The 70,586-nt window shown below is 43.1% G+C and overlaps 5 protein-coding genes across 5 annotated transcripts in view; 1 reads left to right on the forward strand and 4 right to left on the reverse strand.

The window, feature by feature from the left end:
* Positions 1 to 500: 500 nt before the first annotated feature.
* On the reverse strand, positions 501 to 9,198 carry senp1 (SUMO specific peptidase 1). The gene is made up of 18 exons (XM_080469919.1): positions 8,575 to 9,198; positions 8,342 to 8,400; positions 8,078 to 8,259; positions 7,913 to 7,988; positions 6,899 to 7,091; positions 6,638 to 6,782; positions 6,418 to 6,536; positions 5,963 to 6,237; positions 5,789 to 5,852; positions 5,585 to 5,623; positions 5,417 to 5,501; positions 5,188 to 5,328; positions 3,424 to 3,555; positions 3,136 to 3,339; positions 2,982 to 3,061; positions 2,813 to 2,897; positions 1,831 to 1,926; positions 501 to 1,747 (listed from the first exon to the last, which is right to left on the reverse strand). The coding sequence occupies exons 1-18, from the start codon at positions 8,703 to 8,705 to the stop codon at positions 1,685 to 1,687; spliced, it is 2,169 nt and encodes a 722-aa protein (XP_080326045.1). The 5' UTR covers positions 8,706 to 9,198; the 3' UTR covers positions 501 to 1,684.
* Positions 9,199 to 11,024: 1,826 nt separating this feature from the next.
* On the reverse strand, positions 11,025 to 17,567 carry LOC308113154 (protein lifeguard 2-like). Its single transcript, XM_080469178.1, has 12 exons — positions 17,155 to 17,567; positions 15,424 to 15,514; positions 15,068 to 15,156; positions 14,894 to 14,958; positions 14,759 to 14,812; positions 14,624 to 14,674; positions 14,489 to 14,528; positions 14,270 to 14,307; positions 13,876 to 13,963; positions 13,648 to 13,743; positions 12,468 to 12,521; positions 11,025 to 12,383 (listed from the first exon to the last, which is right to left on the reverse strand). Exons 1-12 carry the CDS (start codon positions 17,167 to 17,169, stop codon positions 12,234 to 12,236), a joined length of 831 nt encoding a protein of 276 aa, XP_080325304.1. The 5' UTR covers positions 17,170 to 17,567; the 3' UTR covers positions 11,025 to 12,233.
* Positions 17,568 to 19,102: 1,535 nt separating this feature from the next.
* mfsd5 (major facilitator superfamily domain containing 5) lies at positions 19,103 to 21,741 on the reverse strand. The gene is made up of 2 exons (XM_080469711.1): positions 21,627 to 21,741; positions 19,103 to 21,266 (listed from the first exon to the last, which is right to left on the reverse strand). Exon 2 carries the CDS (start codon positions 21,182 to 21,184, stop codon positions 19,736 to 19,738), a length of 1,449 nt encoding a protein of 482 aa, XP_080325837.1. The 5' UTR covers positions 21,185 to 21,266; positions 21,627 to 21,741; the 3' UTR covers positions 19,103 to 19,735.
* Positions 21,742 to 23,384: 1,643 nt separating this feature from the next.
* On the reverse strand, positions 23,385 to 35,369 carry nr1d4a (nuclear receptor subfamily 1, group D, member 4a). Its single transcript, XM_080469857.1, has 8 exons — positions 34,790 to 35,369; positions 29,103 to 29,396; positions 28,923 to 29,011; positions 28,676 to 28,820; positions 25,620 to 26,197; positions 25,328 to 25,513; positions 25,011 to 25,221; positions 23,385 to 24,904 (listed from the first exon to the last, which is right to left on the reverse strand). Exons 1-8 carry the CDS (start codon positions 34,809 to 34,811, stop codon positions 24,708 to 24,710), a joined length of 1,722 nt encoding a protein of 573 aa, XP_080325983.1. The 5' UTR covers positions 34,812 to 35,369; the 3' UTR covers positions 23,385 to 24,707.
* Positions 35,370 to 44,228: 8,859 nt separating this feature from the next.
* The window catches only part of rarga (retinoic acid receptor gamma a), a 37,166-nt gene continuing 10,808 nt past the window's right edge, over positions 44,229 to 70,586 (forward strand). The window contains 2 exon segments of the mRNA XM_080469858.1: positions 44,229 to 44,370; positions 51,566 to 51,902. Coding sequence (XP_080325984.1) covers positions 51,734 to 51,902 — 169 coding nt within the window. The 5' untranslated portion in view covers positions 44,229 to 44,370; positions 51,566 to 51,733.

Raw genomic sequence — 70,586 nt, forward strand, 5'->3', positions numbered from 1 at the left:
CTCTCTTGTGAAACGCTCCTCGGTTGAACTTGACCTCCGACTGGAGTCGTTCCGTCAAAATACTCTGAACGCACGTTTCTGAAGACAAGAAAATGCTCAGACTTTTAATCCCCACCTGTCTCGTGTTCCATTGTCATTGTGTGACTCCAAACTACCGAAGACGAATGGTTCTGTTCTCTCTAAATAATGTATGCTGCTAATGATTTCCAAACCTTTCAGCTGAAGGTCATTAAGTCATAAATTTGACATTTGTTTCATGCGTCAAACATCGTCTCCTCACAAAGTGTTTGTGCCATGGTCTTTTGTTTCCTTCACAGCCGAAAGAAAGAAGAAGAAAAAACAAACAACCCCCACAGCTATTACCTTTTCATTTTCAACTTGCCTTTTTTTTTTTTTTTTTAAATAAATGTTTTTTTCCACTGTGTAGTCTTTTTTTTTTTTTTTTTAATTAGCACGAGTTTTTATCTTCTAATCGATGTATTCAAAATAAGACCAAGACTCATTGATTCTCATGTTTTATCAAGATATCAAACGTGACAGTTTCATATCAAACGGATGTCGAGGTAAAACAAACACATTTCACAATACATGAGAATTTATTTCTAAAATTGACTTGGATCTAGACAAAATATAGGGAAAAAAATTTTTTTGCTTACAAAAACAAAAGTATATTACAATGTTGGTTGTATATGTTTCATATGTACAAAGTTTAAAATATACTGAATATGCCCCCCAAAAGTACTGCTGAACAAAAAAAAAACAATTCTGAAATACATAAAATAGACTTTCACCCTTTAATTTACAATCTTACCAATATTAATGGATAAGACCTGCAAAACGCTTTAACCCTGTTCGGTTTAAGACTACATTCTGTTTTTATTTATAAATCATACTCTGAGGCACATGTGAAGGCTTTTGAGTATTTTAATAACATTTTGGAAAATAATTATTTTTGAAAAACGTTCTATCTCACAACAAAGCTGTAAAATTGTAAAACCGATCAAAGAAAAAAAAAAAAAAAAAAGGAGCAGCACTTTTAGACTTTGTTCCTTTAACCAAGGAAATACAAACTCTTCATTTATTTTTTCATTCATAAAGCCTGTTGTGCAACTCAATTTGTTACAAAATTGTAGATAAGACCTCAAATTAACTTTTGATTAAGACTTGTTTAAATATTAAACTTAAATATAGCTGAAGATTAACTGGTCATGTTGGAACACAGTTGTGACCCCTCACTGCAGCCCTTTGCAGACGACAAATAGCTTTGTGTCCATTTATAAAGAGATTTCAGACTGGATGTCAGATTGCAAGTTTTGCATATGTAACAGATCCCAAACCCTCCGGGTGAGATCAGAACGTGTTGGTTTGACAGAGAGAAAAACAAAACAAAACAAACAAACCAAAAAAAATGCCACTAATGCAAACAAAAAGCCATGAAACACACAGAGCACCTCAGAGTGCGACTTATAAGCGAGTACAAATGAGATTTCGAAGAAGTTTTTTGGCTGGGCGATAGAAAAAAAAACCCCGAAGGAAACGGTTGGAGAAGTCGGGGAGGCAGTGAGTGCTGCTCCAACAACATCCTGAACGATGTTGGCGGATGGAGGCGGGCAGAGCTGGTCCCTGACTGCTGAGGTCAAAGTCTTTCCCGCACGGAGGACTCCTGGGAAACTTTACAGTCTCATCACAACAGCACGTGATTCACAAGCTCCCAAACCATCCTTTTCCTGAAGTAGGGCATGTTTCTCTGTCACAAAGAGAAGAGGACATTTAGAAAACAAAAATTCCCAGGGTGGCTCTCGGGTTTCCGTGTTGAGGTTCTCTGAATACCTGTGTGAAGGTGATCTGCTTGTCTCTGGTGATGTAGTCGGCGTACTTGCAGGTGAACATGCCGCAGTCGCTGCCGTTCATCTGCTGAGGGATTTCCTAAAAGGAGGAGCGCAGCTGTTATTAGAAGTTAAGGGCCGTGAAAAGATGGACACAAGGCATCAGAGTGATTATTATTGACAGCTCAAACAGGACATTCTGATCAATAATGTCATTCACTCAATTTATCTACTGCGCAGACTTCAAACTTGACTCTCTATTCTATTAAATCAATCGATTCATCAATTCTTTGTAACTAATCAACTTATACGTTTGTTATTGTGCCTTCCATGAGACACAAAAATACCATAAATATTCTAACTAAACGTTTGTGAAGTCTTTAAACACCAGGTTATGATCACAGGTTTTCTTAACCGAATGAATTGACAAATGGCGCTTTCCCACTCGCTCCCACTCCGCCTTCCTCGACACCGGTTCAGAGGCCTCCTGATGCTCGTAGCGGGTCGCTCTGTCTTGCTCCCTCTGAATCCTCTGGTCGGCCACCAGACAAAAGGAACGCCTGCGTATCGTGGCTGCTTCACGGGGTTTATTTCCGTGCGTCGATCTCTGCTTGAGCGTTTTTGTTGTGATCGGGTTTAAAAAAAAACAAACAAAAAAAGACACGCTGGCCAATTAGCGGCCGGCCGTCTGCCGATGTGACATTTTCTACTCGGCTTAGCTCACTTGGAAACCTCGGTCGAGTGGATACCACAAAAGTAGCTGGGAGCGAGGACTAACACATATGGGAAAAGCGTCTATAGGGAGTAGAGTCAAGTCCAGTCGGGCTGAGGAGGAACGAGTGGAAAAGCACCAAAAGTGGAAAAGCTGACAAGGATGAAGAACTACAAGCTCCAAGAGTCTGAATGTTTAAAATCCTGAACACAGCGAGCTCAACAACTCAGAAAAACCATACAACCATCCACTCGAAGCTCTGTGCTGAACTTACACTGCGTGTTTTGCTGTGCAGACTCCAGCCTGAGATGTTGAGGTCTTTGCCCTTTTTGTCCTTGCTCTCCTGTTCCAAGTAATCACTGGAAACACAAACACAAACAAAGTTAGTAAATCAGACTCATGTAGATCTGTTTCAAGGAGGCTGGTAGAATACAGACACTTACAGCAATACGTTGCACGCCTCGTCGTTATTATTCCCCATCGAGTCAAAGTACATGACGGCCTTTTTACGGAAATCCACCACCTGAGAGGAAGAGCTGCGGTTAGAAGACAAACGAGAAGACCGTTTCCTCCACAAGCAGCATCAGAGGAACTTACAGCGAGACACCAGTGAACCCCCAGGTGGACGGGGATCAGCAGGATGTCTTTCGCAAAGATGTCCATCTTCTTTGTCCAGCGGCGGACTGCAGAGTAGCCGCTGCTCCGCAGCTTGGGGTAGAAGAATGTGTTGAAGGTGTTGACCGACGGCCGGCTGGGCTCTTTGCTGCGCTCCACAAGCAGGTTCATGTAAAAGTTGATCACCTGTGAAGTTCAGTGACGACGGTGAACCAACTGCTTGCGAATGTGACGGCGTGGCCGCCGAGAACTCGGAGAGATCCGACTCACCTCGTCGTTGAGCCAGTTGAGGTTGCTGAGGGTCTGCAGGTCTTTACGAGTGAGGCTGAGGCCAAAACCTTCACTCAGCACTTCGTGTGGATTTCCGCCTCGCAGCACTGAGTTCACTTCAAACTCCATCTCCTACAGAGAGACAGCGTCAGACATGAAGCTCCGTCTACACATGTGGTCTCTGTTTTTCATGTGTCCTTCAGTGTCCAGGAAGTTTTTTGATGGACGTGGAGCAAATTCAAAGACTTAATGAGAGGAACTGACTGATTCAGGAATCGGATTGGATTTTGGTCTGTGATTGAAAATAACAGAGCAGCGAAACGAATCCCTTCACATGTTGTCCACTTTACAATCAATTTGAGTTTATTTTAATCCGATCAAACCAGTAAGAACGAAATCTCCACTTCTACAGAACATAGTGACAACGAGCAGGTGTCCATATTAACATGACCCTGTCACGTAACAACCCTGCCGCCTCCATCATTTCAGTAGAAACACACACACACTTTGATAAATAGCATTATTATTATTAGCTTGTTTTCTTTTCAGCACAATGTGACTGGTGTGTTTTTTCGATCTCTAAAGACTAAATTCAAGTTACAGTAGAGTGTGGAGATAGTAAAGCACGATGGTGGAAGCATCATGATATGGGGACGTTTCTCTTATTATTTATCACAAAGCAAGAATCATAGATCAGTTCTCATGAATGTAAATAATTGAAGAGGTCATGTTGCCTTATGCTGAAGACGAAACGTCCTTGAAATGCGTGTTTTAACAAGACAACGACCACAAACACCAGGCAGCACTTTGGTTCCAGGCCGAGGAAATTCAACTTTGGGAGGAAATCAAAAATGCAGTTTGATGGGTAAAAACAAAAAATGAAGAGGAATTGTGGCAATGTGGTCAGATTATCCTGGGCTGGAATATCTGTTCACAGGTCGACTCCACACAACACTGATGTGAAACAGTTCTCAGCTAAACGTTCAGTGATTCATCAGTTCATAAAGGGTTTTGTTTTCAACAGCCCAATATTCACTTTCCATTTTCTGTAAAGTAATTTAAAGAAAATTATCCATTTTTCCAGTTTTATCCAGTTTTCTTTTGATTCAGAATGAAATGTGCATTGCTCGCCATTAAAAACTACCTTAAAGGGTTTTGGGGTTTACTCACGTTTTTAAACACACACTGTGAGTGCAACTGTATGTGGCCAGAAACCAGAAGGAATGGTCCTCCCTCAATTAACTTGTTGTACCGGTGTCATAGTAAGTGTGAAGCCAGATGAAAGGAACTACAATCTGCGATCAGAATCAATTCTCAAACCTTTTGGAAATGAACAAATGACAGCCATTGGGGATATTTGAATCCTGGTTAAATTAAGTATCAGCACACAATCACTTGATTAGTTTAGATCATCCAGCACCACCTACTGTGAAATGATGGTATGGCGTTGTTTAGACAACATGGAATAAAAAAACTTCATGTTTCAGGATTCAAGATAAACTTCATCATATTAACTAACTTTATTATACTCTTATTAAAGACAATAGAATTTGAATTTTTTTTTCAATTTAAGTGCAACCACTGTTAGAACAATTACTGGTAAACCTTTGTTTTTTTATGTTTTGACACTTCACCTAACAAGGTGTTTACATTTTTTAAACACAATTTAATCCCTTTCCCTAACAATTTTGCAGATTTGTTAGATAAATGTCTTATGAGGCACAAACAAATTAAAGAAGAACAATTATGTATTCAAGGCCACACCTCTGTGAGTGTTGGGAATTCTGGTTTCTCATCTGAAGGCTTCGGTTCTTCAACCACCGGAGTCAAAGGAACCTCCTTTTCCAAAGGAACTCGGATGTGGACCTCCACGTCCGGACTACGTTGCTCCTCTTCCGACAGACGCTGGGAACCAGAAATGATTTTAAAATCATTGGATGATAAAACTACCAGAAAAAGGTGAGGGGGGTGTTTCGGTAGGAGGGACACTCACCTGTCGTAGCAGCTGTGCAGCCAAAACTTCCTGCTCTTCTATTTGTCTCCGTCGTTCTCTCGCACGAGAGTCATACATACTAGTCCTATAAAGACCCAAAACAATTACACACGTCACATTGGTGAAACCAGATCAATTATGGCCTTTGATGGTTTAAATAATACTTACAATTCTTTAATCCATAGCTCTGCACGGAAACATGGCACACTGATGACAGAGAAGTACACGTGAGAAAAATACAACCGAGAGTAATTAACTCAGTCATTGTCTTGTACTATTTATATTTTCTGGTCTTTCACACTTACTATACTTGGGAAAGGTTTAATCACATTACTTTTATAACAAAGCAATTGTACACGTGAAAACACTGACCTGGAGGCGTCCAGTTCTTTAGCTTTCTGCTCATTTACAATAATTACAGAGTCGCCATCATGGGCTGCAAGAAAACAAACGATTACAACCCAGGAAGAAATATGGGAAAATACCAATATTGTGTGATTTCACACTGTCTAAATCTCCCATGGAGTTCATGTGAAGGTATTCCACCTGATGAATGCGTGTCCTGAGATGAGTTATCCTGCAGAGGGGAAGGAGCCGACATGTGAGCGGCTGCTTTGCTGGAGCTGAGCTCCAAGTCCAGAGACCACGTCTGGATCCCGGGTTTGCTGGGCGCCCACACTGGGCTGGGAAGGTTGCTGGAGCTCTGACTAGAAACCCCTCTGGGGCTTGTGGGGCTGCTGGGTTCCTCTGAAGTGCCTCCTACCGAAGCAGTCGGAGAAGGTAACTGCAGCAGTCGACGGCTGGTGGTGAAGAAACTGGTGCTGACGAGAAAACGATAGGGGAGTTGAAGTTATTGCGACAGTTTGATAAATACAAACCATCAAATCACATGAACGACGCTGTGACTCGTTGCTCCCATGTCTATTAAATAGCATTGATACTGCTATTTTAAATTACAATTATGAAAAAAGAAAAGAGTTTGCCATGTTCTAAATACTTACAAATCTCTGTGTGACCTCATGATGCTGTGTGAGCTGCCATTGTGAAGAAAAGACGACTGACCAGCAGAAACCATGGTCAGAAGCTGCCTGTAGACCTCTTTCTCCTCTTCACGGACAGACTGAGACACAAAAAAAGGAGAACAGCGATATTATCACACAAAGATGTCCGTCAAATGACTCTGCGTTCGCTACATGGTGCTGTGACGTCCCGGTGTCTGACCTCCTCTGCTGTGCAGCGGGACCTGGTCCTGTGTGGGCGTCCCGACGAAGTGCTGTGTGTCGGGCTCTGCACCACTTTGATGGGAAAGGTCTTCTCATACATGCTGGTACAGGAGCTGCTAGTTGTGCCCGTCCCACCGAACAAACTGTAAACACAGGGTGATATTCAAAAACAATCCACTGGCCGCAGCTTCCACAACACAACGATAAAACTTTGACAGAAGCCATTTTTCTGGGGTGAAAACCAAGAGGCGAAAGATACCTTAGAGCTCCATGTGATCGGAAGTTGAGTGGCCTGCCGAGCCGCGGAGAGGGATGCAGTTTGGGAGTGATGGAGGATGGCAAGTTGACTGAGTGACCATTTGTCTTTGGCACCTCGCGATGTGCAGGACTCATGCACACTTGTCGCCTGCAGACTTTCGATCCCAGAAAAGACTTCTCGTTACGTAGCCACTCTTGAATTGCAAAGAAAAGAAAAGGAACATAAGTCAGACATTTATTTTCAACCACAGATGTAAGTGTTTATACTAAAACAACATGTAATCATAAAAAACGTGTCACTCATGTAACAACGCTAAGAAATTAGGAAAAGATTATTTTTTTCTGATATTCTGCTCCAAATCTGTGCCAACATGACTGCAATAGCACAAGAAGTGCATCTATATGAGACATTGTTACAATAATATCATGGCCCTGAACTGTATTTCATGAAAACAGATAAAACAATGACGAACCAGAGGATTAATAGAAAATTACTTCTTGAGCTATTCTTTTATATTGCAAGTCTGAAGCACTGGAACTTAAAATAAGAATGCTGTATACAAAATAAATAATGAATTGTGCTACTACAACTCTGGTGTGGGTTGGTTTTAATGTGCAACTGTGTTTAATTAATTTATCAGGCCAGTATTTCTTTATCAGCTAAAAAAAGAAGTTAGCAACAGCATGAGAAATCTACAGGCACTATACAAAACACATAAGAAATCCAAAAGCAAGACATAAGTGAGTCAGGAAGCATTGCAATTTATCTGCGTGAATGTTTAACTTCAACGAAACAGCACCAAAAAAAAGATCTGCTTTCTAAAACACTTTTAGCATGTATGGTTTACACCAGCATTCAGGTGACAGCATTCACAAATAAGCCACAGAAACACAGTTACCAGTCCGACTAATTTAACAATTTGACAACTTCAATCGTAGACGAACACAGATACGATTGCAACTCAAGGTGTATATTAGTGTTTAACCAGTGGGATGCTTTAGATAATTATGGTACCTGATTTGGATGTTTTCCACTCAAGAGTTGTCGAGGGAGCGGCAAATGTCTCATTCAGGGAGTTTCTGGTGACAATCTATCACAGGATATACATGAGCAATATAAATAAAAGTATAAAGTTATGAAAAGATTAACAGTTACGCGCTCTAAAAACACATGTCTTACCGGGCTTCCTCTCCAGACCGATGCTGATGTTGATGGTTGAGGATCTCCAGGTGGAGAATCAGAGGACGGAGGCAGAATATTCCTTAAAGTCGGGCTCACGTTGTTCCTCATCCATGTGGCCACACTGGAACTGTGACTTTTGACCCCTTCAGCTGCACATTTGACTGTGTCAATGAGATCTCCTGCAGAAACTCAAACCATCAATAAGAGCAACATCAAGTCAACTACAAGGACAAAATAATAGAGGTAAACATTTGCTCTTACCCATTCGTGATTTCTTGATGGCCATGCCATCCTGGACGGTGTCATGTCCATCTTCCAAACTTAAAAGGACAAAAAGAGGGTTTGGTTGTATCTGTTTAAGTGTCATCTGAGATCAACCTCAAACGACGAGTCAAACTGCACATGTTGTGACCACTGACTTAACAAACATGAAGTCACAACAAGTCCGCGTCTTTTTATAATCATCCCTGGATTAAAATAATCCCAGCTCGTACCATCCAATCGATCTTTTCCTCCTCTGGCCGTCTATAGGTGGCCGGTGTGCTGGTGGCTGCTCCTCCGCCGGTGCCTCGTTGCGAAGGTTTGCAAAGCTCGTCTCTAACCATTCGTAGATTTTATTCAACATGGCTATAAAGTTCCTGAAGTAACGGCCGCCTGGATTAGAGATAAATCGGAACGGCTGCTTTTAATCTAGTCAACCCAAACCACGACTCGTGTGCTTCATTCGACTGAGGTAGGTCAGCTCGGACCGTTTTAAAAGCTAACACTCCTCACATTTAGTCATTCTTTACTCCTCCACAAACACAGCAAACCGTTAACTAGTTAGCGCCGAGTTAACTAGCAGCCTAGCTGGCACGCCAGGCTAACTACCCAGCTAGCACTAGCTGTTAGCCGCGTGGCTAATTTGTGGAAGTATGTTTAAATTCCTGCAGGAATGCGATAAGTCGCAACCAACGCGGTCGGAAAATTGGATATCATGTTGAGTCTCACCCCAACTCGTTTATATTTAGTCAACGTTCCTCTAAATGGCAAATAAACTCGTTGAAGAATAACATCTCCCGCTTCTTCCTCATTCAAAACCACAACATGGCTGAACCGGACTTCGATCCATGGCGCTCTGTGATTGGATGAAAGGACGCTGTGGATTCAAGTAAGACCTCCGCTCATTGGTTGATGTCAGAGCGGAGAAAAGTGTTTAACTTAACCCCTGTAAAGAAACTTAGATTGTTTATTAATTTCTCTATAGTCTACTTTTGATTCAAAATCAAATCTCTATCACATTTGAACGGGTGTCAAAGTGTCAGTAGTCATACCAGCCCCGTATATTGAATTGTGGTAACATGTTATTATAGACTATAAACACAAGCGTAAAGGCAAAAGTTTGAGAGTTGCGGGTCGGCATTTTGTTGTATTGTTTGCTATTATTGATGAAGTTATAATTTTTTTTGTCTTCGTTTTGTATTGTCTCTGTTTTGTTTTGTTTGTTTTTTGTGTGATGTTCTGTCGTTGTTCACTTTGTGGTGTTGTATTATGAAATAAAACAAAAACAAATATTGATGCAAAAAAATCGAATCTTTTTAATTAAGAAAAGTACATTATAAAGACCACATGTGACGTTTAAATAAAAATTATGAAAAGATAGATCTGTTTTTAACTTTAATGAAAAGTGAAAACCTGATGAAAAAAGAGACACAAACACAATTTCACCTGGCAGTGTTTGTTTACTCAACAAGGCAAAACTTGTAGATTGTGACTCAAGAGGAGGGAAGGAACACAGGTCTCTATAAAAGACAATTTACAGCACAAGCTGTTAAATAACTTATTTTTCTCCAAATAAATTGGTTCACGTTAATCTCGAAACAAGGTCTTTTTTTCCAGTTTGAGACTGCACGATTGCTGATGCAATCTAATTTGATCCGTGCAACGTGTATGACAAGATCAGTTTTCTACTGATAGTAATGTTATTATTTCCTCTGGAAATGTATCCTCACACAGTATTAAAATCTTCTGTTCATATAGACGAACAAGTCAATAAAATGAAAATAATTCAGTCAAGTAAAGGTTTACCAATAGACTAACAGATCAGATTCTAGCAATATGAGATATTGAATAGAAATAAAGTTGACTTTTGCAAATTGTCCATAAAAATGACATTTATACATCTATATTAATCAACACATTTTATATCACAAGTATCATAAATGGTGTCATCATTACAGTCAAACATGCCAATTCCAATCTGCTGTGACAAACCTGGAAGGAGCAGTCACTAACATTTGGAGAAGGGCATCTTCAAATACAGGTGAAGAATTTCACTCATTTAAAATCATGTAGGAAGTCTTTGAAACCCAACTGGAAAATGTTGGATTGGAAACTCGCTCTATCTTGGTGGGTTTAAAAAGTCACTCCGTGTCAAATTGTTTGACACACAGACCATATTACCTTCTCAACCTTTGTTGGTAGCTAAACTTTGGTTTGAAATTTGTATTTCAGTTGTTGTTGTAAAAATAAGGATTTAAATATTTGTACAAATATTCATCGATTTAAAAAAAATAATGTACAGATGCAGAAAACCTTATCATGTACTTGACATTTAAGCTGGATGTTAATAAATTGTTTTTGACCTTTTTAACTTGTGCTGCTTGTTTGTTTTTTTCTATAATCAATGTGTTGATGGTATATGATACTGAAAATCAGCCATATGTGATATCAGACCATCTCTTTGAAAATTTTCAAGTAAGGAGCAGACGAACATACAAAATCAGAATATTAAATTATTATTATTATTATTATTATTATTATTATTAATAAAATTAAATCTTGCCCCACCAAGTATTTACATATAGAAACGCCACCGAGAAGGTGGATGAATGGCTAACATGAATTACAGACAGTGAATGAGGTGCTAGTGCAGAGATAGCAGAAGCATTAAGACGCAGAAATCCTGTGAGTGCACTCATACACATTCACTCTTTATTCAGTTGATACACGAACAGCAATTCAACAATGAAATGAATGGAGCTCTTAAAACAACACAGTGCAATAGATTTCAATCAAACAAATCCAAGGCCACTTAAGAAGACTGATGAAGTTCAAGCATTAAACTCTCCTTTTTATATCGCATACTTTCTGAAATATATCGTTCTCTTGTAAAAAAATAAACTTGAAATGTCAGGAAATATAGCATTTTTAACCCTATTTGTAAATGCAGCTTTTATCAAAATACTACAATAAATCCAGGACTCTATGGCACTTTTATATATTTCCTATTTATCACCAAACTGACTGGATAAATATATTTAGTCATCAAATCAAACAGTACAAATGCCAAAAGTCAATGACTGGTTAAAATAAATACTGACTGCATTCATGACCGCAATCAGGTACAACACGTTTATGTCCAAGTGTGACATACTCACAGTAAACACAGTCATATCCTAGTGACTTTATGTAATACAGTGGATATGCATCATTATTTCACACTAGAAAACTCAGATTGAATAAATAATATTTTCAGATTGTCATTGGATATCGAGAAAAACGTCACTCTCAAACTTTTTAACACATCAGAGGAGTTTTTTTTGTAATTCACAGGAGCAAGACAACATTGAACATGTAGTGTAAACACACACGGGGGTAAAATGCTATTTTAAAGTTACATTTGTGCTATCCGTCTCTAAAACACAATACACAGCGAAAGTCCCAAGATGGAATGACTGCATTGGCATAGACTTTTTTTTTTTTTTTTTAATAATTCATGCTTAAGGTGTTGTAGATCATCTACCTCCTGAAGAGCAGGGCTGTTTGTGGGAGATATGTGAATGTATATGTAGGCATGGACTTTACAAATCCACACGGCATGTTGTGGACAAAATGTGTCATCTGCAGTAACAGAACGAAGATCACAGAGAATTTTCTGCCCGGTAAAGTTTGATATTCATGCAAGAGGGAAGGAAACGGTTTCAGATATCTTAAAGTGTGACTACTGACAAGTGTTCACAGACATGTACTTGTAGGTGTATTCATGGCGTCATCAGTTTCAGGTGAAAGAAATGGGTGTGTTGTTACTGGAAGCACTCTCACCACAATCGGCAACAGTTAAAGACGCTCACGCCTGCCTAAATTCCTATAATTGTGTAGCAACCAATCAGTTTTACTCCTGTTTCGTGCCAAAGATTTGTAGGAAGAAGGAGAAGATGTAGATGACGTCCAGGTAGATGTTGAGAGTGGCAAAGACGTATTCCTCTGGACTCATAGCGTATTCCTTGTTCCCCATGAGCAGCTGGGTGTCAAACGCCAAAAACTGCACAAGACGACGAAACACAAACATTTAGGTTTATATTCTTGATTATCTTCTGCACATCATTGGCTGAGTCTGTGCTCTTACCATAGTGAACAGTATGGCGCCCAACACTGCATATGTGGCATCCAACCAGGGCACCTGAGTAGAAAAAGCCTTTTTTTAAAAATCAAAAGTGGTTCTCGTTTGTGGATCAATACATGAGGGTTTGTGTACAGATGTGGAAGTAACAAATAGTCACATCACTGTATAGGGGTATTTGTTTCCAAGTACGTAATTTTACTCATAAATAATTAGAATTTACATCTTTTTATTACTTTTAAAAGTTGAAGTTGCAACATAATACACCCACAGATTGAATGTTTGTTTAAACCTTTTGATCTGCACTTTTGTTGCCACAAAGTAAATTTTTTAAAGGACGAATTCTTGCGTCATATTCACAATCATTTACAAAACATGTTACCCTTCTTTGATTTTCATACATTGTTTGAAAAATGTGCTTTAAATGTAGATATTTAATTGCAGACATTGGCAATGCATTTAAATGTTGTAAAGAAGAAACTCATATTTGTTCTTTTACCTGTAATTGTGTACAATTAAAAGCATTTTAACAGTAGTTTTACTTGAATCAAAATTTTCACTGCAGGTTCCACATCTGAAATTCTCACAATTCAACAGGAAAACTAAATATATAAATAATAATAAATAATATAACAAGTTAAAAAGCCGAGTTTGTGCCTGTCCCCTGTGACACATTTGTTACTTTATGAGTTAATTAAATATGATTTACAATATAAGTAAGTATGAATCTGAATTCAGTCGCCACTTTATTCAAGTTTATCTGAAATTGTACTTTTATGGAGCTAATGAAAAAATATTTTGGGAATAGATTATACAAACTAAGAATAACTTTGCACATGTTACTTGTGTTCTAGCTTCATTCAACTATCGTTAGAATTCCAAACTGCTTAACTATATAAAATGAATGGGCAGTTATAGGTCCAGATGAAAGTATGTCACAATATTAAAGAAAAAAATGCTTTAATCGTTTGTGGTTACCTGCATTTTCCTGTGTATCTATTTCAGGTGACTGACATATTTGAAGTTGTTGTAAAATCTATTGGTTATGACTTAAAAAATTCAATACTAATTAAATTGAATTGAATGAGTTGCTATGTGGGATAGTAGTTTTAATCCCCATGTAGCTTAAAATCCTAATGGACCTGAGATATAAACAGTAAAATTAAGGTCCACTGATGGCACTTACGTATTGAAATGGCAGAACAAAAGCCAGCATCAGTCCAGAGATGAGCATCACCATGCAGAAGACGAAGAGCACACCTTGACACGAGGTCACATCCACCTGGATGGAGACACGGCATCCAGTTAAACATTTGTACTTTAAAGAGATTAAAAACATTTTTAACCACCCGATCATGCAGTGTATGTAACATCTGAACAAGGCGCAGGATGATAATGCTTCCATTTTACTGACCTTGGTTTGAAAGCTGAAGATGGTGACCAGGAGACAGACTGCTGCTGTGATGCCCAGACACATCACCACTGACTTGGTGTTATAGTAGCTAGTAGAACAGAAATAATAATGAAAAGTGATACTGGCCACACATATGCTGGAACACAAGGACAGACTATGAAAAGACAAAATCTACACAGTTTTAAGTAAAAACTCTCTCTCTGCAGTGGTGGACTTGGTAACAAATCTGCAACCGCTATTTGATTTGTTTATCTGTAATTGAGTGGTTCAACAAGCTGCTATTGATATCTTATAGAATATAAATTCAAACAAGTAGGATGTAACTAAAATATGGCTGGTATCTTATCCTGCTATCCAAATAAAGTTTATAAAACAGTTTGTGCATGAAAAGTACCTGGACAACATCCCGGTCATGTAGGAGAGTGAAAGGGTCTGAAAAAGATCATAGTGCAGTTATTTATTGAAGTAAAGGACTATAGGGATAAAATGTGGTTAATATGTGGATTTTTTTTCATCATTATTTAAAGATTTATTGGAAAATACTTCTCATTTATATCAGAAAATCTCCACCTGAGCAGCACAGTCATATTTCATGTCTGTGTATTACACTTACAAAGACGCCGAGCAGAATCAGATTCCACGGAAACTGCCTCCTGGACAAACAAGCAAAAAGAATTTCATGAGGATTTTTCACTTTTATTCACTTCTTGTTGTCTTCATTAGTTTTTTTTATAAATGTTGAGCTCACCTCGGTGCGGAGCAGCAGGATAGGACCAGGTAAGTGACAAAGAACACCGCACTGTAAAACAAAAGAAATATGAGCTGAGGCCAGCGTGACATCCATCAGAGTTGCCGTGAGTTTGTGGTTAAACTTGTGGCTTACTATGAGGCCCAGTACCAACCGGGGTTAGACTGGATGTAGTCCTTCACAGGGTCACTGAAAAACACAGTAAGTAGTTAGAATACTCTATTACTAATGTTACAGTTCAAAAATGTAAAACGTTGCTGTTACACTCACCAGAAAGTGAACAGAGCCACAATAGAAAGAGTGACCAAAAGCTGGACCATCAAGATGGTGTACACCTGAAAGAAAGTTGGGTTGAATAAGTTGACTGTGACATACGGAATACTGCTTCTTTCAAGTCATTCACACATCAATCATTCACAACGTGGTCGATAAAGTGATCAATACCTTCCGGATGAAGACCCGCCGGATGTTACGGTCATCCCAGGTGAACTCCGTGAGCATCTCAGCATCGTCGTAGCAAGGAGCACTGACAGCTGGAGGACACATTCATATGAGATATTTTCACTGGGGTTGTGAAATTGGGAGTCTTCCTAATTTGCTATAGGATTTAATCTGTCCCTCTGCAAAGGGTCAGGACAACAAAGGACATGTCAACTGTAATGTTACACTGAAGAACAGCAAGTGACGTCTCCCATGAGCTGTGTGAGACCTGCATGTTTGTTACACCTGACGTGGGTCATTTCAACACTTGAACAGAGGCCCAACACACTCCAATACATACGAATGAAGCATAATAATACCTGAAGTAGCTTCTTCATAGCTGGGAGGAGCTGGTGACACCAAAGCCTCACCACTGGTGGAATCACTTGTGCTCTTGTTTGTAACCGACAGCTGAACAGACAAAAATAAATGAAAAATTAATTTATCATCCTTTTGTTTGTGGTTGAATAAAAGGTACAGATTTTTTTTTTTTCATGCATTCCAGGTTTTTAAGGGGAAAGACAGTAGTGCTTTGGGCCCACGGGCCTTATGTTTGACTCCCTTGTGTCAACAAAGTTATCAAAAATAGAACAGGTGACAACAGAGACCATCATAACATTTAAATAATGCATATTTCTTAGAATTATTTCAGGTGATTTGTAATGTGCAGTGTGTACTGCACTTTACAACACTGATTTGAGCAACTTTTAAGAATTCTGGGAACGGTACTTTCAGTTTGGTGACATTATAAATGTCCATATTTATTGCTTGAAATGTCATCTGGTGCTACAGCTGCTTGAAAACTTCCCAACTACTTCAAAGCATGAAAATAAGTGAGCACTGAGCTTTTATTGCTCTCGATCCTGATTTTCTTGCTGGTCTTTGCCAGTTTGAGGCTGTGAACCAGCATGTTCTCTGTGCTTGTCACCAGCAGCAGCACCAATACACAAAGCTGGTATGACTAGTATAATGCATGCACTTCACAACAGCTGTGTTTTGGTGCTGGTATGCTGGTGGCACAGCAGCGAATCAGTCATTGCACGAGCAAGGAACTGATAACGTAAAACCTGAATACTTTCTGCCAATGTTTATTCGAACTGAATATCATTAATTCTTAAAAAAAAAAAAAAAAAAAGACCCCAAGACAAACAGTATCCTCTCTTAGTCTTCATCAAAAAATTTTACTGTTTGCATGTATTCATGTAAAAATATTGAGTAGCCTACATGAGTCATGTTGTTACCTCATTATACACAATTTGCAGTGGGTTTAGTGTACATTTAGTGTAACTTTAAAATACCTGCGTTTGACAGTTTCCAGTGTTTGTAACTGTAACTTCAGCTGGTGGCAGTGATGACGCCACACTGCTTTTAATAATTTACAAATTCAGCTGCTATCTTCTTTCAAAACACACAAATATTTAATTTCTTACACTTGCAGTATTTGAAACAGACAGCATTCATACATGAAATCCAGTTGGTCCAAATGATTTAGACCTATTTTCATCAATATTTTATGTCTAAAAATCAGATCGTAAAGACTCCCGTTTTCTTATTAAATTCCCAGGCACAAATTCATGCTCTGGGATGGTGGTAACCTACAGCCTCGTTGAGGTGATTGGGGGCTTTTTGCGGGCTTTAACAGCGCTGACATGACGTGATGACGCAACAGAGTGACGCAGTTCATTCACAGAAATGTTGTAGACGTGTTTGGAAGTACATCGACCCAGAATAAAAAAAAACACGGGGGGGTTAACATACCACCATTGAATAATGATTAATACAGAAATCTTGAGATATTACACACACCTACATTATTTTAATGCAATCTATGAAAATGACTAAACTTGGTGGCGTTCTTAAAAGTCCCCATTGCCACTAATTGATTGACAAAGTAACGGGACTGAGGGGGGTGCGCACTTACATTGATCGTTATGTAATCATGCAGGAAACGCACGTGACTTCAATACACTGGATTAATATTCTCCTAATTAATGGTAAACATGCAGATAGACGTGGAGCACAGTGAATATTGGAATTAAAAATCATCATACCTTGCCCTGCGTCATTGTGCCTGGTTGTCCTGTTCAGTCTATCAAACGATCAGAGGGTCTCAGATGTCTCCTGGACTGATGGATGTGTCTTCCTGCAGTCTAGATTCGGAGTCACCGTGCATAGACAAGTCCACGAAGCTGTAACGTTCGTCTCTCCACCTCAGACTGACGGTGTGGTGATGTAAACCGCGAAACAACGCAGTTCAGACGCGCACACCCCCTCCCTCACCCACGGTGGGATGTTCTGGTAGCTTCCAGGTGAAGCTGCGCCGTAGAGAACAACTAGGACTGTACCACACAGCAAGGGGCAGCGGGGAGGTGCAGATGTCCGCATTCGGCCTTGTGAGCTCAGAAATCCAGAGACATTTGGAAATCGAGTCTGCAGCAGCACCGAGGAGGAGATCTGCAGAGTCAAATAGTCTAATTCATAGAATCTTAACAGAAATAGATCAAAATGCTCTTATGTAACCAGCTCATGCTTCTTTCTCTTTACTATCCTGTTGTACCACTGCAAATTTCTCCACATGCGAGATAAATAAAGGGATATCTTATCTTATTTTATGGATTACGAGGTTTGGTCATTTTGAAATGGTCCAGGAGCCATGTGAAAACACATTTTAACTTTAATCCTGTTTTATATCCTCATTTTACTTTTCACTGATAATTTAACCAAACATTAGTTCATATTTCGCCTCCGTAACATTTCATTTGTTTACTATGGGTAGCTACATAAATTATAAGCATTAAAAATAAGGAGACTTATGCTGGATGGATTACTTTCATTGCCATGCCTGTTTGAACGGTGTCACAGTTTTCCAAATCTTCTGTTGTTTTGGCACACAGCTCGTCTTTGGTCATTTTGAAATGACGCTCAGGAACCAAACACAAACTAGCTTCTTCTTAAATTCCGTTTTATATACTCGTTTCATTTTTTTTTTACCTACAAATGAACTAAACATTTAATTTCACATTTCTCCCCCTAACGTTTCATTCATTTACTGTTGGGAGCTGCATTAGATATTGACTCTATAAGTATGGACTTACGTCGGATAGATAACTTTCTTAAAGAAAAAACGATTCTTGGAAATATAGTCTGTTTGAATGCCACACCGCTTTTCTTTGCTCTCTTTTGTTGTTTGTTGGATTGGCTGATGTAAATTAATTTTTTTTTTTTTTAAATTTACCAGTTAATTTGGAGTCCCGGTAGTGTGGAAGAACCAAACGCTGCCACAACATCCTCCTCTTCATATTGTCACACACACACACACAGCTTTGGATAACATCCTTTTATCAGATTTGGATGCTCATTCCACAAATGCAATTTCTTTACCGACATGGCATCATTTTAAAATAAAATCTACAGGCTATCTAATGATATAAGAATATTAAAGAAACATTTACACAAGTGAAAGTCTCAGCAAAACTTTCCAACCTTCATGTGCAGTTCATATCTTTTTTTTCTAAATAATTATACATTGTTCTCTCACTGTTTTTATAATTACTCATCTTTCATTTTTGTCTCCGCATTTGCTCAGTGTATTGATTTAATGCCTGTGTGTGTTCTATACATAAAGATCAAATGTGTGTATTGAATTCTGCTATTAGATATAAACCACAACCATGAATTAAGAGTTAAAGCTGAAAACTGAATGTTGGTCATGTGTGTGTAAATCTGAAAGTGTTACTCTGCATGTGCACACATATATGTAACACGATTGTATGAAAGTATTTGATTTTAGTATTTTTCTCAATGTCTACAGTAAATGAATTTACATATAATAAATAAAAAATGCTCAAGAAATAATTAATTGATGAATTGACCTTGTCAGAGTCGGTTCTGTGTGGAGTTTCCATGTTATCCCTGTGTGGGCGCACGGATCTTAAATTAATAAAACAATATATTTCCTAACCCTCAATAGAAATCCTATTCATAGTAAACAATAACATGAACAGTGTGGAGATTTATTTAAAAGTGTAAAGAACAGAAACATGTTCAAAACTCTTAGACAAAACATCCCATAAACAAAGCTGAACTGCCTTAAAACAAAGCTGCCCTACAGTAGCTCACCCTCTTCAATAGAAATACAAACTGGAAACCCAAGTGGAAGAAACTGACCCTCTGATCTACATGCTACAGAAGAATTCTTTCTTTTTTTTAGGTGTTGATTCAGCTTTTTGTGAAGTCAAAAATGTTCACGTTCATTTTTATTCCGTGTGGCTTCAAACTGAGTAAAATATGTATATTGTGTCAAAGGCAATCTCACAATAAATGATGGAATGATACAAGCTTTGGACGTTGACTAAAATCCCAGCAAATTACTTGGCAAATTAAGTCAAAAATTCCCCGCCCCCCAAACGCCACATCCACCCCCACCCCCACAGAATCCTTCAGATAAATGGTATCAACAAACAACAAAGCAGTAGAGTAAGAGAAATATTTAAATAAACATGTTTTTCAGGATATGGACATTCTTCACTGATGCGTTTGGCAAAATAAAGACTTTTACAGACTGCTCTGGTCAAACGTGAGGTCTCCATGTTGAGAATCAGACAATCACAAATAGACATGCGCTCCATCTTCTCAGTACATCTCTCCCTCCCCTCGGTTTCCCTCCAGTCTCAGATCCGAGTCGTTTCTGCCCAGCGTGAAAAGACTGACGACGGCCATCAGAGCCGCCAGCATCATGACGGCACATCCTCCGAACATGTGTCTCGTGCCGCTCCCGCCCTCTCCCCCTCCCGTCCCCGATACCTCTCCGTGGAGAGCCAGCAGGCCGAGGCAGGCCAGCAGGTGCAGAGGCAACCGGAACCAGGTCATTACACTGGCCCGCTTCTCCTCTGGGATCACCCGGCCCTGCAGGAAGCTGACTGCGGGAAAGTAGAGACCACAGGCCAGTTCCAGCAGCAGAAAGGCCAAAAAAGACTCGTGAGGTCTTGGCTGTCCCGGCGCAGTGGAAAAGGTGAGCATGAAAAAAGAGAAGAAGGCCATCAGTACAGCCAGGCAGAGCACGTGGCCCGGCTGGAGGCAGTAGCGCGTGGAGGTAGCCAAGCGGTACAGCAAAGAGCCGACCATACTGGCAGCCATCAGGCAAGAGAACACGATTCCTAAAGGAGGCCCATGGGGGTCCAGTACTGGCGTCCACAGGAAAACAAAAATGTATAGAACACTTTCAAATAGAGCCTGAACTCCACCCAAGACCATGACTCTCCTGTCTGACAGCAGGCAGCGTAGTCCATCATGGCAGCTGCGCGAGAAGCGTGCTTTGGCAGACAGCCGGGCCACACCTCCAATTGGAGTACTGAGGAGCTGAGTCTGTTGTCCTCCGTCGAGATCTCCTTCAGCCTCTTCCTTTCCCCAGTCTGTTAACACGACCCAGGCGCAGCAGCCCAGGCAGGGGACAGCCAGGAGGAAGGGAGCCACGGGTCCGAGGTGGAGCCACTCAGCCAGCAGGTTCGCCGCCAGCCCCGCGCCCACAGCAAGGCCGTGGTTCCAGGTAGCAACTTTGGTGAACGTGCTCGGGATCCACTCTTTGGGGAAGTCGTGGACTTCGACATGCCGGTGCACATACCAGGCTTCAAACGTGGTGGCGAGGAGGGATGTGGACAGACCACCCAGTATTCGACCCACAATCAAAACAAAGTAGTCTCTGGAGAGCTTGGTGAGACAGCAGGCAGAGTAGGAAAGACAGAAGAGAAGACACGTCTGTCTGCGGCCCAAAGCCTGAGGGAGCCAGCCTGAAAAGGGAGCAAACAGGACACAGGAGGCCAGGCCACACACATACAGGATGGCTATTTGGGACTCCAGGAAGCTGTAGTGGCGGTAGAGTTTATAGAGGTAAGGACCCTGGAGCCAGTCTGCCCACAGAGCCAGCAGGTATGCCCGAAGGAAGACGCTCTGGAAGCGGCGGAAAGCTGGGTTGGCTACAGCAGTGGGTGTAGACTGAGGTGGTGTGAGGCGGCGTGCTGTGAGCTCCAGACAAACACAGAGGGCCAGCAGGGACAGGATGGCCAGATATGCTGTCACCAACATGGCGTCACAAACTGCACCTGCCTGATGGTCACTGAGAATGGCTTGAGGTGCTTCCAGCTCCTGTAATCCCGTTATCTAGCACCTGTGGGGACAGAAAAGTTACCAAAGGACAAGTTTAGAGACATCATGACCACTGAATATCATCTAAAAGTTAATAAAGTATCGCATTTCGCCTACAAGTTAACTGACAATACAAATACAACAGCCCTGATCAGATATAGTCGTTTTATTTACCTTAATCAGTCCTTGTAACGCTGATCACCGACAGTTCAGTAATTTTATTCACAGATATTTTATTCACAGATGCACCTTCATGCTGTTATTATGAAGCTAACATTAGCCTCGAAGCTATCACGCTTCCAAGGCAGGAATCCTTTAAACTCCCGCAAACAGAAACTAATTTGTTTTATGTCACAGTGTCACATCGTGGCCTGTGTCTTACCGTATCGTTTGACCGTGGTCCCATATTAATAAACCACCACAGATAGTGATGACAGACGACAACAGACACACAAACAAGCATGCACTTAAACACATATCAACACTTCCGGGTCCGGAGTGACGCTCTCTCACCACGAGGTGGCGTCATTGCGTCATGTTGTCAGTCTTCAAGAGAGGAGAAGGCTGCTCATCTATTCACACTCAACGAAAACATAAACGCAACACTTTTGTTTTTGCTCCCATTTCTAATGAGCTGAACTCAGACATCTAATACATTTTATATGCACACAAAAAGCCAATTTCTCTCATATTCAATATATTATTCACAAACTTTCACTTCTCCTTTGCTGAGAGAATCCATGCACCTCACAGGTGTGGCATATGAAGATGTTGCAGCATGATTATTGCACAAGTGTAACTTGGGCTGGCCACAATTAAAAGGCCACTCCAAAATGTGCACCCTCAGCCTGCTGGCCCAACTTTTTAAATCATCCATAAAATCTATCCTGCTAAAACTTATATAAAAGACATTGTCTGTAAAATGTAGCTTTTATAATGCTCTGAAACAATTATTCATTTGACGGTAAAACCTTTTTAAGCAGGAATTGAATGATTTCATTCATATTCATGTTGAAAGTCATTTTTAGCTTTTTGTGGGGGAATGTGTTGTTTGGACGATTTGGTGAGAATATGCTGAAAAGCAATACTTTATACTGATAAAGCTTGTATTCCTGATGTCAAAATATTAAATTGATGGCTGCAAATTGTCTCGGAAAAAAACCAGTTTTATTCCACTTCATAAGAAGTTCAAACAATTAAACCCTCTGACAAACCAAAGGTGATTAAAATAGTAGGAATATGTACTTTATTTATTTTTATTCTCTTGATGTTATTCTTGTACTGTTGTACTTGTACTGATAATGTAATATTTGTTATTGTTCACTGAATGCAATTAGTTATTAGTAATAAGCAATTAGTTTTACAAAAAAGCTAATGGCCATAGTATACCCATCCATATTCTCAACAGCCACACCGTCACACAGGGGTCCTGAGCCCAGACTCGAACCAGGAGACTTCTAATTCTGAGGCCCAGTGCTAACCACTACACACACTGCAACAGTATCACAGTTAAGAAGTAAACTTTTGTTATTTGGAAGAGTACTTTTGACTTTTATTTGGGTATTGTTTTAACGTTTTTCTTCTAATTGAGGACAATTTAAGAGACACAGCAGTTCTTTTGAATACAAGTTTTCATTAGTCTTTCCATCTTGCACAAATAGGAAGAAGACATTCCGGTTCACATAAAATTAATTTTGTGACACTGAGTTCATATTGTATTTCTGTTGGGGGGGGTTTATGTTTCGCTACAAATGTTTGCGTATTTCTATGCAGTCTCTTTCTGCCCCTCTTTTGTCTGTATTGCGGCTATGTTTGTCAGTTTGTCTTCCTTTATTGTAATCTTGGGGCACTTTGTGGTCGTTTTGCAACTCTTGAGGTTTTTTTGTGCGTGTAATAGTTTTGTGACAGAGTTGGATCGTGGTTAGTCTCTTTGTAGTTTTTTAGTCATTTTATGTAATTGTGCAGTGCTTTTGCAGTTTTTGTGTGTCTCTTGATTTATGTGTTGTTCCCCTATGTGGTTATTAAATGTATTACTTTTGGGTATTTTTGCATTGTGTGTTTTTTTTATAGTTATCTGATAAATTGTGCAAACACATTTTATGGACGCAAACGATCAAAAGAAAAGACACAGAAGCAGAGTAATACATAATTTGAACTTTATATCATTGATTCTATTTAGGAAGAAAATGTACAAAATATACAACATGTGCTCAATCAGCCATAATCAAACAAGCTTACAGTGAGAGGACCAATGAAATTAGATCTCTCATCCAAAAATATCTCTTGTGTTTGTATGACAAACATTGGGGGTAGAGGAAGGGTGCATGTGGAGTGAGTGCTGGTGATTTCACAGATTATGCTGGTTGGTTATATCATCTAATAGCAGGAAGTGCATCTAAAGTCGTCTGAGAATCCTGAATACACCTTCTCCTGTGCAAAGCCCCCTTTGGCAAAGCCAGACCTCTACCTTATTTAGGAAGGTCCATACATTCTTCTTTACACCAAACTCATATGTCCAATCCATCATATCAGTTCAGTAATTGATACATACAATGGACAAATAAAATATTTACAGTAAGAAAAAAAAAAATACAAAAAACCCCCAAAGAAACTACACAACTTCATGTGCATGGAGCTTCTCCATCGGTCCAAATTTGATACGGTACAGTAACACAGATGTAATGTTTTTGTGAAATAATGATGACATATGCATTTGGCATAATTAGACCCGAGAAGTTCTAAATGTTTTCTAGAATATTAGTCAAAAAGATACTAAATGCATCCTATTGTGTATAAGTGAGACAATAAAACGGTGGAAAGGGTGGTCTCCTTTCAGTACTGATGCCAATGGTACGTTTGTGAAATAGTGATACATAACTGTCTTAATAGTTCAGATTCTACTATGTATTATATACAGGTTCCCTTTTTCTTAAACACAAACTGACACGTAGTCAATGATCATCAATGGTCCCTAAGTAATAACTGTCTCAATCTATAATATCCTTCAGCTGCTGCTTAGTAACGGCCCGTTGACTCTTACAGAAAATAAAAAAAATAAAAAAAACGGTTGTGAACTGGCTTTTACTCTTAAACTGGATATATTAAGCAAGTGTACAAAATATTTGTTTTAAAACTGTAATATTAACTCTACACAAGTATGTTTTCTTACTCGAACAAAGTCTTTATTGAGGTGCTGAGGTTTGTTTGTGTGAACACTTTTATGCATTTCCTCTAACACACATTGCATGAAGATCATAAGTGAGTCAAACTAAGTTGACTGTTTTCTCACAAAAGAACAACAAAAAAAACTATTCAAATTGCACAATTCCTTGTTCCTCGTCGCTGAAGGAAGTCCTGCTCTTGGAAGATAAAATCTGTGTGTGGGTGGTGGTGTTTGTGCATTGTTTTTGTTTTTCTTTGTAAAACAGTTTGTGCCTTAGTGATTGCTGAATCTGTTTCCCGCTTAAGGGTCGATGCGAAAGGCCAAGAGTTTGTCGGAGTGCAAATTGTTGAGGGTGCGGAGGTCCGGCAGGCGCAGGAGGAGCTTGGAGAAGAGTGTGATGTCATCGGGGCGCCGGCGAGTGATCAGCGATCGGAGGGCGCGGATCAGACCCTCCTGGAGCTGCTCCACAGCACGCATGTCCGAGATGCCAGAACAATCTGAAGAACACACACAATGCCAGAGTTAGGTTGTTGACAAGGTTAGAAGTTACAGGTAAGAAACTGCCACAGCTCTATAGCATTCATAGCTATGTCTCTCTCTCACCTGCAGAGACCAGCACCACAGCCATGAAGAGCGCCATCTCATCAGGCTCAAGTCCCAGAGAACCCAACTTCTCACTGAACTCAAACATCGCATCGAGCAAGGAGCCCATGCCCAGAGCCCTCAGGGTGGAGAGGGGGTATGTTTGGCCATTGAGGAAAGTCACGGTGCGCTCCTCAGCATTGAACAAGGTGCAGAACCTCACCATGAGAACCTAAACATGTGAGACAAACAACAAACTTAGGGCAAATTCTTTTGGGCACAGACAGGAAATATCTCAAACTTTACATTTGTGACGAGAAAACAAATGATGCCATTACCTGGAAGGTGCCTGACTTTAGCAGCATGACCTGGTCTTGCTGGCTGAGCTCTTGGAATCCTGGGATGCCCTTGGCAAACTCTACCACCTCCTTGACAGCAGGAGTGAAACACTGAGAGAAGGACTCCCATATCTCCTGACTTGAGCGGTCAGCCCCGGAAACAGGACACGCATTGAGAGGACAGGCCTGCCAGACAGATGAAAAAAAAACAGGCAAACATAAATATTGTGGCCTAACGAGGATTATATCACACCGTTTTCTTCATTTAATCAGTTAAACTCAATGAACTTACCAGCACTTTGGATCCAGGTGGCAGTTTCCAGGGGCAAGAGGGCTGATTGTGGGCATTTTCTGCATTGTGAAAACTATTGTGGTTGGAAGAGCCTCCCCTCTGCGGTGCATTCGACTGGTTATGATTTTGATTTGTTGAGAACAAGTATGTATAGCGATTATTGTCCATGTTGTGAAATGCGGACTGGTTGTCATTTGAGGCGACCGGGCAGCGAGCAGCGGGGGCAAAAGGGCAGGGCTGGTAGCGCTGAGCTGGAACGAGGTGAGATGGAGCCTGTGGAAAACTGCCATCCTGAGCGAAGTGAGGCGAGCTGTTGTCGTTGTTGTTGTTAGCAGTGATGCTGGCCCCCTTGGAAGGTTTCTCTTGGTTGCTGCTGTTGCTGGAGAAGATATTGCGATAGGCTCTGGAAATGGCTCCAATGGCCTCTTTTGAGTTGTTGTCATCTGTGCTGGTGGGATTTTCCTGCACTGAAGTCTCCATGTCCATGGCAGCTGACTCATTGAGGCTGTTCATGTAGCTCTGCATCTCATCCAGAAGGCGCTGCTTCTCTCTCTTGGGGATACGGCCAAAACGCACCGCTACAGAAGATACAAGAAGCGGGAGAAAAGTCAGCTTTTGGTCTCCGACACAACACAGACATTTACAGTGGATATTCAGTTTAAATGTCAACCTATTTAACATCAAGTCTCTCCAGTAACAAGCAGGACAAATTAATTTCTATAATGGATTTAAATGGAAAGGGGATTTTATTCATACAGAGCATTTAACCTCTCGAGCCGTCTTAAAACGATTCACATGATCCATCACATTCACCCGTTCGCTCACACAAACACACACACATTCGCACACTAATAAGGCCTTACAAGTTGCTGCACACTGTTTGGAGAAACTTGTGGCGAGATGGAAGATGACCTAATCTACCAACTGTGGTGCAGCTGCCCACAAAAAGGTTTCTGAATGTCACGACGCATGTGAATTCAATAGTGGCACTTTCTTTGGGCCATAGGTCAAAGCCACTGTAATTGTAAACTGTGTCACCTCTGTATACACAGTGACGGAGGATTTCAAGGAGAATCACAAGTTTGGAGAGGAAAACTTCCTTTTTTCTCACTTGCACTTGCATCCCTACCCTCCTCCTCACAGCAACCATCAGCTGGAGAGGCTATTTATAGACCCCCTGCTGCCATCTGCCTCATCCTCTCCTCTGTGCACCCCTGTCTCCTTCCTCTGCTGTTCCCTCCCTCTGTTTGTAAGTAGGGCAGTGGGGCAACGTGAGCGTGATGTCACTGGTGTCGGGATGGTGAGAGGAAGAACGATGAGAGAGATAGGTGGGCTTGAAGTGCTCAAATGAGTCGAGGAGACAGAAGTGGGAACATGAAAGGGAGCTGATGTGAGAGCAGATGACACATGCGAAGTGAGAACATGTGTGTATTGGTATTGCTCCCGTTGCAGGGACATAAATGTGTTAAGACTTTGCTCCTTTAAGTCTTGATTATGTAAAACTGTTTATATTTGAAACTCTTGTGTGCAACTAAATTCAATCTATGGGTCTTAACATGTTATCTTTGGGTAAATATACCTGAAAGGTCTAATCATTGTATATCTGTTTTATTTTATCAGAAGGGGGAGATATTGTGCATTCCATCAGTAATAATATTATTGAGTTATTGTAATGTAATAAACAACAACATAGCTGTTGACTCAAGTGAGGTACTTTAAGGTAAGTGTTGCTATATGAGTCAAACATAAAGAAATCTTTTCTTTGCATGCAGATCGCCTTGATGAAGAAACAGGCCATAACATAGCGGGACAATAATCTCTTTCATCATGAGTAAAATGAAGCGAATGCACGTTAATGAGCGAGTGCTCTAAAAAAAACAAAAAACGATGAGGTTAGATGAGGAAAACTGTGCCACCATGCCAGCGTCCTTAGATATTTGCCTATACTGCAGAGCCAAAAGTCACACAGCTGCCTGGTGCGAAATCAGCGTGTACTATCTATTGTGGGCTGCAGAGAGTAGCATGTGGTTTTCCTGTTTTCGTAATGGTTGAATTAAAAAGAGGTTTCTAGGTTGTGGTCCTTCACATTTTGAAAAATTCTCCCCTCAGAGTCCCGGCCTGACTGTTTATTCTCTTACTGAGTTGCTTTTTGCCACCCTATTTTCACTATGCTCCAGAAGTGACAAGCACATGCAGAAATAACACTAACCTCTTTACTAGATTAGGCAATGCAGAGTACTGGAGGGTGGAGATAAGCAGAAACCATACGGAGAGGAAGAAGACAAGAAAACTACACCAACTAGGTCATGATGTTTGAGTACACTATGGACCCAATTCTGTATTGTTTTTCTAGGTCAACCCAACTGTTTTTAATCTGCTATGAGAGGTGATCAATCAATCTTGGGCTATTATAGCTAAAACGGGTGCGATGGGAGTGTCATGCCTGATGTTTTCTGCATCCCTTGCTTAATTGTTGCCCTGCCTCTCAATAGTTGTGGGGAGATATTCTGTGGGCATACACAAAGTAATCAAGTTGACCCTGCTCCAATTTCCTAAAATAATTCCTGTGTTTGCTGCAGTTTTCGAGATGATAGATAGCTTCAGGGACTTCAAGGCTCCTCCTCACATAAATCATTGTCTGAAGGGGAGATGTAAGAGCGCTATGGGAACATAGTGGGAACAAGGAGGGGGAGGGACTGTACTGCACAAGAGCACAAAGGTAACAGTAGTGTGGGAGGATGCTGCAGAGGGTGGCGGAAAGACACTAAAAAACTTAAGAGGGGGATAAAGAAGCAGCTGGTAATCACTGGCAGTGCAGTGAGGGAGTATAAGTGCGAGACAGGTGCAGGTCTTCTGGCGGTGTGAGTGACTGAGCTACTGGCATGATGACCTCAAAAGTCTTACTGCATTTCATTTTTCACCCAGACCTACATACTGGTACTGTGCCGCTTTCCGGCTGCCTATTTCCCTCCTGCTTTTGCTAATCAGAGCGCCGTGGCGCTCCGGCACAGATGCGTGAGGGACTTTTTCAGTTAAAATATGTCACAATGTCTCACCATCTCTTGACATGCCGACGGAGAGGCATTTCTTGAAACGGCAGTGCTGGCAGCGATTTCGGTTCATGCGCATGATCAGGCAGTTCTCGTTCTTCACACACATCTTGTAGTTGATGTTCTGCTGGATGCTACGACGGAAGAAGCCCTGATACAAAAAAAAAACAAAAAACAGGCATCGTATGAGATTGGTGCACCAAAATTTTGACATTCACAAAAATTTCCACAGGATTTTTCTTCACGGGCTTACCTTGCAACCCTCGCATGCATGCACGCCGTAGTGGAAACCAGATGCAATGTCCCCACAGACTTTGCAGAGCAGGACCATTCCACCTGTCTCTGAACATGGAAAAAGAAGCAGGCGGTTAGATAAGCCCATATAGTTGTATTTGAAGAAATATTCATGTTTATGTATGGAGGAAGCGCTTACTGGTAAAAGTTCCATGAAACCCGCATGGCCTTTTTCCTGCAATGGGGTGGGAATAGGTTTGCTGTGGAGTAGCTGGTGCTGAGGGGGCATTGTAGACATCTGGGAACTGGAACACCAGTTTGGAAGATGGAGTGTTGCACCCAGCTGATCTCTGGGGCCCGATGTCTGAGAATGTAACTTCTTCTGGAGATGAGGGTTGGGAGTGTGAAGACGGTGACTGCGTCTGGTACCCGCTGGACGGGCTGCCGGGACTGGGGCTGGAACTGCCAGAAGATCCTGCATACAGGATGACTCCTGCACAGAAATAACAGAGAAGGAAATTTGAGTTGCTGAACTACAGAAGGGATTCCAAAATAAGAGTGTATAAGAAACCAAATCTCTAATGCCGCAAAACCAGTTTAAGCCACTTCATGATCACGAAAATGGTTTGCCAGAAATGTGTGGTGGATTTTAAATATTTAGATTTCAGCATTCCTACTTGAAGTGTTTTGTTTTTTTTAATGACAGATACTGATAGTGAAAGTTCATTTCTCAATTCTTCAATAAGTGTTTTTGTTTCCTAAAAACGTTCATGCCAAAATTCAATGGGGTTACATTATTTTAAAGGGCACGTAATACATCTATATTTTATTATTTTCTCGTGAAGTGGCACTATTTCCACGCTCTATGCACGCATCATTCTATTTACAAGCCGAATGAATTTATTAGTATATAACAAATGTATGTGGTCCTTCCATATTTCCTTAGAAACCGTCCAGCTGGTGTTCTTCGCTGGATGGGCTGTAATGTAATGTTGCACAACTTCTGGGCAGCAGTGAATATCTCTGAGAATTTGCAGCGTCGTAGCCTCATCCTGCGCGTAATCGGCGTAATGGTGCGCTCAAGCGGATAAAGTGAGCGCTAAAAATACTACTGGTAGCTCAGCAACAACGCAGAAAGGTTTCCTCTGGATGTACCAACGAAGTGCTACTCTTTCTTTCTTTCCTCTTTTTTTTGGGTGGGGGTGGAAGTGGGGGGTAGATAAACGCTGCATCATGGGAGTGCGCTGTTCATACGCAAAAACATGAAAGTATTTTTTTGCGCCTTTTGACTGTTGGTGGAAGTTGTGCGTCTCTCTCGCTCTCGCTCTCGCTCCCTCCCTCCCTCCCTCCTCGTCAGGCGTACTGTGGATGAGCTGAGGCACGACCTCACGTGTCTGCGGGGTCTGCTGCCTCCTCCGCTCCAATAATAGCCTCGCTCCCCTGGCACTGCGCCCAGCGCCAGCGAACAGCACGACACCTGACCGCCGCCTCACATGTATGGACTCCTGACACGGTTACTGGCCGAACCAAATCCGCAGTCTCGTGTTGGCATATAGAACAATCTGAAGTCAGATCTGTGTTTATGAACACACGCCAACTGGGAAGCTCCTCGAGCGAGCGCGAGGCGGCGGAGAGTGCTGCGCCACCCAGCAGTGGAAGCGCGTGAGTCACGTTTTTTGCAGACGAAGGGAATCAACTGTGTGGACTTTGTGGCTGCAGCATCAACTATCATTCTGAAAGTCACTGTGATGAACTCTACTGTACTCAAATAACATGCAAATGATCTGTTCAAAGTCTTCTCAACAAATACAAAACTTTACTTGTACAGGCAACTGACACATTCCTCTCATCTGAAAGTTTACTGAATAAACTGACAGCCGAATTTTGAAAATTGTGCTTATTGTGCAGCAGGACCCCTGCTGTGTTGCTGTGCTGCCCTTTGCTGCACAAGGTATTTGTTTAGCTCAAATGTTTTTGATAATCCCTCCAGCAGCACGTGTTGGTGGATTTGTTGACTCATGCCAGAGCCATAGACAGATCCAGCAGACTGCAAGCCTGTGCCTCACCTCTCCCTGAGCTTACACGCAGACAATTCATATACCCAGCCCCCACACCACTCAAACACATTGCAAGTCCACCTGAAGACTCACATGTGCTGTTCATGAATGACCCTTCAGAGGCATAAACACTGCCAATTAATAATTCTTTCAACCTGCTGAGTGATGTGGGAACGACACAACTCCTGACTGCAAAATATGTATTCATTATTGTTTTGACTTTCAATATTATTAGAGTTCCAATCTGTTGGACCACAAGGTGCTCTTACATATGTAAAATCAGACAGAGCAGTGTACCTGTCCTAAAAGGCAGATTATTGGATGCACACCAAACCTTTGCAGGCTGTATGGGATTCCAAATCCAGGCATGAGCATTGCAGTGCACTCTGACACAGTCTCAACATTATACTACAAATTAGGTCACTGCAGACAGCAATAATTGAGGAGTCAGTCAGTCTCTGCTGCCCATTTTAGGCTTAGTTTACCCGTGCAGGCACTAATCTGCCCGAGACTGGAAGCAGGCAAAGAAACGTGAGCAGTGAATGCTTCACAGGCAGCTTCTCCCTCCTCTGCTTCCCTCTTGTCCTCTATCTCTCACTTTCACTGATCTGCTTCATATTGTGCTTTGAGACCAAAATTTTACTTTGCCCTTTGGCTGTAGAATGTATAAACATAGCTTCTGGGTCCCTGAAAGTTTAATCTAGTATGCAGTATAATAGGGTATGACTTGTACCAAAGGGATGTTTTGTGCTATCCAGTGCGGGTATGTGTGCAGCAGAGACTTCATTACCCAAGGCCCGTGTAAGTAGGTCAATATCGCAGGAACTTGATAGAATTGTGTCTCTGTGCCTCCAGCTTCTCTCCAAACTGGTGCGCCATCACGCAGCACCCTATTCTGGCTCATGCAATTAGCAGGACGAACAATATGAGTGTACTCAAAACCACTATTTGTGTATGCAGTGCTTTGTTTCTTTAACGTGAGGGTTTGCTTTTAACAATAGAGTCACGTTTCAGTTCAAATGCACTAAGCGGACGTGCGCCCTGAACCGGAGAGTTGGGCGCAGATGTTTGCAGAGTCAAAATCGAGTCAGCTTCTACCACACTGCGAGGTCTGTGATACACATGACAAAAAAAAGAGAGACGCCTACAATACAAGTGAACGGTGCATGAGGCGGGGAAACGTGACTCTAATGGAAAAAAAAAAAGAAAAGTTAATGCATGGAATCGCTGACCCACTGACCAAGCTCTCCCTCACATTCACCGCAGGCGACATCAACACCGAGGAGAGCAGGGGAAAGGGAAGGGGGAGGAAGTGGGAGGAGGCCCGAGAGTCTCACGCGTCGCACGCGGCTCTGCAAGGGAAGCCACGTGAGCGGGCTTTTTGACGGAGCTTTGACTGGGAAGACACGAAGCTGCGCTCCCAGCCTCGGAGCGCGAGCTGCTACAGTGCGCCAGGGGCTTATGATTAAAGAGCCAAATTAAATAGAGCAGCATGTTGTGCGGCAGCGGGGTGGTCTGACTGACTGTGCGCCACCAGCTGCACCGCCCGCCTTGTCATTCAGCCGCTGCAGAACAGCAGGGAGAATTCTGTGTGTCAGTGTGAACAGACCTCCTGTGATCGTCAAGCTCCCCCAATCTCCGATGACTAACTCTGATATGTTTAACGCAATCGAGGGTTTTATTTTGGCTCCAAAAGCCTGCATCCAGATTCGTGTCAATGGGTAAAACGGTTTCTCCAAATATATACGCAGCAAACAGAAGCTTTTATTTGCTCACAGTTTAGAAAAAAATCCAAACAAACAACAAAACTGGTTCACCGAGTTAATAATGATAAAGCATGGAGTCACAGTAAGCCGTTTCTAATAAGGTGGAATAAGGAAATCATGCTGAAGATAATGCAGAAGATCACCACTAGGGGAGCATTTGTGGAGCTTTTAATGGGAGCAAAATAGATGCATGGTGTTATGCAGTGGGCAGCAAGAAAATCTAAAGTGTCCAGATGGTTGTTTTCACCATAAGCTTAAAAAAAAAAATGCAATACGTGTAGCCATATTCTTAAAGTGCATTGTATCATGTACATTGCAGATGGTCCCTATATATTTCACCTTTGACTTGTAGTCAATGTTGTGGTCAAGCCCAAACTGTTCTTGAAAGAATAAAGCATTGGCAAGGTACATCTATTGTTTTGTTTACTTTACTGATTTAAGTTGTACTAAATTGAGATTTGCCATATATCTTGTAATTGGGTTTTTTTACAAAATATTTGCAGATATATTCAAATAAAAAAAGAGTTGGCTTGTTCTAGATATCATGTAGGACCTTCTGTAGACCTTATGACAGTACAAGATCTGTATTCAAGATAACCAACCATTACATTAACCTCGGAGGGAATGCCACAATGACATCCTTCACCCCCACTGCACAACCTAATCTTTGTAATGAACAGGGGCATTATGGTAGTAAAGCATTTTATTGATTTGTTTAGAGCACTACATTATGGTGATAGAATAATTCAAGCAATCTTCAACCCCAATAACAGTCCTTAAGTATTCAATATTAAACCCAGGTCAAGTGGGTTCAAATGTTTAAAGTTTTTTTAATTGATAAGAAACAGAAATGTTTGAACATATAAGCTAAATATCCAGGCATAACAAATAAGGAAAGTCTGATAATACTACATTGATTTTCGAGGTTATGTTTATCAATGGAACTTGTTTAATAGGTGAAATAAACTGACACACTTGATTAGTGTAAATGCAAAGTCATAACCGGGTGAGTCGGTTCAGGTTTGCGCTCACGGTGACGAATTGGCGGAGCGCACAGGCTGCGCCCATCACCTGTGCTGGAACGTGACCTGTCGCTGTTGTAAATGATTCACCGTCAATTAGCAGCAGAAAGCAGAAAGCACGAGAACCTTTGCCTGACCTCGAATAGACGCCGCTTAATGCCACTTAACGGATAGAAGTGGCGTTATCAACTTTTTATGCTGCAGACAGCCACACACAGTTGGCCTTGGAAATATTGACAAGCAAAGTGTGCGTGTGTGTGTGTGTGTGTGTGTGTGTGTGTGTGTGTGTGTGTGTGTGTGTGTGTGTGTGTGCGTGTCTCAGGGATGCGGTTAACGTACGGGCATTGACAGATAAGAATTACAGTGACAGCCTGTGTACTGTAGCTCCACGTGAGTTTGTTTTCATGGAGGGAAACAGGAAGTAGCCAGCCTCAGTACCACGAGCTGTCACCGGGGCTGCAGTCCCCGGTGTGCACTTAGAGACCTCTGAACTCACCACAGCGACACGCTGACCAATCTGACTTTTTTTTTTTTTTTTTTTTTTTTTTTTTGCAACGTTCTACAGTAAAATCGTACTTACTGTCACATAAATATCAAACGATTCAATGAAAGCACTTATTTCTGACTCATAACCCCAAACAGCAGGGACATATTTGCAATTATCCATCTTAATCACGTGTAAAGTCCACAACTTTGAATGCAAAATGCACATTGTTCGTGAATAAGAAAAAAAACCCAACCCACATATAATATTCTAACCATCTAACCATTTGCAGATCCTTGATAAAAATCTAACTTTCAGTAGTGTGCATGGCCATTTAATAAATGACAATCTCGTGCTATGTAGTCATTCAATCATTTTTTTTTATAACATTTAAAATGTGTTTATTTTCTGTTATTCATTGCATATAAAATTAAAGCATTTGTCTTATTGATTGTTTGTAACATGGCTGAAACAGTGTCACGTTAATCAATTGAAAGTCTTATGCCATCATCAGCAATGCTACCTGTAATGTAGATATAATAGAAAGTTAAACTCACCACCACCAGGGCTGTGATCCATCTCTCTTGTCGGCGTTGATGGCTTCAAATAAACTTCACGGCGAGCGTATCTGAATGCGACTAGGATGGCGTAAAAGTCTTTTGTAGACCGTCGAAAAGTTAAAAAAACTGTTTTACGCAAAACACCTGCTCCATAAAGCTCAAAAATGAGCAGTGATGGAAAGGTGTCCGGAGCGCGTAAAGTTTCTCTTCAGTGAAAAGTCGGTAGCTGTGCAGGTACCACGTCTTCTCTGACAGGAGGTCAAGTGCTGAAGAACTGCTCTCTCCAAAGATACCTGGATGCCTTGTGCGCACCGGATACTGCACCTAGTTTCGAGAGCGCGTGATGCTGCACGAGCGAAGATTAGGCGAATCTCTTGAATTCCAAGAAAGTGGAGTCAGCACATCCGCCAACAGTGTCAGGCCTGACATACACACCCACTGATACAAACACCCACATCAATCACGTTTGCAGGTGAGTAGGAAATGTGACCGCCTTTCCGTTCACCCCCCCCAACTTGTGTTGTGTCTGTTTGTGTGGGATTTGGCTCAGTCTTTGTATCTCGCGGAGTCCTTTCTCTCCCTCTCTCCCCTTCACGCTTTTGTGCATTTTCATTGGTGGAGATCGGCAGCTGAGGGGAGCTTGATGCGCTTATTCGACCGTGGTATGTGTTCAGTAAAGCCACGCTACATGTGCGCTCTGCATGTGCCTGGGAGAGCGCTGCCCTACTGATACACATTTTATGCAAATCGCTGAGCGTGTGGTGCGGAGGGATGGAGAGATTGGAGGATGAAACACATGGACAATAGGCGTGGCTCACCGTGACTGCTTGTTCTCTGTCAAGCGGCGCTGCAAACCGACGGTAAACACACGGAGACATGCCAAACATCGTGCATGTGCCAAGTTTAAAGCCCATGTGCTAAAGGAAAATGTAGATGCGCAATTTGACCCATGGCACGCCAGCCGTATGCTGATGGAATAAAACAAGCAAAACAAATAAACTCACACAAAGATTCAACTTGGGATAAAATTTAGATTGCTTACAAAAAATATAATCAAATAAAATCATGTTTTGTGATTTTATTTTTCCGTGGTACAAAGTGAAACTGTACGTTTAAAAGTGAAGACAGGATTGCATTATTTTTGACCTTGGTATTGAGTTAGAATTTAAAAAATATTGATCTGGAAACTGCTCTAAAAAAGTTAAAACTTTGAATCAGTAAGACACAGCCAAAGTCTCTAAACAAGCACAACTATTTTTACTCAGCTTGTAGAAAGCGCCCCCCAGTGGTAACTTACAGCAATGACAAAAGACTAAAATGACCCATTTAGATTTCGGATGTCTTCATATATAAAATATCAACGAAAATAGCCACGGAAGGTCAATTATAGCCACGTAAAAGACACAAGAATACACCAATAACAATAAGAAATCAATGTGAACAGTAATTAGAGGAAATGTTCAAATGGAAGTAGTGTTCATTTATGAGTAGAAACTATTCCATAGCAATCATTATCTTTACATCCTTAATGCAGCTGGAAAGTATTCACAGTGATTCACTTTTCCCACAGTTTGGTATGTTACAGCCTTGTTCCAACATATTTCCTCGAGATTCTACACACAATGCATGAAATAACATGAAAAAAAGGTTTTATTTATTTATTTTTAAAACTGAGAAATCACACGTACATAAGTATTCAGAGCCTCCGTCCGTCCCTCCGTTCGTCCGTCCGTCTGTCTTAGATACTTAAATAAGCTTTAGTACACAAGTCTAACAACAGTTGAAGAATATTCACAAAATAAACCATAATTTATTTTTAAAACCTCTAATCGCCATTATAAGATGTTTTCTTTTTTATTGCCTGTTTTATCACCTGTGCAGCTCAACATCCATTACCAGTTCAATTAATGCGACAAAGATTAGGAAATGTAATGCAATGTGTTTTAAAGCTCTGCAGGGGCTCGTCCTCCCACACTATGATGAACCCTGGGTTATGATTTGACCTTGGTGTTAACCTTTTTTTTTAAGTCCTTATTGCAGGAGGAAGGGAATCCTGTACAAAATCCAGTGAAGTTTGAATGTCTCGTCACATTGGGCTTCTGTGAAAAGAGGGCAGCTGCACAGATTCACGGTTACATATTTATATAACCTGCAGTTTTGAAAATGTGTGTTTAAAAAAAAAAAAAAAAGTTTTACAATCCTCTCCTGTACTCTTGGACATCTTATGGCTTAGTTGGTAGAGCAGGTTGCCTCTCAATTGGAATGTTGCAGGATTGATTCCCCATCTGTCCATATGTGTTAAAGCAAGACTATGAATCCCCAACTGCTCCCTAATGGATGGACTGAGCACTTTGCATTGCAGCCACTTCTGTTGCTATGTGTGACTGTGACCAACATTGTACAGCACGTTGAGGGCTGTTAATGAGTGTATAAACACTTTATAAATGAACTCCATTAACCATTATACTCCATAATCAATCCATCCATCCAATTTGTATTCCACTTTATCCTGTGCAAGGTCATGGTGCGCTGAAGCCAATCAAAGCTCACTATAGACAAGGGTAGGTTTCACCATGGACAGGTTTTAGGTCACAGGGCAAACACACAGAGAAACAAATGGCAAACTCAGATTCCCACCTAGGGGCAATTTAGAGTCACTAGTAACCTCACATGCATGTTTTTGGACTGTTGGAGGAAACTGGAGTATCTGGAAGAAACATGCAAACTCCACACAGAAAGGCCCGATCGGTATTTGAATCCATGACCTTCTCACTGTGAGGCGAGAGCATTAACCACTCAGTGTGGCACTGAGTCCTAAATGTTCAGCTAAAATTGAATGGAAACATTTATTTGTGGTGGTTTCTATCTCGTTTTGACTCTTTGAGGGGTCATATCCAGGTTTTTCTCTTTTTTTTAAAAAAATAAACTAACAATTTAATAACGATTACAAAACGAATAACTTTTCTGAAAAGGTGACTTTTCCCCTCCATCTGACATTCTCCACATGTCAAAGCGTCCTTGAGCAACTCTGAACCCCAAACTGCTCCCATTGGATGGATTGAGTGCCTTACATGGCCGCCACATTTTTTGAAAAACGTAAATTTCCCCTCCAATGAAAATACCCTAAATTATGAAAATGGAAGAAATGTTATTTTCAGACTTCACATTCTTCATATTATATATTTGCATTTAAAAAGAAATGGTGGAACAGATATTGTTTGACAAATATTTTTTCGGACTCCACATTCCATCTCTGGCCACCTCCTCTACACGGCATAATTTGTATACGTGCTAAAAAAAGAAAAGAAAAGTAGTTTACAGTCAGTCAGTCAGTCAGTCAGTCAGTCAGTCAGTCAGTCAGTTAGTTGTTCAGAGCATTACTACCACGTGGTGACATGATTGTGAAAGCTTTTTGGAGAGGGCCTGTTTACAGAATACATTTTTTTTAATCTATAACTTGTGAAATGCATATCATTCTGGTCACTTCCTGATCACTGAGCGTTACTCTCTCCGTCACTAGGGGGAGTCAATGTGCCAGAAATGCGCTGCGCGAGGTCGTTCTCATGTACGCCCCTGAGCCGCCGGGACACAGCGACCGATTGGCAACAAGCGGGGGTGAATCTGACAAATGAGTGAAATGATCTGTGGAGCGGAGCGAGGACCCCGGGACCCCCGTGTGAACGCAGTCTGCGGCTCCGAGCTGTCTCCTTCGCGGAAATCTGCGGTGCGTCCGTGCGCGTCAAACTTCTGCTGAGGGAAGAGTTCGCGTCTAGAGCAGAGGCAACAAACTTCTCCCGGGGCTCAGAAAGGTAGGGTTTGTGTACTTTGCATACATCATCTCCTGTCTTGAATAATTGGACGCGTGAAAAAAAAACAAAAAAGTAAACAGTCGAGCTCCGGTCAATCCGGGTTTAACGTGTTTACTGTATGTGCGTTGCGCGTCACGCACTCATCACGGGAGCGCGTCATGGCAGAGATAATTACAGGCTGTCGAAACTGAGCAGAGCAGAAGTGGCTGCCAACATACACACCTGCAGCGCTCAGCTCCGAGTCGCCTGCGGCTTAAAACACAGTCTTCGTCACTGTCTGTCTGTCGGTGCGTCTCTCCGTCGGTATGTCTGTCACACACCCAGCTCCTCACCGCCCCTTCCTCCTCTTCCTCCCTCCCTCCCTCCCTCCCCACACACACCGGACTGAATGTGCGCTTTATGTGAGAGATGCCAGCGAGGTGTGTGCCTCATGAGAGATTTAAGTTTATTCCTCACCGAAACTCCCAGTTGGTTTAAGATCAGCGTCCACGCTGGTTTAATGACATTAGTCATACAGTCAGGATGGAATTAGGCTCCTGATGAGGAGTATTTTCTTTTCTTCTTCTCCAGTGTGTGCAGAAAAATAGCAAAAGTAGACCTGCATTTGAACTCAAAACACACACACACACGCACACACACACACACACACACACACACACACATATATTTACATATATATATGTATATACTGTCCCTCCAAGTTCATATACCAAAATGCTAAAGCAAAAGAAAACTTTTTCACTTTTCCTGTGCAGTATTTAATGCCCAACTTTCTCACAAGGGCAGTTTTATGTGCAGGGAAGGAGGCATGGAAAAGAAGACCTTTCCTTTTGAGCTCACAGATTTGCAGTAATTACAGAATCACTTCCATATGTGGCTCTCTGGCTGCCTTCTCGCTGCCCCCACCACCCTTCTCTTCCCCACTCTTCTCTCTTTCCCTCTCCCCTCTTTCATTTGCATTCTCCCCCATCGCTCATTTTTTTTCCCCCTGCCTTTTATTTTCTGGCTTTCCTTCATGCACTCCCAGCACTTTTTTTCTTTTTTAAAACCACAGCTTAAACAAAGTTTATGATAATCAGAACATCCTGGCATTTTTGGCCTACAACTGGGCATTTTGGTGATTCAATTACGGCCGTGCTTGCCAGAGAAAGAGAGAGAGAGTTTGTATTTTTGAGTGAGTGAGTGAGTGAGGGAGGGATAAAAGACATGGACGGGTGAGGGGAAATGTTGAAAAATACGGAAATATGAAAAAGAATGGGAGCTCAGTGCAGAATTTGAGAGGCAGGAGCGGAACGTGAAGGAGGGAGAGGTGGAACAGAAAATGAGTCGGGGAGAGAGGGAGGGCTGGAGTAATGCTTTTTGACAGAGGTGGGTTCAAGATGGGTTCATGGTGACATCATGGCTGATTTTTTTGAGGAAAGTATAGACAGGAGAGCCGTTCACCTTTCATTGGACACACATGTTGGGGAATAGGCTGCGGAGCTCATGCACTGGCACACACGCTGGTAGCTGTGTGGACAACCTCTGAATGCACCCTAAAAAGAAGCCCTCTCTCACACACACCTTTTATTTTCCTTTTCTCCCCTTCTCCTTTCCCCTCAGTTTCTCCTGCAGTAAAACAGCCTTTGGCTCTGTTTTCTCTCTGTTCCAAGCTTTGTGCTCGTTTGTTTTCGTTAGAGGAGTACATATGGGTATATGCCCTTCGGTCCCTAACACATACATTTCTCTTTTGGCCCTGAGTAACTCATTTTCCTGTGAGTAGTATTCCTCTTGTGTATGTTTTTACTTCAAGGCGGTTGGACTCTAAATGAGCACACATTGCCAGGCGGGATGAATGAGCTCCTTCATTTCACAGGATGTGTGTATAAGTCTCTAACCAAGAAAGTGCAAGCAAGTGTACGTTTGTGTGTGTGTGTGTGTGTGTGTGTGTGTGTGTGTGTGTGTGTGTGTGTGTGTGTGTGTGTGTGTGTGTGTGTGTGTGTGTGTGTGTGTGTGTGTGTGTGTGTGTGTGTGTGTGTGTGCGTGTGCGTGTGCGTGTGCGTGTGTTTCGCCCAGCGTCCTCTCCCTGTGTCGTTGCTGCACCAAACTTCTCATGAAATCAATCTGAATGTGGGGAAACAGTGATCTCATTATAAGAATCTTGTTACTGATTGAAACCTGCCGTCACAGCCCCCCCCCCCCCCCCCCCCCCACACACACACACACATACACATCCATTGCTCTCTCCGTCTCACCGCTCAGTTTTCTTTGCCTCCTTCTTTTGACTTCACACCTCTTTCTGCACACATTCCCTATACCAGCTCTGAACCCCCTCTTTCAACCTCCCTCCTCTCCTCTTCATCTCCCTTCAACCCCTCTAACCTCACTTCCTCATCTCTTGCACCCACAATCATCCCCCTTTTCTTCCTTCCTCCCCGCCTTCGCTCGTCTTCCTCTGCCAGAGCGCCCCGGGCCTCTACTCCACTGGTCCATGAATGCAAATACGTTGAATCTAAAGTGGAAACACACGACTGAGTACGATGTTTCCATGAATATTTCATATCTTCATAAACACACCCAGAGAAACTGCAAAAGCTATGTGCAGAACAATGCCTGTGTTTGCTGGATGACTTCCTGTGAGGAATGGCCTCTCTCTGTTTGACTTTTTTGCGAGAGCGCCGTGTGTTAGGATTGATGTCAGAGCAGTGCGTTATGATGTCACAGGCTGAAGTTAATGATACGAGAACGGCGGGGGCCATAGGCCATGTTTCCAGTGGTGCCCAGAGAGAGAGATAGCACCCTGATCTGTCTTCATTATCCCCGACTCTGCAGCCTCCCAGACACAATGATCATAAATCTCTGCCTGGAGCACACTTCACTGACACTGAAACACAAACACTAGTAACCTCTGACCTTCTCGCTGCTACTGCCTCCACACACTCACGCGTGCACACAGGCACACATAGTGCAACTGCAGACGTGCATGCTCGTTCACGTGCGTGCAGGCCTGCAACACCCCCCCCACACTCCCACCCCCACCCGTTCGCGCTCACTGTCATAATTTAATAAGGTCTGCCGTGTGCCCTGTGCACTGACACACACACGACTTCTTACATGCACTTGACTGCACATTCTGACACAAATGCATGGTCTGAGTCTCTGTGATGGCTTCGCACGGACATAAAATTCACACTGTACTGTTCTCATCACTCTCGTGACGGGAGTTAGCTTTCAAAGCATCCTATGGCTGTATTTACCACCTTGTTTCATGTAACACAACTGCTGATTTAGTACGGCTATGTAAACAGTTAAGGGATTTCTATTAGCCTTAGTGGCCTCATAAGCAACACATAAATCAAATGTAAACAAGATAAGGATCAGCTGAGGGTTTTTTTGCAGTATGGTTTAGATCTGTGCTTCCTGAATGTAAGGTTTCTGCAAAAAGGCAACACTGCCTATCGCTGCTTATCCATTCCCTCACCCTGATTATGTACTGGCATATCCGCATCAAAAATGTCAGAAATAAAAACAGTTGACTGGGCTTCTGTAGACCATATGTGGCTGTAAAGATCGGAAGCATGCAGGAATAACGAGTCCAAGGCTGAGAGGTTTTCTTTCTTATTAGTAAGGCTTGACTTTATCCTGGAGACATATTGGGGTCAGTGTATTTGAGGATAAGATCTATCTCTGTATTAGGTCAGTTTCTGGGATTACAAACAAAATAGTTACTTGGCCTTAAATGCACAGGTAGCCGGGAAGACAAACAGAGGGGCTGCATAGGCGGCATCATTTGCAATTTAACTTTCAGACTGTGAGGTTTGGAAAACCATGAAGTGATGCATGGCCAATAAGGCCGAAGGGCATCGTTTCAGATGAAGTTTCAGAATAAGTAGTGCATGCATAAATTGGCTATTCTGAAGATTCCTGCTGCATTTGCACGGTTAACACTAAATGTTGCTTATTTTAGTAGAAAGGAAGCATGCATCCATTCAGACCTACTGTAAGTATAGTGTGTGTGCCTGGAAGTGTGTTTTCCTTCCATAGAAAGTGATGTGTGGAGGTAAAAGTGCCTGCTGAGGTACCAGTTAAGGTGTGCCTTCTCCTCCCAGTTTTGAGGTTTGAGGTCCTCAAAACCAAAACAACTTGAGAAACATTACATTCAGAAAAACAGGGCACACACCCTGAACCACAAACACATAAACACAGATCTGAAACATATGATCTCATATGGAGAGAGAGAGGGGGCACATTTAGGGGCACACCCAAATCTGTCGCTTCATCTGCTGCTGCTGTTGCTGCTCGCGGCGCTGCCATCTCACGCAGGACTTCCTCAGAACTCATGTGCCACCACTAGTTTCGGTACAGGAACTGAAGTGATTCAGGTACTGATAACTGTCTTTTTTTGAAAAATGTCAACTCCCTAGTTTCTATCAAGATGTTTCAATGTATACTTTTTTACATATTTGCAGGAAGTTCAACCGTCAGACTGTTTGTACTAGCTGACGTCAGCTTGTCACAGATTTTCTCACATGGTCATCTACTACAGGGACACCTGCTGCTGATAAGATGGAGAGTCCGGTGTCAAATTACAAGCATTTCACACAGCATGTCGGCAGGTTCTGGGCCGTTGGAAGCCAAACCTCCTGGAAGCTGGGCAACTAGAGAAGAGTGGGCTTTCAGGGAGGGCGCTCTTAAACAAACAAAGAGGCTAAATAAGATAGTTTCAGACAGATCAAGCCGAGAAGCTGCATAGATGGGTATTTCGAGATGAATTATTAGGCTGTGATTCATTTAAAACCACTCTAGTTTCTAAAACCCACTCAGTCTTCAATGTTAAACACTGTCGCATTAGCGTGGTAATAACACGTTTAATTTATTATCACAGCTCTGGGAATACTGTCACAGAGTTGTTATAAGCAATAAAACAAAGCACTCAACACAGTTATGAGTTATTTGAATGGGACACCTGCGTTGTGTGCCTGTGCTCATGACAAAAGTCCTTTATGATCCAGCCACAAATTGCTCACACCAGGGGCAAATGAGCCGGTGAAACAACATGAAAGTCCCTGAAAGAATAAACCTACTGTCTTGCTATTTAAACAGGGTCTGTGTTCAATCAAAACAACATAAAACGGATGAGCCGTGTTGCTCAGGATACTAAAACATCATCTCCTAATAAACTTGACTCACTTAGTATATTGATGAAACGTGAATGATCTAAGAGCTCGACGAGGTGCCGTCTTCCAACACGCACCAACAGTTTGTAGGTAAACCAGCTTTTCAGTCGGAAAGTTGATGTAGAATAAACAAATAACTCACTCAAGAGACAAAGAGGAGAAGTAGAGGAGAGAGAGAGAGAGAGTGAAATAGAATTAAAAACAGAGACTTTAGATCTCGGGGCCTTTTTTCCTCTCTCCAGGCATTTTGTGGCTTGTGAAAAAATGTGCCGTGTATTTGAAGTGTCGGGGTCACGTGACAAAGGAAGGCTTTATGAATCGGTGTATAATTATTTCTTAGTGAGTGACAGAGTGAGTGTGTGCCTGTGTTTGGGGAGTGAACGAGTGATTTTAAGAGGTAGCGACTGAGAGCGAGGAGGAGGAGGAGGAAAGTTGCGAGAGGGGGAGCGAGCGAGGGAGAGAGGGAGGCTCACTGCCACTCTGACTCTGCTGCTAGAAGGACTCTGTTGAACGTGCACACATCTTTTTTCTTCTTCTCATTGGCTAGCTCCGTTCATCACACCATTTTGTCAAGTACTTCATCTGTCCGACTGCGTGATCAACACGAGAGCTCGTGAGTAACTTCACTACTTAAAAAAGGAAACTACTGGGAATCAGTAACTTTAATCCAAGTTTGTTTTCCTTTTCATCTTTCACCGTCTGTAAACTGGGAGAAAGAAAGAGAGACTGGGCTTTTTTTTTTTTTTTTGGAATGGGTCAACACTTTTAATTGAAGACAGAGGCTGAGTGTGCAAGACACTTGAGGAGGAGGCTTTGAGACTATTAATCACCGTCTTCCTGAATCCAACCACTTTTTCATACATAAACACTAAAACGTACAAACACACAGGTTTATTTGTGTGCGGCATTTCTTTTGCCAATCAAATATTTTTAAATGTTTGAGTGACATTGAGTTTATGCGAAAATATACTTGACCATGTGTGTGTGCCTCTGTGCACATATGTGCTTATTAGTGAGTGTTCCAAGTGTTACCCAGCGCCTGTGGAGCTCTTTATTATTAGCATGTGTGTGTGTGTGTGTGTGTGTGTGTGTGTGTGTGTGTGTGTGTGTGTGTGTGTGTGTGTGTGTGTGTGTGTGTGTTCATGTGTACACACTTGCATGTGTTTGAAGTGTATGAATGCGTATTCACCAGAGGACTCACAAGTCCCTGACCTGTTTTTGTTTTGTTTTTTTATATTCAACATATGAACACTTGGAAAAGAGAGGCATTGTTTTCTGTGTTTTTGAACAGTGGACACTGTGGAGGGAGGTGTGCCTGCAATTCTGATCATAGTTTACTCGAAAGTTTAATCACTTTCGTAGTTAACGGCATGTCGCGTTATTGTGGCTGGTATTTGTGCTTGGTTAACAGGCTCCACTTGTTACTGCCATGTGCTGCACGGCCAATTTGATCTTGTGTGATTCGACAAGCGATAAAGATCAGGCACCTGATGTCGGAGCGTGTTTCAGTTAAAGCTCCGGTAGCGGTCGCTCGGTGGGTGTAAGCCTTCAGCTTGGCTGTGCACCTGCTGACCACAGCTTATTTCCCCTGGTGGACTTGACGTAAGTGTGAGGGACTGTTTGATTGAAGTGTATTGAAACCCCCCCAAACACACGGCCCAGTGAGGGATGTCTGCTCGAGGCCAGGCCGGTGATATCTGCGCTGCCCTCCTCTGTCATTTGACACAGAGCGGTGACATCTGGAGTGAAAGAAGCAGAGCTCATTGTGGACATTCAGAGCAGTTTTGCATTCTAAATACACGGTCACTGCCTGTCTTCAAGGCCCGTTTTTAATGAATCAATAACTCTAGACGAGTGTATGTCATGACCTTATCCTACGTTGTATTGATTTCATTCACTTCACAAGCAATCTCTAATTTTTGTTGAAAATATCTCCACATCAAACTACATATCACTCAAAAATTCTCATATATTGTGCTATTTGTCACTACGAATAAGTGCCATGAATTGGTGAAATGTTTTATGTACGGTCGTAAAAGAGCTGGCCTTACTCACGCCTTGGCAGCTGTCTGATTAGCGGCATCCTCCAAGTTGACCATGCCTCAAACGTAGGCATGTCTGACATGATTGAGAGGTCATGAAAGAAAGCGTGGAAGCATTATGAACACTTTTTGTAATCACGATAAACGCTCCTACTTCAGTTGTTTCAATTGTTTCTGCCATAAATCCATCCAGTGTTTTAACAGTGTCAGCGTTTATGTACGTGGAGATAAATCTGCAGTTTTGTGGGAACCACTAAAACAACAGTTGACCAATGAAATCCTCCCGCATTGCAAAATCTCCCAGCAGCCCTCCTTTGTGGCATGACTCCAAGCTGCACATCAGGGAGTTGTTGATACCTGTCTCTTTCTGGAATTTCTATTGCAATTAAGGCCAAGTGGCGGGGAGGGGTTAGACAGGTGGTTTTAGGGGAATCAAGGGGCTCCCTGCTACCACTCTATAATTAACAAGGAAACTACCTGCACACCATTTCCTATGTCTATTTTTACAGGTGTGCCATTCTGATTGTGAGGATTTATACTTTCAGCCTGTTTCCAAGCCCTCATTAAAAGATCTTTTGGCACACAGTTAAACCTGTGTGGAAGTGTGTTGTTTTGCACGCTGGACCTGCGTGTGTGTGTGTGTTTGGGCCTGCTTATGTTCGTCGTGTTGCTTTAACTCCTGCGGCTGAAGGCGGCGCTGGTGAAATCCATCCATTATGCTGCGCTTTATGCGGAGAAAGGAAGATTTTCTCTCTGATTTAAGGAAGGGAAACACCTTTGTAGTGGGTTCACAGCAGCTTTTCCTTCAGTAATTACCATGCAAGACTTATTAGAAGTGCCAACGTTAAAGTTCACTCAGCTGCTAATTTGAAGTTTCTGCTCTTGTTCTTGTTCCTGGCCTGTTCTGCCCTCTGTTTGTAAAACTTCATCTGTATTTGCCTTTTTACCATGGTGGCGTGTTTTGTTGTTTTGCCTCAGCTCAGTTGCTGACAGTCTCCATGTTGAGCCTTCCAAAGAGCTCCACCACATCATGGAAACAGCAAGCTGTCAGGATGACTTCATCATGTCACAAAGTGTTTTGTGTCTTATTAAACTGCAAGTTCTCACTCTTTCCAAAGGTTTCTGCTGCTGCTGCAAGTCAACACAGCTTAAATTAAGGGTAAACAAAAATGCCAAAGAGCCCCGTGAAGAGTTTGAAATGAACGTTTAATCATTTAAGGGAGGGATTGACACTCTTCAGCGGCACTTCGGGAAACCGATACTTCTTTAAGTGACAAACAATTAAACAGTGGCGCTTCTTTGCATTGTTGCTGTAAGCAAATATGTGTTTGTGCGATGCCAAGACCAAGCAGATGTCAAACAAGTTTCAGGTAATGGAATGCAGGTTTGTTTGGAAACACTGAACCATCTGTCACCCTGTGTCTTTCTCGAAGCCATTAGCCAGCCACTTGTTGAAAGACTGGAAGCTGTCAGCTTTGCATCAGATAATGGTGAATATAAGTTCCTGTGCCAGAATACTACTGACGCCAGCCACTTTATCCAATAATGCACTGATGATCCTGTCTCAGTATGAGCATTTTAATTTGGTGGTTAAGCTTTTGATGGCACTTTGTGGGCATATTAGTCAGCAGTAATGACACGAAATGTTCAACCAGTTGGAAAAGCCAGTCTGTCAACTCAGCAGCGGGACATGGGTTGTGAAATGTTTTAACTGCTGTGGAGGTGTGATTTTATCTACAGACCTAACATGTCCTACTCTCACTCAAGTCGTTTCCTTTTGCAAAGTTACCGAACATAAATCACTTTGTGATGTTGATGATGGGGAGGCAGGGTCCTGGAAGACCGTCTCAATATTCTGTCAAAACGCTGAGCGGGAGTGGGCAAGTCAGCGGTGGAAAAAAAGAGCAATGGGAAGGATTTTGCCAAGCTTTTTTTAATTTATTTTTTTTCTTGCCAGGGTGCATGGCACAATTCATTTATCTTGAGGTTGTGATCTTACAATTCAGGCTTTCTAGTAAAGGTTTGGAATTGCTTCCCAACAAACCCCGTGAGCTCACTCTTAGTCAGAAAAACCAAACAAAAAGTACTCTCAAGAGTGTGTGGAAATGTGACTTTAAAGGGCAAACCTTAGGGAAAAAAACTAAAAAAACACAAGATGATACCTCAGTATACAGATGTTCCTTTGTGCTCTCCCTTACTGGAAGAAGAAAGCGTCCACCAGTAAACAAACCGGCAGAGTCGTGGCACCCAGAATCCTGCTCATATACGCCGAGTAATCACCCGTGGTTTTCCTTGTGCTTTTCTTGTGCTGACTGAAAAAGACCAACTGCCTTTCTTGGTTGTGTGGCGCAGCGCTTCCTGAGATGCCGTGATTTATTTGTTATGTTTGACTGCAGTTCTTGCTGCCTGAGGGGCCTGACTCTGTCACAACGGTTAAGGCACAATTGTTGTTTTACTCACAGAGGATTTGATACCCTTTGTTTGACAGACATTCAATCTGTGGGAACTGTTTTCTTTCTCTCTCTTTCTCTTTCTCTCTCTCGCTTTCTGCCACTTTTTTCTTATTAATTTGTGGTTTTTTGTGTTCCGTCTCTCCGTTGAAACTCCACCTCAGCAAACAGGAGGCTCTCTCGCTGTCTCCGAGCATGCCTCGTCTTGTAGCGCTGCCTCCAAATTGCCACCTTGATTGAGTTCATTTCATTTGAACGCGGCCTCCTGTCCTGATAAAATCAATGGATTATCTTAAGTGTAACCAATGAGTCTGCTTCAACATGATGGACTACTGTGAGTTCTGACACTCCACTGTTTACAGAAACAACCAAAGTAAATTTAAACTGCTACAGTACACCTCTTAGGCAATGATGGAAAGTCCCTGCAGCAGCCGTGAACCCACCCATCGCTGGCCCTGGTGCTCCTCGCCTGCCAGGCCGCCTGCTGCCTCCTGTGTGCCCCCCAGGCTCAGGGGAAGTAGGGAGGCCCTCCATGCCCATTTGGCCCTGGCTAACGGGATGAGGTCACTTCAAATTCCCCTTATCCCCTTATAGCCCCAGACGGGCTGGCGAAGTGAGCCTACCACAGGACCCAACATAAAACATAAATGGCTCTGTAAAAAGCTGCTGGGCTGATGTGACTCATTAAAAAACACTGGCGCCAACTCTTTTATTAATTCATTATTGTGTTTAGGGAGAGTAACGTTACTGGGTTCTATTTTAAAAGGCTGTGTCTCCGAGCCTTTTTTTGCTCCTTCAGTTCAATTGAATCTACAGATTTGACCGGCAGTAGGTTTCACCTCTTCAAAGATGTCACGATCCTCAACTTCCATTTTTTGGGGGGTGGGTGGGGGGAGGGGGGGGGGGGGGGGGGTGGGGGGGGTTTAACATGATGTTTTTTCCTGTTGTGGGAATATAAAAGTCACATGCGTATATTTGTACTCTCTGCTGTCATTCTTCTCTTTCTCACACAGTTCCCTTTTTTTCATATCCCCCTCGCTCTCAGCACTTGCAGACGTATTGTGCTGCTGCCTTTATGGGGCCTGGTTTGAGTTCTTGAAGCAGAAATCCAAACGGCCCAAACGCTCGCCAAGTTCATACTCATAACACACTCACACACATGCGCACACCACATACACACATACACATTGTGAGGCTGTGTGTTGCTGGCAGTTTTGTTTTTCCAGTCTCTACCTCTTCTCCCATTAGGCTCACTGTGAAATCTTTAGTGATGTTTTTGTGCGTTCGCCACAGAGTGGAACCGCTGCACAGGGTCATGGTACAAGTTGTATAAGCAGTAGAAGGATAGCGATGGGGAGCGGGTGGGGGAAATGGAGGAGAATATTGGATATAAGGACATGATTATAAGAGATGTCGGGTGGGTCTGACATTGACAGGGAGTGTGTGTGTGTGTGTGTGTGGGGGGGGGGGGGGGTCAAAGGAGTTTTTGACGACGGAAAAAGGTAAAGATATAAGAAATACAAGGAGTAAGAAAAAGAAAGATGGCAGTGTGGCTGTGCTGGCAGGATGGGGGTGGGTGCCTATCGGCGGCTGCTCCTTCCTGAAACGTGGCCACCCGAGCCTGCCTGGGCCCTGGATGCACATGTGGAACAGTTTACTGTAATGGAACTCTAAATTAGTGGTGGTTTGAAGCTGCCTGCAGCAGTAGGGTGTAATTAACTGGCTCTGTTGAAAGAGAAAGAGCCAGAAAGAGAGGTAAGGAGGGAGCCAGAGCCCTGGAAAAAAGGCATGGGCTAGGAGGTGTGTGTGTGTGTGTGTGTGTGTGTGTGTGTGTGTGTGTGTGTGTGTGTGTGTGTGTGTGTGTGTGTGTGTGTGTGTGTGTGTGTGTGTGTGTGTGTGTGTGTGTGTGTGTGTGTGTGTGTGTGTGTGTGTGTGTGTGTGTCAGAGGGTTCTCTCACACATGTGACGTGTGGAGTTTTTGAGTGCTTGATTGCATGTGTATGTGTTTGAGAGTGTGTGGTGCATATGTGTGCATCTTGGAAAGTACTCCTTTTTTTTCTTCTTTTTTTTCCCGGGCATGGCGCCACCTCCTAGTGCCCCCAAGTGCCCAGACCCTGTCACTGTTCTCTATGTTTTTTCGCTCAGTTCAGCAGTTCACCAGTTCAGCCTCAGATCTTTTTTTTTTTTCCTCTCCTCATTTCTTTGTTTATACCGAATTCATTACCAAGATTTTTTCCCCGTCTTCTCTCCCAAATTCACAAGCCACAGCAGTTCCAAATTCCTTGGCTCTGCGCTTTTTCAAAGCCACATTTAAAAAACAAACTGATCACACCACCCACTCTCGAAATCACTCTAGGGAAAAAAAAAACGGGGGTAAAAAAAGAGAAATTGGAAAGCCTTATCTTTTACGTAATTATTATTTCCTTTCCTTGTACTAAGAGTCAACCATGAGACAGAACTGGAGCCTTGTCCACACATGAGCCTGACTTGTTTCTGCCTCCCGTGTGGAGTCAAACCGACGGAGGGCTGCGGGAGGTTCAAGCCAAAATGACTCTGTGGGATGGGAGCCTGACCTCAGAAGAAGATAGTTGGAAGTGACAGCAGCAGTTAGCAATCAGTGGATCTCATTTTCCCTACCCATCAAACCCCCCACCCCCCACCCCTTCATGCTCTGGACCCCGTGTCTGGGCCTCTGGTCCTAGGGGAAAGAGGCAAAGAGGCAGGCTGCTGTGCTAGGCTGGCAGCAGGAACAGAGGAGGTCTTTATAGTAGAGTTCTGGTGATTTAAATCATATGGCATAGCCTGGAATCACTGTGGAAGTCTGGAAGCTCTTCAAAACTGCAGGAACAAGAGCTCTCTCTCTCTCTCTCTCTTTCTCTTTTTTTCCCTCCTCCTTCTCGCTCTCTCTTGCGTATTCCCCGTTATAACTTTTTCCAAAGTTCTTTCATATTTTCTTTTCCCTTCGCCCAGTTCCAGTTTTTCTGGCTTTTCCTCTTCCAGCTCACTCGTTCACTTTTTTTTCCCTCTCATGTCTTTATCTGTTATGCTTCACGCCGTCCACCTCCTACTTTAGCTTCCTTTTTCCTTCCCATTCCCTCATACCTGTTGGTATGAAGTTTACACATCCTTCTTACATTAATACTGTCGATAAACTATTCTTCGTCCCAGAATTCAGAGTTGATACAAGGTGAACTGCTCTTGTGGAATCCAAACAGCATCCATGTATCGTCATGTTGAGCCAATCAGGAAACACTTAGTCGCTTTTTATGTGGCGAATGTATTCGTAAAACAAATCTCTTTTTCTTTTCTCCCTCAGAAAAGTGACTGGATGACTCTGCTAAAGTGGTGTCGGACTCTCCTCTATTGACCAGAGGCCCTACGTTTAAGTCTTCTAAAGGATTGAGTTTTCAACATAGCTGAGGATTTCCAGAGCCGTCGCCTTCACCCAGCGGCCTGCCACGGACCCCAGGGGTGCACCGTCGTGATGGCTACCAACAGGGAACAGCAGGTGGGTCACATGACCGGCTTTCCACCTGCTGTTTACCCGTTCCCCTTCAACTCCATGCGAAGCCACTCCCCCTTCGACCTGCTGGCCAACAGCAGCCTGTTTGGGCGGTTCGGGGCTGACCTGCCCAAGGAGATGGCCGCCCTCTGTAAGTCATTTTCATCATCGTTTGTGTGTTTGACTTGCCACTCCTCTCATGTATCATTTTCCATTTCAGTTCGGACTACATATGTAGTCATTAGCTTCATTTCAGTCAAGTCACATTAAACAATTTGAACATGCACTGGAAAGAGGAACTGCTGTTTAAATTACACTTCATTATGTGTAATTTGGTGGAAATGGAAAACTTTCAGGTCTGTTTGTGATATAGAAAGAGTCATCGGGTATAAGGGAAAAGAAATCCCCCAAAGACACCATGGGGGGAAAAAAGTCCACTTTCATCAATACAATGATTATACTGCTCGTGTGGTTTCTTTAAATACGTCATGCTTGTAGATGGTGAGGTTGTAACCACAAACTCTGGTTCTGCCTCCTCTAGTGTGTGTGTGTGTGTGTGTGTGTGTGTGTGTGTGTGTGTGTGTGTGTGCGCACGTGTACTTCCATGTGTGTATGTGTATGTGTGTGTCTGCCTCTCAGAGCTTTTGTGAAGCAGACGACCCATAAGTTTGGACACTTATTCCAGCCTCGGCACACCACACGCAATTATTCGTGAAAGACCAAATGAGCTGAGTTCAGGACTCAAATCACAACAGCATGCGCCTTTAATTTCAGACTTGTAGTTTTAGGCTCGATCACAGGGGGCACTGTTGTATTCTGCAGCACTAAACACCGGATGATATATGGAGCACAGAGTACAAAGAGGAGATTGTTGGCAATCCAGAGTGTTTTTCTGTCATGCAAAAACTAGCAAGATTAGACACACGCTGCCGACATACATTGCTCATTGTTGAAAACACCTGCTTGTTTCAAAACCACTAATCAACAACAGGATTCCAGGTCAGAGATCAACTTTTACATGAAACCACTGCAAGAACAATTTGCTGACGAGGATTTTGGGAGTGAAACAAACAAATAGCAAGTAAATACATAAGGTAAAGGTAAAGAAGTTGTTTGTAATGTGATATGGGTGCAGTGTTAAAGGGTGGCAGGTGGTGGAGGTGGGTGGTAGGTGGCGGAGGGTTAATAATGGGTGTGGGTGGCAACAGCTGAGTGCAGAGCCCGCGAGCCCCCCTGCCCTGTGTGTGCAGTCCCCCACCACAGCATGCCTGAGCACCTCTCCAGCCTTTCAGCCGTCAATCACTACCTCACCCCCCCTTCCTTCTCACCACTGCTGCCCACCTAATCCTCAAGGTATTTTCACAGACCCAGAGCGAGAGAGCAAGAGCATATGAGAGAGAGAGAGAGAGAGAGAGAGAGAGAGAGAGAGAGAGAGAGAGAGAGAGAGAGAGAGAGAGAGAGAGAGAGAGAGAGAGAGAGAGAGAGCACCTGGGGGTAATGTCCTGGTGTGGTGGAATCCAAGAACACACCCTGCAAGAAAAACACATGAATACACACAGGCAAACACCATCAGAGACTCTGCTCTCTCTCTCTCTCTCTCTCTCTCTCTCTCTCTCTCTCTCTCTCTCACACAGCACTTCTTTTATCTAAAAACTAGAAACATACCCTTTACGCAGGAAGAAATCCCACCGCACTGACAGATGGATTCTTTTTGGTTTTTACGCTGGCATGAGTTAAAACAAAAAACAAGTATGAAAGCACAAACAGACGCAGGCAACGAGCGGAGCTTCATACATGACTGCTTGTACTGACACATCCACGCTGGCATTAGTATCGTTCACAAGGGTTAAGGACCGCAGCTATTTGGCATAAGCTCTCTGTCAGGGATTAAACAAGGCGGGGGTCAAAGATTAAGTCGAGATCATAGTGACAATTTGCTTCAACTCAGCTTCATTTATCAAGATTGACATTTTTAAGTTCCTCTATATTAGCTATTTCAAACCACCTTTGTGTTTAAATTCGTATTTTTCAATTCACTTAATGCTTTATCGGAACCAGTGACTTATAATATGTCTTTATGCCAAACCCCAAACATTGTTGTCATAATGTTTTAAATCCAAGCTAAACATATTTAGCAAGAGCCAGCTTACATTTTTCTTTAGTAATTAGTAAATAATCAGTAAGGAACATACAGGGTTACATAGAAATTGTTCGACTGATAAATAAAAGGAGTAATTCGAACACTTTCAACCTCTACTACACACTGCTTGTCTTCAAGTTTATACAAAAGCTCAGCAATTAGTATCAGTGTACATTTTGGCCATTCAGCGGAAAACTCTTGTTGTTTTTATCAGCTTTTAAAACATCCTATTGGTGTATCCCTTGACTAGGAATGTTACAAGTCATTTTGCTGACAGCAGTCTCATTCCCTTCTCTCTTAAATGTTAGCGGGGAAGACAAAAGGCCTTGGTTTGGACATTCCCCAGACCCTGTTTCTCTGTGTGTTTTTTTTTTTTTGTTTTTTTTGGTCTTCATCTACGTCTTTTCCAGGAGTTGGCTTAACAGTCCTGCTCATTGTTGTCAGGCTTGTCTGTAGGCCAGACTGAGAAAATACCTTCCACATAAAGGGAGCAGCACTGTGTATGTGTGTATGTGTAGTCAGTAGCTTTGCATTGCTCACTCGCGCTTAGCTTCAGAGCTTCGTGTGTGATTGTTGTGAGAAAAGGTAGCCCAGGTGACACCCACCTGTTCTGGGCGTGCACGCCGTGCCGACCTGTCGAAGCACCTTCCGTGGCGGCGCTGTGTTTTGGCACCAGAGTGTCTTTGGAAATACCTGTTTTGCACGGTGGTGGGAAGAGACGAGGAGAAGAGAAGATCCGGATGGGCTGAACACGCTGTGTTTGCTCATGTTCGAAAAGTAGACTTTTCTTCCCATTTGTTGCGTAAGTCAAAGAGGCAACTTTTCAGTCAAGTGACCATGTGAGCACACGAGACTCGTGTCCTCGCAGCTCATATCTGAATGAAAGCTCAAAGGCGTTTGTTCATCCATGAGAGGGTCTGATGGCTCTCTGTGCAGTGTGTAGGGAGGCTGTTATCAGTTTATCCCTGTCATTATGGGAACTCTTCAAACAAACAGTTGGAAGTCCATTAAGGCCACTTACTATATGATAACATCATCACTGAGCCCTGAAACACCTCTCTAAGCTTTCACCGATCAGGGCCAGAGCCCTGGCCCCAAAGTGAGCCACAGGGATGTTTTGAGAAGCTAGTAGGTCATTTCCTTCAGCCCACATGGTCTGGCCCAAAATCTAAAGTCTTCAGCTGGGCTCAAACTTTCCATTCATGCCATAATTTGGAGGATTTTCCTGACTGATGTAGACAGAGCACTAATGAGAGGCTCGATAAATGGGTGTCTGACCTTTGTCACAGTAAGATGTGATTAAAAGCACCGTATTAGTAGAACAGAGCGAGCAACATGTTGAAACCTGTGTAAAAGTTCCTCATCGTGGCCCAGCTGTGCCTCCAGTGGAGATGAAGTGAACAGCTGTTTATGTAAAGTGTGTGTCGGCTCGAATCTGTGTACCCTGCACACTCACCAACATTATCATACTGGATTGTGTGTGTGTGTGTGTGTGTGTGTGTGTGTGTGTGTGTGTGTGTGTGTGTGTGTGTGTGGGTAGAGAAGCTCATACATATTTACTCATAACCAACTCGCTCAGACGGGCTGTGAAATGGACTCAAATGTTCCAGCAGAAATAAATATCCTCATGCAGAGTGACATAATTAAAAACACCCATTGCATTCTTAAAATCACACACCCACACACACACCCACACACACACACACACACACACACACACACACACACACACACACACACACACACACACACACACACACACACACACACACACACACACACACACACACACACACACACACACACACACACACACACACTCCAGAAGGTCATGTTGGCTTAGAGAGCTTGGGGAGTTGCGTAAAGGAGCCATTTTGGTGGGAAATGTGGTACGAGAGGAACAGAGAACTTTTTAAATGGAGGAGAGGGACAGCAGGGAAGGATGTCTACAAGCGGAGCGAAGCCTCCTCCACTGTCGGCGAAGCGGAGCACAAACAGCACATTGTACCATTTTATTTATTTTCATATGGTTTGAAGTGCTGGGTTTCAGCCCAGCCTTGATGGAGGTGGGCAGGGCGGTACGCTGTTAGATGGTGTAAGTTTGGATTTAACTGGGTGCGCATGTGTGTCCTTATGTGGGTATGCTGTGCATCTGAAAGAGGGGAGGGAGACGGAAGAGAAAGTGATCTATGTATGGATATGAAAACAATAAGGTTCACCCTGGTATCCTTCACTTTATATCAGGCTCAAGCTTCACCTCCACATAGGAGACGTAACGCTTTGCTCTTCTTCTGTGTTCCTCACAACCTGTGATGCCACCTCTCGTTTGAAAGGCTTTTTGAAACACCTGAGGGTTCGCTTTATTGTTTGCTCTCTGGAGCAAAGTCAATTCCTCTCTGACCTCTTGTCAGTCCGAGTGGCATTTTCTGAGCTTCCCGAGATTTATTGTGCAGTCGGAAAGCGAGAAGGCTGACAAAGGAAAAACCTTTCAATTAAAGCCGTTTTAAAATTTGCAGGAAAATAATAATAAAAAAGGCTCTTGGTCATTATTTAACGAGATGTGTATCAGTACAAGTGATCTACGGCACTGAGGATTACTTATTACTGAAAGGATAAGAGCATTTGGACGATAATCCTTTTAAACCTTGGAAGAGGAAGTTATCAGTGCACTGAAGGAAGGTTTATCCTCTGCCAGTTTCTTATCAATAATCACTTTACAATTGTAAGATAAGATAAGACAATTGTATTACTTGTTTCCTAATAACTTTGTCACACGGTTAGAGCCTGATTAAAAACCTTAAATAAATCAGGGGCAGTCCTACTTTAGTGTTATCAAAGACAATGGGTTGATGGGCATGTTTTACTGTATCAGGCATGTAAAACCACTAAAATGGCTGCTTTAAAGAGATTTTTATTGCATTAAAAATATTGGAAAGGTTTTTTTCTGCACACGCTGGTTGTGAATGCATGATTGTGTCGTTCACATTTAGCAACACTCTTGAAAAATGGTGTCACATTAAAAATTTGGAAAATCCACTTTCCACCCTAAAACCTGAGAGCATTGTTGAGTTTCGACCCTAGTGTTTAATGATCTGAATAGTTAATCATAAAAAAAAAAAAAAGTGCTCTTATTGAGCCATCTGCTCAATGGCATCTCCGCTCCTGTGACCATGATCTACATAGCAAATTAGCAATGCTAGGACTGGACCATTTATGTGCTGCCTGTGTGCGATGACAGCTTGTGCATCGCTGTTTGGCTGCGTCCTTGATGTATCAGTGAGACCGGAGCCTCCTCTGCTTTAATAAACAGCATCGGCTGACATCCCTGCTTTCATCTCCCCTGGCGACCACTAGCCTCTAGATGACAGCTCTCTGAGGGACTCCAAGCCTTTTTGGAAATCAATTCCCTCACATTGCACTTTTTTATTTTTGAAACCAGTGCTGGCTACAATTCAATAGCCAAGGAGGGAAAATAGCCAGAAAGCCCCACTGTATTTTTTTCTTGACACTTTAAGCACCCAGTGAAGGAGTTTTTGTGAAAATGATAGTGAGAAGAGTATCTGCCCCTCTGATGATTTTCCACCTAAACCCTGTTGGCTCATGCACTTTTTTCAGTTCTTTGCACTCATCTTGTTCTCTCCTTTTTTTCCCCCCTTCTCAGCCATCACCTTGGATTTCCTCATGTTATCCCTCTCTGAGAGTTGGAGCCAATTTGACTTAAGTTCTGGAAACTTTTGCAATACGACGAGTTTGCAGTGCTCGGTGGTGAGGCAGAGGCCATGGCTCTGTGTACTGCAGCTCTGACACAATGACAGATGAAGATAAAGAGGCTACTATTAAAAATGGGAGGGGTGTGTTTTGTGTTTTGTGGGCACGTGCAAGACTAAAAGCATGCAATGGCGAGAAAGAGAGGCTGGGTTCTTCGAAGGCCGTGGGAGGGCGCATCGGCACAAGGCAGGTCTTCGAATCAGCCAGGGCTTTGTATTTTTGGCCCAACAACTAAAAGAAATGTCCTTTTTTTTTTCCCCCTCAGCTCGCAAAACACGGGTAGCAAAATGTCATGACAGTGTAGATAGAGGGAGAGTAGGAGACAGAGAGTGAAAAAGACTTTGCTGAAAGATGGCCAAAACTGATAACAGTCTAAAAAGTAGCTCTGTTCGGCCGGCGGTGGGACCGGTATGGGAACAGAGGTGAACATGGCCGCCGTCAGGCAGTGGGCTCTCTCAGAAGTGGCGCTTTACTTTCAACACGTCTCTCCTCGGTGACACATCAGGTATCCCATACAGACATGTGCTGTGAGAGCGCGCTGGATGACTGGATAAGATTACATGTCATGTCAGAGGGGAACATGTAAAATGTTTGGCTGGTGGAGCAGTTGATGTAATGCCATGAGGGGCAAAAAAAAAGCTGGCATTGTGCCTTGTTTTTGTTAGGAACTCAAAAAATCATGAGCTTTTTTATCATTATTATGTTTTTGTTTTTTTTTTACTTTAAAACAATGCAGCATTGATTGGTTTGGATATCTATGTTACTACCAGTCAAAAGTAGAAAGAAAAGGCAAAAAAAACCAACCTTTAAGGGATATGTTGGTTTTTTTTCTAGTGTGTGTATGTGTATGTGTGTGCTGCGTAACCTGAATCTGCCTGTAGTGGGAGGGTGTCCTCTGGGCTGGTGTTCAGTGTCTCTATCATCACCGACAATCTGTTTCGGCATGTCCACACACTGCACTCATGCTCACATCAGAAATGGAAAAGCTCCACATTCCTTTCAAAATCACAGTGCTGCATTTAAGCTCAAAGGCTCGTCTTTATTACCTCACACACTGCTGCACTGTTGACGGCTCGGCTGGAACCTGCATGACTGTACACAGAGGAAGTGGCAACAATGTGCTGTATACGTCTTATCTGTAATCGGCATCGGAGTGTCAGACGGTGGTAAAGAATCATTTTCATGGGCTCCGGCCCACATGGTGCTCCCAGCAGACTTTGTCCAGCTGTCAATAAAGGTGTGAGACATTATTGTAAAAATAGTATCAGTGAAGGAAAGTTAAAACATTTTTGATTGTGTTAAAAAGTGGATCTAATCCTTGAAGTTCACCGTGATTGAAAGCAGAAGTCGACTCAAAGTGACCAGTGAGCTGGCAGTCACAGAAAATGAAACGCTTCCAAAACCAGAAACAAAAGCAGAGAACTTTGTCAACTAAAACAAATCACGCAGTCAGGAAAAAATGGCCATAGGGAACTTGATGAAATGGGGAGAGTATTTGCAGAAACAGAGGGGGGGTGAGAGAATTAAGGAGACCGATGGAGAGACTTGTGAGCCAGAGAACGAGGGAGGGCAGGATAAGTTTGGGGGGAAAGTTAGTGGCCCAGTGGGGGTTTCTTCTGGAGTTCAACCTCTCTGGCTGGGGAAGGAAGGGGAGGAGGGAGGGGAGGCTGGGACCAGCCTGGGTCAGCAGGAGTATAGAGTATGTGTAGATTAGATGACTGAACTCAACTCTGCAAAAGCCTGTGAAGCCCTGGAAGAGTCACAGCTCACGATGCTGCCTGCCAATATGTGGAGAACCTGGGGTTAGTGGTCTGAATTATAGTCTCAAACACAGTAAAAAACAAATGTCAAAACCAGGGGAATCGGATAGGGTCCATAAATCTCGAAAAACAAAGGAGTTTCAAGTGTGAGCACACGATATTATAAATTGACTGCGGCGCGGCTCACCCGGTCCAGAGAACAGCCCTGGCAAACACCGCCGATGTTACATAGTACATTTGAGCACCAGGGGATTAGCCAGTTTTTAGTTTCCAGGATGCTGTATGAAACGAGCAGTGAGGACGGGGGGAAAAAAGACAGGAAGGAGACGAAAGACGAGTGTGAGAAGAATGCTTGTAGATCATAAAAACGGGACTCCAGGCAGTGATGATTTAATCTGAAATGCATCCAGAGAACTTTTTTTTGGGGGGGGGGGGGGATCACATACATGGGTGGAGAGGTAGAAAAAGATTTTTTTATAAAAAGATTTTTGCAGCAAACAGTTAGCAGTGACATCTCCGGTAGATAACAGTTTGTAATCCAGCCACAGTGTCCTATTCTGGCTGTCATAAAGCTTCCTTTTTATGACCTGACAGCTGTATGAAGAAACACATAAAAACTACTGATGTTGTTTACTGTTTGATGCAACAAAAGAGCTATTAAGTGTGTGTGTGTGTGTGTGCGTGCGTGTGTGTGTGTGTGTGTGTGTGTGTGTGTGTGTGTGTGTGTGTGTGTGTGTGTGTGTGTGTGTGTGTGTGTGTGTGTGTGTGTGTGTGTGTGTGTGGTGGGTGTGTGCCAGCTTAAGAAAATAATCAAGGGGTATCAAGTGGAGGAAAAGTTTTCGGGTCAATAAACATTGTAATGAAAATCATTCAGAATAGCCAGAAACGTGAAAGCATGGTTTCTTTCACGAGACAGGAAAAAGAGTGAAGTGTTAGACAGAGGAGGAGGGAGGAGGGAGGAGGCAGGGCACAGTGTGTTTATGGAGAGTGTAGCCAGCAGCACAGATTGACAGGAAATGGTGTCTTTTTTGCCTGCTGGGCTGTACCACTTGTACTGGTTTGACAGGGGGAGATGAATGTGCAGAGCTCACAGACTAAAGCCATTCTATTATCATATATCTTCCATTGTATCAGGCTGTTTGCTTTAGCCCAGCCAGAGTCTATCCGTCTGCTGTGCAACAGTTAGGACCAGTGACAGGCTTTTTTATTGACCGCAGACCACCTATTGATTTCGTTTTGATTTACTGTCACTGTGAGGGCACTGCTATTTTTTAAATTGAATTGTTTTCTATCGATGCACAGAACAGCCACTGTTGAGGAAGACTAAATGAAGGTACATGTTGATGAGGGAATCTACTCAACGCATTGTTATTGAGGTGCTTTTAGAATCAGTGTGATTGTATGGCTCCGATTGCTTCCTTGCATCTCTCTGCCTATTACTTTGCACGGATTTTTCTCAAAATATAAATCAAAAACAAGGTCAAGTGAACCTGTGTGAAGTGTGTCCAGCACATGGTGTGTTTGTATATTGGGGGGGGTATTTTGTCTGTGTGAATGCGCTGCAGGGATTGAGCAAGGCAGCACTCATTCATCACTGTTAAAGCACTTCCAGAGGGAGAAACAGAAAAGAACTGCCCATCCCCTGTTCCCTCAAACAGACCAGAGAGGAGGGAGGGATTTGCCCTGGCATCTGGTTTCTGGGTTCAACCACAGCACAATGTTCTTTCTCTCTCTCTCTGTCTCTGGCTCCCTTTCTGACACACACTCACACACACACAATCTCACATACACACCCAGCCAGTGGCTGGACTTTAATATGGTTATGATTAGAGACGGGGGCTCAGAGAAGGGAGGGGAAGGGGCTCATATTTACTGCAGGGAACAGGGGGAGGTGCAGTGTGAAGACCGGCAGAGACAGCGAGCAGATCTGAATGGGAGAGATGATGGGAGGCAGGGGGTGGCTGTGTTTGTTTGCATTCGGGGCTGAAATATGAAACACAAAAAACAGAGCAGAGAAAACGCACAAGAGGAATGAGAATAAAGTTTTGTCCTCTAAACCAATCACTTCTTCTTCCAGAGCAGGCTCTGCTGGACGGCCCCCTCTCCCTCCCTCCCTCTTGGGTTCCTCTCTCTCTCTATCCCTCCCTCTCTGGCATTCTCTCCCTTTCTCTCCACCCCCTTCTCAGAGCGTCATGTCGAGGCAGTTGGTTCGCTCCGCCGTGTCTGGGGCTCAACCAGAGCTGTGAGAGGCTGTTATTTAGGTCTGTTACAGCAGACTGGGAGCAGCTAACTCAAGGGCAGGGGGAGAGAAGTGAGTGAGAGCCACGCTCAGCTCAGCTCAGCCCAGCTCAGCCAAGCAGGAATCAGATCTGCATTCCAGCTGAGGAGGGGAAGAGGGAAACTCCAGCATCGGCAGGAAAGGACAGCGGAGCGAGAGTGACAGCAAGAGATAAGTGTGAAGGGAGGGAAGGAAAAGGGAGCAAATCCTGATAGCTGTTGCTGCTGCTGCTGCTGCTGCTGTGTTGTTGTCACTGCCTCAGCAGCAGTGACGTGAGCGGAGGCAGCGGGGCAGGACGCAGGCAGGACACACAGCTCGTAGTGATTTTTTTGCAGAGGGTGGGGGGTACCATGTTTGACTGCATGGAGGCTCTGGGAATGGGCCCCCGACAGCTCTATGATGTCACCAGCCGCGGTGCATGCATGCTGCGGAAGGCAAGCCCCTTCTTTGCGGGGTTGGACCCCTTCGCCTGGACAGGCAGTGCCAGCCTGCAATGTAAGTGGCATCCTGTTTGGATTTCTTGTATGACACAATCATCTCTCTCTTTCTCTTTCTCTCTCTCTCTCTCTCTCTGTCTCTCTCCCTCCCTCTCTGCTGGCTTGTTTACCCCTCAGGGCTCAGCCAAGGGGGCTGCTGTCAGGGGCTACAGAACAGCACAGGAAAAGCCTGGGACAGACAGTCTCCTCTCCTCTCCACTGTCTCACTACTCAGCCATCTGAAAGTAGCTCTGCTATGATAGTGTGTGTGTGTGTGTGTGTGTGTGTGTGTGTGTGTGTGTGTGTGTGTGTGTGTGTGTGTGTGTGTGTGTGTGTGTGTGTGTGTGTGTGTGTGTGTGTGTGTGTGTGTGTGTGTGTGTGTGTGTGTGTGTGTGTGCCGACAGAGTCAAGTTTCAGTGACATTGTGAGCCACCTGAGGTTTGACCTTGCCAGGTGCTGCCTACTAGAAAGAGGGAAAGATTTGATGAGTGACAGGAAGCGAAAAACCCGTGACATGTTCGAACGACAGACTACAGTATGTGGGAAGTTTGGTTTCTGTCGTTATTCTCATTAAAACTTAACTGCAAATGTGGTCAGATTTAAAATCGCAATTTTTTTTTTGTGAAAGCTACTGCAGCCTCCATAAGTCAGATGTTTATTTATGCTTCTGGATACTTAGATAATGATATTCCACATCCAACAGCCATGCATTAATAAGTATATGAATTATTTACTGAATAAATGGTTGACTTAAAAAGACTTCATACAAAGTCTTGAGAAAGCTCAGGGACAGCTATTTCTTCTCTCTTTTGCTCTTTTTCTCGGTCCACCTCATTTCCCCCCCCCCTCCCTTCTTTTGCCTCTGACTTCAGACAAGGCTCTGACTCTAACAACAACTGGGGTCAATTTCCATACACTTCCAGGGGGCTGCTACTGCTGTGAGAGAGTGTGTGAGAGTGGAAAAGGAGTGGGGGTGTGTGTGTGTGTGTGTGTGTTAGCATGGTATGGTGGGAGAAGTGTGGACGGAGCAAAGCCAGATATGACAGTGGAAAAACAATCAACACGATGAGACGAGCCGAAGCAATCCCATGAACGGCTTCACTGTGTTCTTTTGGGAAGCCGTTTGAGATTGGTTGTGACATATTTTCTATTTTTTTGTTTGTTCATCCTCCTGCTTTTTGTTCCTCTTTGCTGCCTCTTGGGGGGGAGTCATCTGTCTTCATTAATCGTGAAGACACCAGCATTTCAGTGGCCGTCATGCACACTGGCTGAGCTTTAATGAAGACAGATGCCCTGTCATTGAAGGCTGAGGCCAGAGGGGACTCCAGCCAGCCCAGCCTGCTGCTCTGCTTAGCTAGGGGAGCCCTGATGATAACAAGATGAGATTTGTTTATTTAATCAATCAGGCCTCTATGGCCTTTCCTTTTAACCCTTTCACACACATGCACACATTCAAACAAAATAGGCCTCTGGATTCCAGAAGTACATTTTTCTCTTTGGTCTTTGTTCCCCAAAATCAAAGAAGAAGAAGAAAAAAGCCCAGAGAAGCTGCCCTGAGGGTGCAGGAGCTGGGACTAACAGAGCAGAGCAAAGTGGAGGCTGGTGTGGTGTACTGTTTCAAGCCCTCTGTGCCCAATAACCTTTGTAAACAAGGCCACCCTATCCCTGCACGAGGAGCCATAATGCCTCTCTTTACTGAAGCAGTTGCCCCTCATTGTCCTCATCAATGAAGCTGATGAATTGATGTTTGAGTCTGATATCTCATTAGGCCTGCCCAGCTGCACAACAGAGAGACCTGTCTGGCTTCTGATGCCACACTCACACAAGCAGTGCACACTAAAATAACCCATGTGTTTGTAAAGACAGTCACCTGGCCCTGACATAATATTTAACCATACATTACCTAGTGCAAATGGTATTAATGGAACATCTACACATTCACTTGTATTAGAAGACTCAAGTCTTAACCGAGCCAGTTTTCCTCAGATAAAAGGTGAAAAAAAGCAACAAACACAATGTTTGTCCCCCTGGATCGGCCACCAAATGAGTGTATCCTATTGTCTCTGCAGTAAATCTCCTGTGGTGATAAGTGTCACTGCTGCTGGCTGTTAGCCAGGGACAATTGGAGGACTTAAAAGTGTGTGGTCAGTTTTCCTGTTTTTTGTTCACCAGTGGGAGACCTCAATGTCAGAGGTTAGTGAGAGGCTACAGCCTGGCCAATGTCAGATCTGCTGCATGTGTGGTGGCCTTGTCAGCTTGCTGAAAAGGAGACCCCTTTCAACCAGCTTGGCTTGTGTAATGCTCTTAAGTGCCTTATGCCATGGTGCGGGTATACATCTGAACTGCCCTACACGTAAAGGGTAATGGACACTGATTTAGTCATACGTCAATGAGAACTGAATTAGTCAACGGCCAAGGAAGCCATTTGAGAGAGCCTGTGCAGACCAATCCCCTCTCTGTCAATGTTCATTTGCTTAGAAAAATGAAGCAATTACAATTAGCAGTTCTCCAGGGTCACAAGAAGGGAAAAGTGTGTTTTTCTCACCAAAACACACGGGGAGCTCCAGGATTTTGAGCCCAGTTTGGATATTAATTGTGATGTTCACAAGAGCCTGACACCGCAGTAACAGATTGCCAGAGTAATTTGTCACTATGTGTGTAGTCTCACACACACACACACACACACACACACACACACACACACACACACACACACACACACACACACACACACACACACACACACACACACACACACACACACACACACACACACAGGGACACACGCCCCTTTGTTTTGCCTTAATGTGCTGTTCAAATGTGAATCGAGGAGCTAATTGAAATGGGGGTATAGATCTCTGCAGCATTGGCAGAGAATTAAGAGCTTCCTGTGACCGCTGGCACATTCTGGCCCGATCATTTTCTCCCTGATAGAAGTCCGCAGTTATTTCATTATAATTACAAAAGATTCAATTAAAAGATTAGAATGCCTGAGGGGGCAGGACTGGGAATAGATAGTGGTATCTTGGTTAGGGGGTGGTGTGTATGTGGGAGAATGAAGGAGACCTCAAGCGCCATGGTTGCTGTTCTAATGAGAAATTGTTTCTTGTGTAGTATAGGTATAAATCTTGTTGATCGCTTTGAGATTATATCAAAACAATGTGTGCTGAAGTTTAAAAGCTTAAGCTGGTCCAAGGTCATTGAGACGTAATTGATATGACTGAGGGAATAACCTTCACTTTTCACTCAACTGAGGAACTAAAAACAGTGTTTGGAAAAAGTGAGACAACAAAGCAAAGACTAGTATATTTTTTTTTCTTTCAATCTCTAAACTTCCCTGTTGTTTATCTTAAAAAAAAAAAAGAAAATACAGCTGCAACAGCATTGTAGTGTTTTACAATCCATTAAGTGTTTCAAAGAATGTTTTCTTTACTTAGAAGTACTGATTGTATTGTGTAATAAATATTGTTTTTTGTTTGTAGACTTTTTATGTGCAGTGAACAAAGCTGATTCCTAATTTTTTTTTCTAAATTATTAAATGTATGAATTTGCATCAATGCCACAGTATACTACACTATAACCTTATTTTTAAAACCGATTCAGGAAAAACTGCCTCTCCATACTCTGCACCTTGGTTGTAAACTCATCTCAAGTCAGAAAACCTACAACTTTATTTATTGTGCTACTTGAACATGTTTTGTCCACTTTAATTCATCTTTTTGTTTATGGTGACAGCTACCATGTTCAGGTCTCCCTTCCAAAAGAAAGCTTGATCACAGTGGAACTTTCTGGTGAAAATGGTAATGTATGATTAAAAAGAGTGGACATTACAGGTTTGAATTTGCAATATAAGATCAACTTGTGCGCAGTATCACAGCACCTTGTTCACAGATCTCACTCAGCCCTGCAGGAATAGCTGAACCCATTAAAAGGTGGTGTGCAGACTATAAATAAACTGATTCACTCCGAGCAGTAGCTTAAACTTTCTTTCACAAGCCTCCTTTCATGTTTGGTTTTTGCTTATGCATTAGAAAAAGAGAGTGTCAGGTTGAGCCTGCATGTGTGGGATCTGTATGTGAACTCCTATATGCCAATGTATGTAGTGTTTACATGTCTGTTTGGCTGACGTTAGGCACCCAGACTGCTGTGTCAAATCCAAAGACAGACAATGTGCCAGCCTGGATTCCTCAAGCCTGTGTTGGAATCCAGCTCAGCTCTAAGAGCAGTTTATAGCCTCTTAGCAGCGTCAGTCACACCACTGTAAATAAAACTCATCAGCCTGCCATGCAGCGACTGAATCTGTCCCCTCAGCCTGGCTGTGTGTTTTCCTTCTCCTTCTGAATGAATTTCTTTGGTAGCATCTGACAAGTTGTTTAACAAGGAATCCCGATCACTTGATATTGGTTCCCGGCATAATCAAAGTGGCTGTGAATGAGGCAACTAAAGCCAGCAGCCTGCCTCTCTGTATAATCTCTAACTGAGCTGAAAATGTGGGACATTTGTGAGTCTTTCATAAGAGCCTGCTGGTCACAGAAGTATTGTGGCTGCCCACCCTAACACCCATGTATGGCTGCTGCTATTGTAGCTGTTTGCTGAGAACAGCTCTGTGTGCCAAACACATTTTCCCTTGTACAAAGGCGTGGGCAATTGGGAAAACTATGTGCGAATGTGCATGCGCTGGACTGATGCAACCACCTGAGAAAGGCTTTACTGTCCTGTTGGTGAGCGTGTGATGCAGCCCTGCACATGTATATTTGCTAATAGCATATATAGGTGCATGTGTATGTCAGTCTGGAGCCGTGCGTGATCTGTATGTGGAGAGAGAAGTTCTGTTACCACCGTGTTATTGACTGACGGGTTGGCTCGAGTGTTGCTATGGTGGACTCGGTGTTATGAGAAGCGAAAGGCCTCGGACAAGGAACCCAGACGAGCCTGACTGTCCTCCCTCTGTGTGTGTGTGTGTGTGTGTGTGTGTGTGTGTGTGTGTGTGTGTGTGTGTGTGTGTGTGTGTGTGTGTGTGTGTGTGTGTGTGTGTGTGTGTGTGTGTGTGTGTGTGTGTGTGTTAGTGAATGGGTTGTGTTTACGCAGCCGACAGTGTTTGGCAGGGAGTGGTGAGCGGCCCGTGTAGTTTAGCCATTATCTGGGCTCACGGGTGGAGAGTGATGGAAGAGGAGTTGGGAGAGGAAGGAGGGGAGGACCGAGGGAAAGGAGGCCAATTGCCGTTGTTTTCCCTCGGACATTAGTCAAATTCTGCCAATGTGCGGATGTGCAACTGCCATGACCATCTTTCTCGGAGTGATGCATGAGTTAATTTGTATATACTTGCATTAGTTCATTTGTTTTTGTGTCTACGTGCCCATTTCCGTGCGTGTATACTTTGCCTGTGTGATCTCTGAGGAGGAACAGGTGTGTGTGCACAGAAATGCTTGTAACTGTGTGTGGAGCTGATGGTTGAGGTCTTTTTACAGTGCAGAAGATGAATGCCGACGGAAAAAAAACGAGTGCATGTTTATGTTTGTATGCGCTCATTAAAACCAGGTTACTTGGAAGAATTAGGTTAAGGCAGGAAACGGTAGAATGTCTTTGCATCTTGACAACTTTACTCACAGCTGGTCAGTAATCAGGTTTGTCCCCATCCTGCTGTCAGGACTCTCAGGCCATACGTTTTTTCTTTTTTCCGTTCGCTGTGCGCATGTGTCCACAACAGTCATCTGCTTTAGAGATTGTTTATTTTATTTTTCCGTTTCTGTTTTAGCCTGATTTGGGATTTATTTATCTTGGATGAAGGGATGGATGGATCTTTTCTTTCATCACTCTTCATCGTTCTCACAAGAATACTTTCTCTGTACTGGCTTTTTGGCTCGCATGGATGCAAGTAAGACACATTTGTATGTAAGTATGTTAATAGCTATGAGGGAAGAGGGCGTCCAGGAGAAAAATAAATAGCTAAATTACTTTTTCATGCCAGCAAACTAGCACACATTAAAATTGTGTATCCGCTGTAACGTGTCATGTGAGTGATTGAGTTGTGGCTACACTATCCGGTCATTAGGCCTGCATTTAGCTGCTCCTGCTTCTCTGTATGAGCGTCTGACAGTTTCCAAATTAGACATAGAGACACACAGTCAGACATAGGCACAACCAGTTAGTCAGGAAATGTCTCAGCAAATTAGTTGAGGGCTGCTGTTGGTGCTGTTGTTGATTTATGCTTTGTTTGGGACTGTTGAATGCCATCAAGTTACACTATTGATTGTATTGCTGACTGAATTGGCAAACTTTTTTGGTTGATGTATGAGTCATCCAGGAATGGTTATATGTCAAAATGTCAAAACATGACATTACTGCCTCATCTATTTCCCTTATGTGGAGTTTCCTCTTCTGACATCTCTACAAACAGCCCCAGAAGGAAATGAATCAGTGTATGGCTCCGTCTCGTCGCTGCACATATGGTCCCCGCCCTGACGCAAAGTTGGGCAACCTGTTGGTGGTTGGTTGCCAAGCAAAAGTGAAAAACTCTCGATATGCATCACTACCCACTCAACACCTCAAAGCAGAAGTTTCTCAGTGTGATTTGTAAAACTGACATTACCACAGGTCTATGTGCCAGTTTTGGAAGTGATGTTTGGCTGCTCTGCTGTTATTGATCTCACTTCCTTTCATCTACGATTTTGTTTTTATGAGCCTGCAGAGCCCTTCTGAATGACTACGTTAATGTAGCAGAGCCATAAACAAAAGCAGACAGTTAAACTTGGAGAGCTTTAATGAATCCCCGAGCTGCAGCTAGACAAAGAGAGTTTATGCAATGTGTACAACGTTTTTGGCATGCACATTTACATGTTGAATGGGAGAGAAGTGTGCACTACAACCTGTGGGTGTGCTTGTTCCACTCAATTGTAGGTTTGCATTTGCACGTGCTGGTTTGCGGTGCTTCCCCAATGTGCCGGAGTGAATACTACTGTTGTTGTTTACGTTATCCTCCTTTCCCCTCGCTTCCTCTCGCAGAGCGGGGCTGCAGCCTCGGCCAGGCTACTTCTACTTTTGTAGGTTTCTATTGTTGTGGGGAGGAAGCAATAGCAATTGAACGAGCACTAGTGGCCTTGCCAGAGACAGACAGGTGAGAGCCAGGGCTACAGATGGTGAGAGGAAGTCTGGGAGGACGAGAAACAACCCGAGGATCAAAGACTCAGGGTTTCCCTCGATAACTGCTCTCTCCCCTTTCCTCTCTCCTCACCTCGACTGCCTGCCTCCGCTCTCTGTCTGCTTCCTCGCCTGCCCGTGACTTGCCCTGACTACTTGACATGATCAATGGCCCAAGCCTGTGCTGGATTGCCAGGTTTAGGTTCACTCTCCAGTCACTGGAGGTGAGCTGTGTTTCTCCCTGTCTTCTGGTGGGCAGATGAAGTGTCAGCTGGAGCTCGCTGCAGGAATTGGGAGGGGGGCACTTTTCTTTTTTCCACAGATCTGCACTTGAACTCACAGATTTTTCCTGCAACGGTCATAAAAGCCTACTGACTGAGCTCCTTTATATTATATTTTCCCCTCCGTGTCTGATACCTCCTTCCTTAAGTCTTACACAAGGACATTTGAAGGAAACTTGGGTTCACGGGGGACACGCAGTTTACTGGACAAGTTTGTCCGTTTGAAGCCAACTTGTGTGTTTCTTGACGGGGTTGTGTGGTGCAGGAAAAGGGGGGGGCCTGCTGCCAAATGTTGGCTTGGCTGACTCCATCAAGAAAATATCAAAAGGCCCTTTATGAGGTGCTGTAAAGAAGAAAGGGTGTTTTGAGAGCACCACCAGACTGCAAGGGTAATTCCACTTTTTAAATGTGCCCCAAGGATACATGCTTGTCCCACCTGCTGCCTTTCCTGGTCCGTTCTACTCATACACTTTATTTGGGGGGTGGGGGGAGTGCTTTACATTAAGAGGTGTGAGTGTTTATGTGTGTGTGTATACTGTGCTACAATGTCATTTTCCAACTGTGGGAGTGAAAAACTTTTTGTCTTGTGTGTCTGCCACAGATCGAAAGTGTCCATCGTGAATGTGTTTCATGACTTTCTGCTGCTTCTAACAGGAGGGTGAAAATTCCTGGAGGAGTGTGTTTGAGTCTTAATGTCTTGCCAGCTTTGGGTTATATTCAGCGCTCCAACCGGAGCCTGGTAGGCGCCCGAGTTTTCTCGTACACCTTGTTTCAAACGAGTGGTTGCTTAGCGGGGCCTCTTTACAGGCATGCGAGTGAGTGTGTCTGTCCGTAGGAGCTCAGGTAATGAGCTTTCTAACAGCTGTTGAAAGGCGTTGCTGCAGCTCAGCACCTTTAATAAAGCACCCGCCCCCCCCCCCTTTCCCTGTCAACACACTCAGAAATTCCTCCCAGTGTTTTACGTCACGGTTTCTTTCTTTATTTCTTTCTCTTGC

The sequence above is a fragment of the Lipophrys pholis genome, assembly GCF_963383615.2.
Source record: "Lipophrys pholis genome assembly, chromosome: 8".
Taxonomy (NCBI): domain Eukaryota; kingdom Metazoa; phylum Chordata; class Actinopteri; order Blenniiformes; family Blenniidae; genus Lipophrys; species Lipophrys pholis.

What these genes read in the sequence shown, in the direction of transcription:
- senp1 (XM_080469919.1), bottom strand. Translation starts at nt 8,705, where the DNA reads ATGTTGAATAAAATCTACGAATGGTTAGAGACGAGCTTTGCAAACCTT. An exon ending in CGATCACATGGAGCTCTAAG is followed by an intron (nt 6,783 to 6,898) that starts GTATCTTTCGCC and finishes CTGTGTTTACAG; the next exon opens with TTTGTTCGGTGGGACGGGCA. An exon ending in TGCACAGCAAAACACGCAGT is followed by an intron (nt 1,927 to 2,812) that starts GTAAGTTCAGCA and finishes TCCTCCTTTTAG; the next exon opens with GAAATCCCTCAGCAGATGAA.
- mfsd5 (XM_080469711.1), bottom strand. Translation starts at nt 21,184, where the DNA reads ATGTTGGTGACAGCATATCTGGCCATCCTGTCCCTGCTGGCCCTCTGT.
- LOC308113154 (XM_080469178.1), bottom strand. An exon ending in CTATGAAGAAGCTACTTCAG is followed by an intron (nt 15,157 to 15,423) that starts GTATTATTATGC and finishes TGTGTCCTCCAG; the next exon opens with CTGTCAGTGCTCCTTGCTAC. An exon ending in TGATTCTGCTCGGCGTCTTT is followed by an intron (nt 14,308 to 14,488) that starts GTAAGTGTAATA and finishes GATCTTTTTCAG; the next exon opens with ACCCTTTCACTCTCCTACAT.
- nr1d4a (XM_080469857.1), bottom strand. Translation starts at nt 34,811, where the DNA reads ATGGATCACAGCCCTGGTGGTG. An exon ending in ATGCATGCGAGGGTTGCAAG is followed by an intron (nt 28,821 to 28,922) that starts GTAAGCCCGTGA and finishes TTTTTGTATCAG; the next exon opens with GGCTTCTTCCGTCGTAGCAT. An exon ending in CGTCGGCATGTCAAGAGATG is followed by an intron (nt 26,198 to 28,675) that starts GTGAGACATTGT and finishes TATCTTCTGTAG; the next exon opens with CGGTGCGTTTTGGCCGTATC.